Source organism: Harmonia axyridis, chromosome 1 (genome assembly GCF_914767665.1).
Source record: "Harmonia axyridis chromosome 1, icHarAxyr1.1, whole genome shotgun sequence".
In the NCBI taxonomy this organism is placed as follows: domain Eukaryota; kingdom Metazoa; phylum Arthropoda; class Insecta; order Coleoptera; family Coccinellidae; genus Harmonia; species Harmonia axyridis.
This window is the reverse complement of record NC_059501.1, coordinates 50,386,591-50,438,488: the sequence shown is the minus strand read 5'-3', so window position 1 is coordinate 50,438,488 and position 51,898 is coordinate 50,386,591. Positions and strand designations below refer to the sequence as shown.

The window sequence follows — 51,898 nt, the reverse complement described above, 5'->3', positions numbered from 1 at the left end:
ATAATTAATAGAATGAATTTCAAACTTAATATTAAGAATTGTGATATTGTGAAGCAAAACATTCAAAATTATAACCTCGAAATCGAAATCATTCAAGTGTCATAATATGACGCTTAAGACTTGGTCACGTGGTAAAAGTAAACCAATCAAAAACGTCGTCGGACTTTTCGTAATGATAACGAACCCTAAAATGTTTCGTTATCGTCATGAGGTCGTTCTTTGCTTCGGCAAACACGACTATTGCCGAATCCCTTTACAGAATACCGAACCGAGCAAATCTGTCGTTTCGTCACGTTTTCGCTTCGCTTTGCCGTTACAGAATCCCACCACTGTTCTTTTCGAACGATTCAGTGCTTCTGCGCAATGATCAATTGAATCTTTAGCGCGTTCGGCAATTCCCGATTCAAGGGTAGGCAGCGCCCTCTTCAGCATGCTTTTTCAGCTAAAGGTAAGATATTGTAAACAAAAATATTTTGAGTGTTATTTGTGAAGAAAGAAATATGATGGACAAAGAAAATAGTGTATTCCTCAGTTTAACTGAATATTTCCGGTATTTGAAAGCAACTCCAAATAATAGGAATGTGATAGAAGGTGAATTCATTCTAATTTAAGAATAATCGTCCATTATCTAAAAAACAAACATTTTAGGAGAAGCGGTCTTGAATGCATGTAATTATGTGTGGGAATATAGGTAAAAGTATTAGTATTATGCTTAGAATTGTTCGGCTTATGCTTGCAGACTTCAGCCCTTTCAGCAGATCCTCATGAAATCAGAGGAAAAATAATAACAACTAAAGAAACTGCAACAATATCAGCTTTCAGCTGTTCTTGTAAGGCTGGATTAGGAGGCAGATGTAAACATATATCAGCTCTACTCTTACATTTTACCAGGTTGTATAATTTTTATTTATTTTATGTCTGAATCAGGACTTCCAATTGAACAATAATATAGACACAATATAATTGTTGGTTTTTTGCTTTTCCTTTGGTTTTTATCATTTCAGAACTGACCTCCTCAAATTGGAAAATATTTCAAGCACTGATATCAAATGCTGGTGGAAAAACGAAAAAAAAAGAGACTGGAAATAAATATAAAGCACTACCTCTTCTAAAAATACCCTGCCTTAAGGACAAAGTCCCAAAAAGACCCTTGATAACATCTCAAGATGAAGAAGAGAAGATATTAGAAATATTTTAATTGCCAGATTGCCTTCATCGAGCATTGCAATTCATAAGTAGGTAATAACTTTCATGTCGTATGTAATACTGTAATGAGTGATTTTCAGGACTAGGTTATGTAAGGTTCCGAATGTGGAAGGATCTTGCATGAAAATATATGGAACCATTATCAGAAATGCAGAAAATTCCATTTTCATGCAGAATTTTTACAATTTTGGGTCTGAAATTAATTTTAGATGCACTCAATGTATCAGAAAATACAATAAGTTAACTATGTTTGACAGTATTGATATATGTGTATCGACAATGCAAGATAGAGGTCAATGGGAAGAAGAAAGGAAGTATAGAGTTACTGGCTCACGATGCTACGACTTATATACTTTTTCGAAAAAAGATTGGGAAGAGAAATGTAGTAAATATTTTTTTCCCAAGCATTTTTCGAATATCTATACAAAACATAGCATTAAATGCGAGCCAATGGCCCGAAAAGGTTTCAGGGTTTTCTATAGAAAAAATAGGTCTTGTGATATGTAGAAGTGAACCATGGCTGGCATATTCTGCTGACGGAATTTTGTTAAAGAATGGCAAGCCCTATGGTCTTTTAGAAATAAAGTGTCCATTCAAAGGTAACAAATTCTTCATCAACATCTTGAAAATAATATTAAAAAAAAAATATCTTTATATTTCAGCAAAGCAAGCCTCTGACTTGGGGAATTGTAAATATATTATAAAAGAGAATAATAATTATGAACTGAAAAAAAAACATAAATACTTTGCACAGGTGCAGGTGGGAATTGCAATCCTAAATTTAGACATTTGCCACTTTATTATTTATTTTTCAAGCAATAATTCATTCATTGAAATTAAGGTGCCCTTTGATGAAGAATACACATATAATATGTTAACTTCTTTGAAAAAAAACTATATTGAGAAAATGTTACACCATATTTGTAATGAATAATTGAAAAATTAATATATTTTTTGAAATAAAATTCCAGTTATTCTATTTCCACTTATTAAATGAAACGGGTTCTCTGTTTGCTCTACTGTTGCATCCATAAACACAACAAAACACCTTTGATTTCGTTATTTTAGGGCAGTAATCACCATCCATAATGTTGAAATAAATATTAGATAAATGATGAAACTCTAGAACACAACTCTTATAACTCCTCGAACACTAAAATATAAAAATGCAGAAATGCACGCCGTCGAAGCTTTCACTCCTATCGTACCTTAAGCCGATATTACAGTTTCTTCCGATAGGTGGCTTGGAGATGAACTTGAATCGCTAATAGCATCCGAGAGCGGACGGATATTTTAGTCACGTGACCACAGATTTTACAAATAATCAAGATTTATCTGAAATAAACGAACAGTACAGAGCATCCTGAGCTTCAGCTGTTATGTCAGTTCTTTGATATATGCATTGGATGCCCTTCGTGGCTAAATGAAATGAAATCATTAGTAAAACATAATCAATATTCATAATATACTCTTTTACTGTCTTGCCTGCTGAAGAGGCGTTAGAAATGTATGCTTTTTTTAACTATACTAAGAAGTTTTGAGTTGATTTTGTTTTCAATATTGAATTCTGAAGGTATGGACTTTAACATTATTAATTATTTACTGCAAGAAATTCACAAATTCATTGTTATGTAGTTGGTTGCCACAATTCATATTACAATAAGAAAAAGTTTCTAACTTGAAATATTGTTCTTTCGGAAAAGTTCGCTTGAATTTTTTTCAAATCATTTGCAGATAACAATGGTTGATCTCCAGCCAGTAGTAAAAGGTTGTGGCTATAACGTCTGCAAAGAGGAACTTTTCACACGAATATTGAGTTTAACCAGATGATTTTAAATAAAGTTGTGGAGCGGCAATTCCTTATAGCTCATGGGCTGTTGTCGTGTCACGCTTTTTGCGAAAAATGCCTGTCAAGAGTATCTGCGGACTTTGAAATCTTTTTAGATGCCGTAAAGTGATTTTTATGCCAGAGCACAGAGCATCTTTTGACATAAGGTATTAAATTTTTTTTATTTTGCTTAATTTATTTGTTTGGGAAAAAGACTAATTTGCTCGTATAGAATGAATTGTTTTTGAGAATAACGTCATCAAACTCTACATGTTAGATATTTTTAAAAGTAAACGTGCTTAGAAATCACTATTTTTATAACGTTTCTTCAAAAATTCTTACCTATCCAGCACCCCTGTTCACTCCCTATTCCGTACAACAAATCAGCTAAAATACTTGTTTGCTATCATTGATATTGTATTGGTGCTGGACGGTGAACTGATGTTGTGGGCTTCTTTTATTTTGTTGCTGACTTAAGGTTTAGGAATTATTTTTTGATGGTAATTAATGATTGCGAACTAGTTTTTATGCTGAGTTACATTCACTTTAGATATATTTTTTTAAATTTTTGAATTATTTCGTTTCTGAGAACAACGTCATCAAACTGCTGAATTACAGGTGTGTAGTTATATAAGGTTAGTGCTGAAGATGTTCTCAAATGTTAGATATAGTTTATCACATAGAGTAATCTTTGGAACAAAATCTAATCAACTGTCAAATTAATAAATATAATAAGAATCTTTTCTGTCAGAACCAAGATACTTTTAATTGAATAAATCCTACAGAATTACATAGTTTCAATAGGTTATAGGTACCAGGACGCTTCTGGAGTGTTTTCTGTAGATGGTGAGTGAATTAAAAGTGTAAGAAATGGATCTTATTCGCCACATCAAACATTTGAATGGGGAAACTGATTGGCCTATATGGAAACATAAAATAAAGAGACTTACTGGACTATCATGAAGGAGCTCTAGAAGTTATAGATGGAAAATTAGTAAAACCAGTTCATCCAGGATTTGATGCTAAATCGAAACAACTGAAGATATACAAAGAAAAGGCAGATTTGTATAGAAAAGCAAACAGTTATGCAAAATCGATGATAACAAGTGCTGTGAGTGATGTGGTATATCAGAAAATTATGGACAAAGAGAGTGCTCGTGAAGCATGGGTGTCCCTGAATCAGCAATTTGAGGCAACGTCTCAAGATCAACTATTTCATTTATGTACGGAATTCTTTTCATTCAAGTGGACCAATAGTGAAGATGTTTCCACACATATTGCCAAGTTGAAACGCATATTCAATGACCTTAATAATGGTTTGAGAACCAAAGGAAAAAATGTTCTTCCTGACCTTATGATTATCTGTAAAATTCTTTATATTCTTCCGAGTTCATATGAAACTTTTCGTTCAAGCTGGATGCTTTTAACAAAAGACCAAGACAAAACGATAGATGAATTGTCTGTTCAGCTATGTATGTATGTATGAACGTAATTTCACAAAATCTGAAAATCAGGAAACAAAAGAAAATTCACAAGAAGCTCTAGTTTTCAACGCAAACAAGAAAAGTCAAGAGAAACAAACTGCAGGAAAGAATTCATGAAGAATAGTTTCTGCAACTATTGTAAGAAGAAAGGCCACTGGGTTAAAGTATGCAGAAAATGGATTGCCGATGGTAAACCACCGAAAAATAAGCATTCCAACACTACCTCCACAGAAGATCGCACTTCAGTAAATGTAAGTATGTTCACATTTGATCAGGCATATATTGCTGAAGAAGACGGTAATACTTAGTGGATAGACAATGGCGCCACTAGACATGTAGCTAATTCACTGGAATATTTCATGGAGTACGAAGAATTTGAATCTGTTCAACAAATAAGAGCAGCTGCTAAAGAAGTTCTCAAAGCTTTAGGAAAAGGCAGTATAAAAGCTAACTCAAATGTTGGTTCGACGAAAGCAATTACTTTACGTGACGTATGGTATGTGCCAAATATTTCCAGAAATTTATTTTCAGTTCTTGCAGCGCAAGATAAGAACTTAAATAGTATTTTTGAATCAACTGCTACACACTGTTCACTGAAAATAAATGATGAAATAATGGTTACTGGAGAACGATCCATAGGAGGTGGCTTATTCAAAAGCTCAATTAACCCTGTAAAGAAAATGCCTGATAGTGAAAATAATGTTAATTTAGCAATTTCTGATAATTCTACTCTACAGTTATATCACGAACGATGAGGACATCAGGATATTCGCCATGTACAAGCAAAACTCAAGAAAGAATTGAATATAAATGTTAAAAATGAAAAAGTCACTTGTGAACCTTGCATATTTGGAAAAGCTCATCGTTTGCCTTTTGGTACAAGAATGACAAAGTGAATGAACCAGGTGAACTTATTGTAGCAGACATTTGTGGACCGTTCGACAAATATTTTCAGAAGAAAAGGTACCTGCTTGTCATCAAGGATGTTTATACACAATATCGGTATGGATATTTCCTGAAAGAATAATCTGAGGCAAAACTGCCTTAACAGAGATGTTATCACATTGCAGGAGCTTGAATCACACAATTAAAGAAATGTTGAGTGACAATGGAGGAAAATTTGATAACCAAGAAGTGAGAGTCATTTTGAAACAGAGAGGAATTGTTCAAAGAGTCACTGCACCATACTCTCCTCAGCAGAATGGAAGCGCAGAGAGGGAAAATCGGACAATAATAGAGATGGCCAGGACTCGAATCCTGAAGCTGATTTTCATCCTAGTCTCTGGGCTGAATTTGTTAACACTTCAATTTATATTCTCAATAGAACTGGAAAGTCATCAGTAGATGGTGTAAGTCCATATGAATTGTGGCATGGTAAAAAACCCAGAATAAAACATTTGAGAATAATAGGTTCGACCTGTTATGCTCTTGTTCCTGCACAGAAGAGGCGTAAAATGGATAACAAGGCAGTAAAAGGAAATTTAGTGGGTTATGGTGGAGACGAACGATACAGAATTTGGTTGAAGAAAGAGCGGAAGGTAATTCTTTCGTGAGATGTTACTTTTGATAAAGAATTGAGTATATATAACCAAGTTAAGAGTCCTCCTGAAGAAATAATTCAAGAAAATAACGCAGAAAAAAGTAATTGTGCTTCAGAATATATACGAAAAAGCAGCCTGAATAATTCAGAAGAAACCATAGAAGATCGAGACCGAGATTTACAAGCTGATCTTGAAGAAGATATCAACGAAAGAAATGAAGAGAGTGAAGATGAAGAAAGAAGATATAATCTCAGGAGCAGAAGTTCTATTCAAACTCCGTCATATTTAGGAGATTACGTCTTATATGCTGAAGAAATATTTCAAGCAGTTGGTACCCCCGAAACATATCAAGCAGCATTAGCGAGTGATGATCATGAAAAATGGATAGAAGCAATGAGTAGTGAGTTAAATTCATTGAAGGATAATAATACTTGGGAATTAGTTGAATTGCCCAAAGGTAGAAAGGCACTACCTTGTAGATGGATATATAGGATCAAGATGAATCCGGATGGAAGTGTAGAACGATTCAAAGCCAGATTGGTAATTAAAGGGTATAATCAGCGGCAAGGCATAGACTACAATCAGACCTTCAGCCCAGTAACAAGACTAACTACTGTGAGATCGATTCTCAGTATTGCAGCAAGTGAGAAAATGCACTTGAGACAATTCGATGTTTCAACTGCCTTCTTATACGGAGAATTAGAAGAAAATATATACATGAAACAACCTGAGGGCTTCAATGATAGATCTGATAGGGTATGTAAATTAAAACGTAGTCTTTATGGCCTGAAGCAAGCACCTCGCTGTTGGTATAACCGATTGAATCTATATTTGAAACGTTTGGGTTTCAAAAATAATGACGCAGATTCTTGCTTATATATTCGTGCAGTAGACAATCGAAAAATACTACTAGCTTTATATGTCGACGATGGACTCGTTGCTGCATCATCAAAAAAGGATTTGGACCAATTTATGGATGAATTGAAGCAGGAATTCAAAATAACCTACAAGCCAGCCAACTTTTTCTTGGGACTAGAAATTACAACTGATCCAGAGGGAGTCATAAAAATAAGTCAGCAAGCATATGCAAAGAAAATTTTGGAGAGGTTTAATTTCTCTAATTGTAGACCTGTTTCGACTCCAATAGAAACAGATTCGGAGATCCTCAAATCAGGGAAAGTTACTGAAGGTACAAACTTTTCCTACAGACAAGTAGTAGGTGCATTGATGTACCTCATGGTTGGTACTAGACCAGATTTGGCATATGCAATTGGTTTTCTGTCGAGAAGTCTGGAAAACCCAACTAATGATCATGTAGTGAAACTGAAAAGAGTTTTCAGATATACATATTTCTGCAACAATTAATTTTGGAATTGCATATAAACCAGGTCTAGCTAAAGAATTGGAATGCTATAGTGATGCTGATTTTGGTGGATGCACAAAAACTGGCAGATCCACTTCAGGAGTTGTTATTAATTTTGCTGGTGGAATAATATCTTGGTCTAGTCAAAGACAGAGTATTGTTGCTACTTCAACAACTGAAGCGGAACTTGTTGCTGCGAATGAAGCCACAAAAGAAGTGATATGGTTGAATAGACTATTCTCAGCTATTATCAAACTAGATCACATTCCAATACTGCAAATAGATAACTCTGCAGCGGTAAGATTAGCGCAGAATCCAGAGTTTCATCACAAAACAAAGCATATTGACATAAAACATTTTTTCATAAGAGAAAAAGTTTTGGAAGAAAAGTTAGCTGTTCAGCAGATAAGTTCTCAAGAACAAGTTGCTGATGTTCTTACTAAACCTTTGCCCCGAACAAGATTGTTAATAATGTGTTCAAGGATGGGACTTTCTCAATTTTTGTTTTGTCAGTTATATAAACTATTCTAACAAGGGAAAGTGTTGAAGATGTTCTCAAATGTTAGATATAGTTTATCACATAGAGTAATCTTTGGAACAAAATCTAATCAACTGTCAAATTAATTAATGTAATAAGAATCTTTTCTGTCAGAACCAAGATACTTTTAATTGAATAAATCCTACAGAATTACATAGTTTCAATAGTTAGGTTATGGTTATGTTAGGTTACGTTTAAATATTTTTGAATAAAAATTGTAGAATTTTTTTTTGAATTGTTTTTGAGAATGACGTCATCAATTTGCAGAATCACAGGTGTGCAGTTATATAAGGTTTGGTTATGGTTATGTTAGGTTATGGTTATGTTAGGTTATGTTTATGTTAGATTACGTTTAAATATTTTTGAATAAAATTTGTAGAATTTTTTGAATTGTTTTTGAGAATGACGTAATCAAAATTTACATGTTAGATATTTTTAAGAGTAAACGTGCATAGAAATCACCATTTTCATAACGTTTCTTCAAAAATTCTTACCCACCCAGCACCCCTGTTCACTCCCTATCCCGTTCAACAAATCAGCAAAAATACTTGTTTGCCATCATCGAAAACCATCAAGAATCATTGTAAAATGCACATTTTCAATGAAAAATAACAAGAAAGTGAAAAATACGAGGGGGCGTTAAAGTAAAGAATTAAAGAATTTTGTGCTAAATTTGATGGTGAAAATATGAACATAGATATTCATAGAAAATATGAATTAGAAATTTTTCCATATTAAAAAATGTCAAAGAGAGCAGTTGTCTAGATTAAAGAAAACAGAGCTATATTTTCTCTTCATATTGTTCTTTTGTTATTTCCTTATACACTTTCACTTCAGGATCACCATCAACTTATCACTTTGTTCCAGGTTTCGAACTGCCAAAGAATAAAAGATTCTAAATCCATCCTTCAATTTCTTGGATTTGTCTATGGTTGTGACTCTTTTCCATGCATTTCTCTATGGTTTGAAGTTTGAAGTGTTTGCACTGTTTGCAGTTTGCAGAGACGAGTGTTCTACCACAGACTAACTGTGGTTCTACTCTGTTATCTGTGGACGAGTGTTTGAATATAATTTAGGATTTATGTGTGAAATGTGAATCGAACTTCAAAATTTAATTTATTTTCTTTTCATCTCTGAATCCTGAATGGGATTTATTGAATTGATTCGTATATTCAAATATACTTCATTTCCATTATATAGCATTTCAAAGCATAATGTCGAATTTCAGAGCCAATCCCCATGAAGCTTATAAGGAATTTAAAACACTGACTGCCAAATTAGCGTCTTGTTTGAGGTGAGATGTCAACGTCCTTCGTAGGTTGGTTTTCCTTTAACCTATTACTTTCAATATTTCATCAAGAAAATGTAGTACATCTCTAGTGTAATATTTGAATTACAATATTTATTGAAAAGGTCTAGAGGTTAGGTCTTGACTAGTGTCAATATGTTTTTATGATTTCATATTGCACCAGTCCCGGCCTGATTTCTCTGCCAGTTTTTAAATTTAGTTTTTCTATTCATAACAATGGAAATATTAGATTTAAGGTGATTTATAATTATTCTATTTTATTCCAGTGTAGAAGATGTGCAAAAGACATCTACCATTCTTAAAGTCAAAACAGAGTTGGTTAATATCAATAGCAGGATATTAACTGAGGCTACGATATCTGTAGTAGATCAAATATGTAAAAGTATCGATCTTGATATGAAACTCAAACAATTACATGAAATGGAAGAAGAGAGTGTTGAACAGGCATGGTAAGTTGTGATAAAAAATGGATATATAAATAAATTGTAAGGCTTTGTTGAAGATGGTTATTTCCCTTTTGACAAACTTTGAGCTTTTGGGATATCTCAAAGAGGCTTAAGAGAGTTGGGATGTTAAAACTACACAAGCACTTCAGCAGTAAAATACAAGAAAGGAGCCGAGGCAAAGTATTATCTTTTTTCCCCAATTCTTCCATATGTTCTCCCAAATCAGAGCTTGGTAATAGGCTAGTTTCGACAAGTGATTTCTGGGTTTAGGTATTGCCAACTATGTACCGGGTTTTTCACCATAATTTGACCCCCCCTTTAACTTTGTTACTAGGAGAGGTACAAAAAAATGTTTTCTACAAAAGTTTCACGAAATCAACTAGTGTTTTTTAAAATGATTTCACAAAACGAAATATATACAGAGTGGGCAACATATTGATAGCAACTTCATTTTTTCCAATGGAACACCCTGTATATTTTTCTATATTCGACTAGCTCTTTTTCCCCTGATTTCGAATATATAACATATGTTTGGCCTATCTCTCTTATTCTGAGTACCACAGAGTTTCAAATTTTAAGAACCACCTGGTAAGCTAAGTAATCTCAATTGGAAGGCTGCGATATTCAGAATGCCCTTTTATAAGTTATCTCGTTGGCAATGATATATACAACACGTTTGTTATTGAATAAAACTATTCACCGAATATGCACTACACAGAAGCGGAAAAATTTGAAATATTTTCGTTTTATGTGGAGACCAATAAAAATAATAAAGCTACAAGGAGATGATATATGGAGTTGCATCCAAATGATCCAATTCCAATTTATAGTGAAAAACGTATGTCATATCGTTGCCAACGAGATAACTCAAAAAAGGGCATTTTGAGTTATCGCAGCCATCCACATTGATTACTTTTGCCAGGTGGTTCTTAAAATTTGAAACTCTGTGGTACTCAGAATGAGAGAGATAGGCCAAACATATGTTATATATTCGAAATCAGGGAGAAAAGAGCTAGTCAAATATAGAAAAATATACAGGGTGTTCCATTTGAAAAAATGAAGTTGCTATCAATATGTTGCCCACTCTGTATATATTTCGTTTTGTGAAATCATTTTAAAAAACACTAGTTGATTTTGTGAAACTTTTGTAAAAAACATTTTTTTGTAACTCTTTTAGTAACAAACTTAAAAGGGGGGTCAAATTATGGTGAAAAACCCGGTACATGCATGCACACTACCATTAACAGGGTTTTTATTGTCGTCCTCAATTCCTTGAATTAATTGGAATATTTATGTTTTCAAATATATGGTTTCAACTTATTCTCCTTTTTCTGCCTTCTCGTAAAACTAATAAACAAGGCTATTCAAAGGGAAATTTTAAGTTATCTCCCTTTTCTGAACTATATTATATCCAAACATAGTGAGATATAAGTATGGATTATGGAACACCTCAATTATCCTGAAGAAGGATTGCACGATTTTTATAATTTTTGTATTGCAAGGCTCATATGATATGTTTAATATAATGGTGTTTTTTTAGATGGATCCCTCTGTATATTACTTTTTGTCTTAGGAAATACTGAATATTTTTCTTGTTTTGTTCCCTATCAGATTAATAGGGGCGAAAGATCATCTGATGTTGCATGCACCTCGACCTAAAAAATCTAGTGTGAATCAATGTTCCCCATTCATAAATAACATAATTTCGGAGTTATAGCTAGAATACCCTGTATATTATTACTTTTTTCAATTTGCTGTATTATCTTGATTATTAATGTATTAACTTTCTTCTCCCTATATCTAGTGGTTTTCGAGTAGCAAAACATAACTTCAATTAAACATTCATCAGTTTGTTACTTGCAATCCTAAAAAGCTGAAATTTCGGGTATGGATTACCAATATCCAGTGTATCATTTATGTGTAATAAAATACATTGCTCATCATACAGGGCTGCTCAAAATAACAGGATTCAATGGGACATACTTGTTCAGATTCCAAGTACCTAAATATGTATATTTTGTACTTTATTCATTTTTTATTTCAATTTCCCTTGCGATTTATTTCAGTTAATTTTAGTTTTGTGGAATGAGAATGTTTTTTGGACAAATTCAAGTTTATTTCAATGCTCGCGCGCATATGTGTTGGTCAAATTTCATATCATACCTGCAGCGAACACATGTGGAAGAAGAAATGGAGAATTTCCTGTTTTGGTTTTCGGTGTGCTGTAAAAAAAATTATAAAAATATAAAAAGTTTGTTTTTTCAAATGAAAAGACATGAATATCATAAGATATATTGAAGGAAAATGAAATTATTTTTCAGATGATATAACATCTTCTTATACCTGAATTGTAAGGTTTCCTAATTAAAAGTAAGTTTTCCTAATAAAAAGCAGGTTTTCATCCCAATTCCAATATTAAGATATGTTATTTTCTTTTAGATATCCATGGAATATCATAGTGCAGTATTGTTGAATTGATTAAGGAATGTTTGATTTATAGATCATTCTAATAAAAAGTAATAATTACACAAATGAAGTTTTGATAAAATTGTGCATTCTTCACTGCCAATGTCTATACATTTTTCGTTGATTATTGGTTCTAAGTCAGGAAACACATATCATTAAACATTCTGCATGTTCTTACTAAAATTTAATCGTATTGGCCATGGAGAATAAGAAATTTCATCAAAACTTTTGTATATCATTTATTGCCTTCTACTTGAAAGGTTTTTCCATGAAATATTTGTAATAGATTTCAAATATGTTCTACAAGCGATGCCAATATTTTGTTAAATTATCATATTTCACAAGATTTATATTTTATGGATATCTGATACAAAAGTATCTTAATATATATATTGGGATGAAAACATGCTGTTAATTTGGAAACCTTACAATTTAGTTGTAGTTATATTGCCTGAAAGGGAAGTACATTTCCTTTTAATAGATCTTATGATATTCGGGTCATTCCGTTTCAAAAATGCACTTTTTATCATTTTAGTATGTCTCTCTAGTACCCTCTATGATTAGGGACGTATTTTTTTACATGTGAATGATACACGAGATATTGGCAATCAATACCCGAAACTTCAGCTATCTAGATTCCAAGTACCCAAGTGATTAGTGTTTAATTGGAGCTATGTTTTGCACAAAAAAGAATTAAATCAATCAATTGTTCGAAAAGCGCTAGAGATAGGGACAAGAAAGTTAATACATAAATAATCAAGAGGATACAGTAAACTGAAAAAAGTAATGTTATACAGAGTGTTCTATTTAAATTATCGAAGTTGCTATAAGCGGCAACAACGTAGCGCTGAATATATTTCAAATCGACAGAGCAGTGCTTCCTATTCAAGAAACAAAATTTCCAATAAAATCGTGTTTTCCGTTCTCTGTTAATGTTCAGGGCACCATTGACCATGGTCCATCCTGTAAAGTTCGTTCTGGAATTATTGACATCAAAGTACACCTTGAATGCCCAGTCGCGGCTTCATTTCTGGTTACACAATTGCTGTGGTTTCATTATATAAATAGCCAGTATATATTACAATTTTTACATCATTTTTGTATCCTAGCGTCCCTTATGACATACAGTAATGATTTCATATGTGGGTGTTCGTTCGATTATAACTAAATGACCTGATACCATGACCATATATAGGCAACACATCAATCAATGTCGGCTTCGTAAAATTCACAAGTCATACACATGTTATTCATTCATTCGTTCGTCTCGCTAAAATGACAATTAGTATATTTACATTTTCTCTTATGCTTATCATCGTCAAATAATTGAGATTTTTTATATTCATCTAAGAAAATATTCTTGCATTTTCATCTAAAACTATTGTGTTTTATATCATCATTAAATAGACCAAGTATAAAGACATGGGTGAATTCTTGTTCGGAACATTCCATCATCTTCTGAATTGGATCGGAAGTAATACTCTTATCCTTTCTACCTTCATTCCTTATAGGTATTACTTCTGAAATATCATCTTCAACATCGAAGAGCACAACCGGAAACGTTAAGGTAGCAACTCTCAAACAATTGTTTCTTGGTCTATTTGATTCTTATTGTAAATCATCGTTTTCATTTCGAGAAAACGATTTGAGTGCCGAAACCCGGGAATCTTTAGATTCTAAATTATCATCTTATCGAATTTATATTCATTAATTATTAATTTGATTTAATCCCCTGAAATATAACCTGAATTATTTATTATCGGTTTGTTCTCTATTAACTTCATTCAAAATAAATCGAAGTAGAATAATTCGAGCTGATATCGGATACATCATCACCATACGAGGTACGTTCATAAATATTTCTGCGGGTAATATAAATTTTTGATTTTGAAAATTTTATTTACAAATCTCCAAATATGACACCTTTTGATAAAATAAGATGTTATTCAAATGACACGATTGTTAAAAGAGAAAGTTTTTTGCCTTTTCAACAACTATTCAATCAACTTCATCAGGTGAAAAAACTCTCGAATGATGAATTTTACGCGGCCAATTCCCAGCAAGCTGTGACTGTTTTTTCATTTTGCTCTTCTTCGTCTACTGATTTACCCCTTAGGATTGCTCTTCCATCTTTCGATGGACATATCGAACTATGACCCCAATTCATCTCCTTATTCGACGCACTTGTAGATAAAAATAGTTCGCTTCAGGATATTTAGAAATTTCATTTTCTCAGGTCATTAGTCACTGGTGAAGCTGCTGCTGTTATTGCTGGTCTGGAGCTAACTGCCCCTAATTACCGTCATTCCTACCAAGCCCTGCAAGATCGGTATCAGAATCATCGACGTTTAGCTCATATGTATCTTAAGCCATCAAGTTCGGCTCGACGTTCTACACCACCTCAGGCATCATCTCCCCACCAACCCGCCTTTGCTGCGACTCCAGGTATCTGTATGTTCTGCCAGGTTGAGCATTCCATTCGACAATGTCGAAAGTTTAAGGCCTTATCTACTGCTCAACGTCGATCACATGTTGTTGACCAAAACTTGTGTCGAAATTGCTTGTCGGCGTATCATTCCACTGCTAAGTGTGGATCTTCTCAGTCTTGCCACACTTGAGGTATGCGTCAACATACAATATTGCACCTTCATCGGCCACGTGTCAAGCGGAACCTTTCGTTACAACCTTCAACATCCTCATCACCTTCAGTTTCTTCTGCAGTTCGTGTTGAATCACTGCACGTGCACACTCCTCCGCATCTTCTTCTTCGTAATCGTCACGAGTTACAGTTTTGCATCAATCACCAAAACGCCGTTCTCACCGATCATCCAGGTCCTTTGAAGAACAGTCCGTATGACTTTTGCGGAAACCATCATCTCGCCATCTGATCTCTTCTTCTAGCCTCCTTTACTTTACACCATCTCCACGATCTATTTCAACTCGGAATGGCGAAACCGGTTATCTAATGCCTACTGCTTGGATGGCCGGAATTGACGAGCTACCACTTGGCGGATTACATGTTTAATCGTCCTCGTGATATTAAACTGTTGCTTGGTTCAAACATGCTTCTCACGTTGATACCACCAGAAGTCCAACATCTGAGCTTCCTGATATATTAGGTTGGGTCCTTTTTGGACCATTCGCTCGTCATTGTCGAACCTCCAAACACGTTTCCTTCTCGCCTGATACTGTCGATACCTGTACTCGTCGCCCTTAACGTAGCTCCTTGATCGCCAAATCCAGTATCCGTAAAAGTTATTCGTCTCCAACTTCATCTGCCTCTATCTCGCCGCCGCCATATGATCGTTCCTTGTCCAACATCTGAGTTCCCTGGAGCTATACCCACCGCATTAGATTGGGTCCTATTTGGACCATTCGCCCGTCATTGTCGAACCTCCAAACACGTCTCCTTCTCGCTTGATACTGTCGATACCAGTACTCGTCGCCCTTAACGTAGCTCCTTGATCGCCAAATCCAGTATCCGTAGAAGTTATTCGTCTCCAACTTCATCTGCCTCTATCTCGCCGCCGCCATATGATCGTTCCTTGTCCAACATCTGAGCTCCCTAGAGCTATACCCACCGCATTAGGTTGGGTCCTATTTGGACCATTCGCTCGTCATTGTCGAACCTCCAAACACGTCTCCTTCTCGCTTGATACTGTCGATACCAGTACTCGTCGCCCTTAACGTAGCTCCTTGATCGCCAAATCCAGTATCCGTAGAAGTTATTCGTCTCCAACTTCATCTGCCTCTATCTCGCCGCCGCCATATGATCGTTCCTTGTCCAACATCTGAGCTCCCTAGAGCTATACCCACCGCATTAGGTTGGGTCCTATTTGGACCATTCGCCCGTCATTGTCGAACCTCCAAACACGTTTCCTTCTCGCCTGATACTGTCGATACCTGTACTCGTCGCCCTTAACGTAGCTCCTTGATCGCCAAATCCAGTATCCGTAGAAGTTATTCGTCTCCAACTTCATCTGCCTCTATCTCGCCGCCGCCATATGATCGTTCCTTGTCCAACATCTGAGCTCCCTGGAGCTATACCCACCGCATTAGGTTGGGTCCTATTTGGACCATTCGCTCGTCATTGTCGAACCTCCAAACACGTCTCCTTCTCGCTTGATACTGTCGATACCAGTACTCGTCGCCCTTAACGTAGCTCCTTGATCGCCAAATCCAGTATCCGTAGAAGTTATTCGTCTCCAACTTAATCTGCCTCTATCTCGCCGCCGCCATATGATCGTTCCTTGTCCAACATCTGAGCTCCCTAGAGCTATACCCACCGCATTAGGTTGGGTCCTATTTGGACCATTCGCCCGTCATTGTCGAACCTCCAAACACGTCTCCTTCTCGCCTGATACTGTCGATACCTGTACTCGTCGCCCTTAACGTAGCTCCTTGATCGCCAAATCCAGTATCCGTAAAAGTTATTCGTCTCCAACTTCATCTGCCTCTATCTCGCCGCCGCCATATGATCGTTCCTTGTCCAACATCTGAGCTCCCTAGAGCTATACCCACCGCATTAGGTTGGGTCCTATTTGGACCATTCGCCCGTCATTGTCGAACCTCCAAACACGTCTCCTTCTCGCTTGATACTGTCGATACCAGTACTCGTCGCCCTTAACGTAGCTCCTTGATCGCCAAATCCAGTATCCGTAGAAGTTATTCGTCTCCAACTTCATCTGCCTCTATCTCGCCGCCGCCATATGATCGTTCCTTGTCCAACATCTGAGCTCCCTAGAGCTATACCCACCGCATTAGGTTGGGTCCTATTTGGACCATTCGCCCGTCATTGTCGAACCTCCAAACACGTCTCCTTCTCGCTTGATACTGTCGATACCAGTACTCGTCGCCCTTAACGTAGCTCCTTGATCGCCAAATCCAGTATCCGTAGAAGTTATTCGTCTCCAACTCCATCTGCCTCTATCTCGCCGCCGCCATATGATCGTTCCTTGTCCAACATCTGAGCTCCCTGGAGCTATACCCACCGCATTAGGTTGGGTCCTATTTGGACCATTCGCCCGTCATTGTCGAACCTCCAAACACGTCTCCTTCTCGCTTGATACTGTCGATACCAGTACTCGTCGCCCTTAACGTAGCTCCTTGATCGCCAAATCCAGTATCCGTAGAAGTTATTCGTCTCCAACTTCATCTGCCTCTATCTCGCCGCCGCCATATGATCGTTCCTTGTCCAACATCTGAGCTCCCTAGAGCTATACCCACCGCATTAGGTTGGGTCCTATTTGGACCATTCGCCCGTCATTGTCGAACCTCCAAACACGTCTCCTTCTCGCTTGATACTGTCGATACCAGTACTCGTCGCCCTTAACGTAGCTCCTTGATCGCCAAATCCAGTATCCGTAGAAGTTATTCGTCTCCAACTTCATCTGCCTCTATCTCGCCGCCGCCATATGATCGTTCCTTGTCCAACATCTGAGCTCCCTAGAGCTATACCCACCGCATTAGGTTGGGTCCTATTTGGACCATTCGCCCGTCATTGTCGAACCTCCAAACACGTCTCCTTCTCGCTTGATACTGTCGATACCAGTACTCGTCGCCCTTAACGTAGCTCCTTGATCGCCAAATCCAGTATCCGTAGAAGTTATTCGTCTCCAACTTCATCTGCCTCTATCTCGCCGCCGCCATATGATCGTTCCTTGTCCAACATCTGAGCTCCCTAGAGCTATACCCACCGCATCAGGTTGGGTCCTATTTGGACCATTCGCCCGTCATTGTCGAACCTCCAAACACGTCTCCTTCTCGCTTGATACTGTCGATACCTGTACTCGTCGCCCTTAACGTAGCTCCTTGATCGCCAAATCCAGTATCCGTAGAAGTTATTCGTCTCCAACTTCATCTGCCTCTATCTCGCCGCCGCCATATGATCGTTCCTTGTCCAACATCTGAGCTCCCTAGAGCTATACCCACCGCATTAGGTTGGGTCCTATTTGGACCATTCGCCCGTCATTGTCGAACCTCCAAACACGTCTCCTTCTCGCTTGATACTGTCGATACCAGTACTCGTCGCCCTTAACGTAGCTCCTTGATCGCCAAATCCAGTATCCGTAGAAGTTATTCGTCTCCAACTCCATCTGCCTCTATCTCGCCGCCGCCATATGATCGTTCCTTGTCCAACATCTGAGCTCCCTGGAGCTATACCCACCGCATTAGGTTGGGTCCTATTTGGACCATTCGCCCGTCATTGTCGAACCTCCAAACACGTCTCCTTCTCGCCTGATACTGTCGATACCTGTACTCGTCGCCCTTAACGTAGCTCCTTGATCGCCAAATCCAGTATCCGTAAAAGTTATTCGTCTCCAACTTCATCTGCCTCTATCTCGCCGCCGCCATATGATCGTTCCTTGTCCAACATCTGAGCTCCCTAGAGCTATACCCACCGCATTAGGTTGGGTCCTATTTGGACCATTCGCCCGTCATTGTCGAACCTCCAAACACGTCTCCTTCTCGCTTGATACTGTCGATACCAGTACTCGTCGCCCTTAACGTAGCTCCTTGATCGCCAAATCCAGTATCCGTAGAAGTTATTCGTCTCCAACTTCATCTGCCTCTATCTCGCCGCCGCCATATGATCGTTCCTTGTCCAACATCTGAGCTCCCTAGAGCTATACCCACCGCATTAGTTTGGGTCCTATTTGGACCATTCGCCCGTCATTGTCGAACCTCCAAACACGTTTCCTTCTCGCCTGATACTGTCGATACCTGTACTCGTCGCCCTTAACGTAGCTCCTTGATCGCCAAATCCAGTATCCGTAGAAGTTATTCGTCTCCAACTTCATCTGCCTCTATCTCGCCGCCGCCATCTGATCGTTCCTTGTCCAAAATCTGAGCTCCCTGGAGCTATATCCACAGGTTGGTTCCTATTTGGACCATTCACTCGTCATTGTCGAACCTCCAAACACGTCTCCTTCTCGCTTGATACTGTCGATACCAGTACTCTAACTAAGCAGTGCAAAATGTAGTTCGTGACCAGTACTCGTCGCCCTTAACGTAGCTCCTTGATCGCCAAATCTATTATCCGCAGAAGTCCTTTGTCTCCAACTCCATCTGCCTCTATCTCGCCGCAGCCATCTGATCGTTCCTTGTCCAAAATCTGAGCTCCCTGGAGCTATATCCACCGCATTAGGTTGGGTCCTATTTGGACCATTCGCCCGTCATTGTCGAACCTCCAAACACGTCTCCTTCTCGCTTGATACTGTCGATACCAGTACTCTAACTCAGCAGTGCAAAATTTAGTGCGATACTAGTACTTGTCGCCTTTAACGTAGGTCCTTGATCGCCAAATCCAATATCCGCAGAAGTCCTTCGTCTCCAACTTCATCTGCCTCTATCTCGCCGCCGCCATCTGATCGTTCCTTGTCCAATGACTTATGTCAGATGTCATCTGAACCATAGTATGCATCCAACCATCACCTTCATTGTTACTTTTCATATTCTCGAGAGCAATCATGAAATATCGCTCCTGATCGACCTACTTTTGACGTCCGAAAATCTTGGAGTATTGTTTGATATGGCATCTCGTCAGTTCATTCGTCTCGAGCATTGTCTTCAACTTCGACAATATTTATGTGATGCTTATCATGCCTTCATGCGAGATTACCTTGAAAATGGCCATATGGAGCTCGTCGATGGATTGTCTGACAGTTGTCACTATGAACCATACTTCATTCCTCATCATCCTGTTCATCGTCCCGATGATCTCCCTTCGAAAATAAGGGTAGTTTCAAACGCATCTTGTGCATCATCTAATGACAGATCACTTAGCTACCATCTTTCGACAGGCTCATAGTTATAAAGTGGTATTTCGACGCTACTCTTACGCTTCATCTGTATCGTTTCGTCTTCACTGCCGATATTAGACAAATGTATCGCCAAATTCTAGTACGTCATGAAGAACGAGACTTTCAATGGATAGTTTGTCGCTTTTCTGGGCAAGATCCTCTTCAATACTATCTTCGTAACAGTGTCACCTATGGAGTATCATCAGCTCCCTACTTAGCCTTTCGTACCCTACAATTAGCTCTTGACGTGGGTACAAATTATCCATTTGCTAAAAATGTCTTATTGGAGGAAGTTTATGTTGATGATATTCTAACCGGTAGTTCTTCTGAAACAGACGCAGTTAATTTGCGACAGCAAATGGCTGGCGGTTTTGAGTTACGCAAATGGGCTACTAATTATCCACCTCTGTTGGTAGGAATTCCTCCCGACCATGTCGTGAACTCTTTTCTATTGATCCCCTTTAGTTGGATAGGGATCCTGGTTTGAAAATCTGCTTCATGCCGGCTCTCTAGCGACTCATTCCTATCCGTCGTCAATATTGGAACTGAACGGACGCGTAGTGCCTAATCGTCTGCGTAAATGCAATAAATGATTTTCCTTCAAGCCTCGACCTATAATTCAACCAATGGGTAACATTCCACCTGAGCGCTTGTCCTCATCTGCTGCCTTCATGACCACTGGGGTTGATTACACAGGTCCGTTTCACTTTACTAGCGCTCGGTTATGGGACGCTGTAAGCAAAACCTACTAAGTGGTGTTCATTTGTTTCAGCACCAACGCTGCGCACTTGGCATCTGAACTCTCTACCCCCGCATTTGTTGCTGAGTATCGTCGTTTCGTAGCACGCCGAGTTCATCCATCTGTAATTTTCTCAGATAACGGCAGTAATTTCATCGGAGCTAACAATTATCTTCGGGATTTAGGACGTTTATTGTCGGTTCCTCAACATCAACAGTCCCTGTCTGATGTTGCTTCTGCTTCCGGGATTGATTGGCGTTTCATCCCGCCTTCTAGTCCGCTGTTCGGTGACCTCTGGGAAGTAACTGTAAAAGCTACGAAACATCATCTGCTTCGGGAAATCGGTGAGCAACAACTTACTTACTTATGAGGAGTTGCTCACTGTCTCTACCCAGGTATAAGCTATCCTCAATTCTCGTCCTTTGTATTTTTCATCTTCTGAACCATCTGATCTGGAGGCTATTACTCCCGGCCACTTCTTAATATTTCGCCCTCTTACTTCTCCTGATGTCGGTGTCACGTTGGCAACTCGTTCAGCGAATCCAACAAGACTTCTGGAAGCGTTAGCGTCAGGAATAATTACGCACCTTACAACAGCGACACAACTGGCTACTACCCTCTACTCCTATTAACATAGGTACAGTTCTAACAACCAGGGAACGCGATGCAGGGTATTGATGTGAGTGGATGAACTCACATCAATACCCTGCATCGCGTTCCCTGGTTGTTAGGCGAGGAGTATCCAGATTGTTTCTCCAGCCATTTTTAATAGCTTAAGACTGAAGAGTCGATGTGTGTTCAAAATTGATATAATTATGTATTTTGATATAATAATTTATTTTCGCGATTGCTTGGATCAAAACAAGAAACACAAATAGAACTAAATTCGAAATATGAATATTCTGTCAATGACATTTCCAATACCAAATCTGCAAATCAAAATATTACTGAAGGAGCCATTACCAAACTTAATTTCGATTTTCCGCTACAGCGCGGGATGTCAATAATTCCTGAATGAACTATCGATTAGCTTCGCCAAAGTTGAAATAAACGGGCATTATTTTGAACATCTGCTGGAATCGTCTGTAGTGTATGTTATTTAAAATTTCTAATTTTTCTACTACTCAAATGTGGACATATCTCTAACAGTGGCCTATTAGACGTTTATTGAGATCTAATCATAATTTTGAGCTGAAAATTTACACATTGGGGTTTGAGACAATGATCTTTCTGTCTGAAATATTACAGATTACTACTTGCTTATTTCGAATGGCACACCCAGTATATTATTGCATCATTAGATAGCATTTTTGATGACAATTTCAGCAATATGCCATACCTTGGGTAAAAACTCAACAGTTCATGAGTTAATCGGATCCTTATGAAAAAAATGAGGGCGATGAGGACTCATATTTTTATGAATTTTTCAGTAGAAAAAGCTTTTTTCGAAAAATTTTTTTTTATGTTCTGCAAATACCTAATATTATAAGACTGCTTGTGGTTTGGACCAAAAATGTACGGGTTGTTTATCAGAAGATCATGAACTTGTACAACTCAAATTCATCTAAACTCAAGATTTTCAAATTAGAACCTATATTTTTCATTATTTCAGTCGATTCTACGTACAAAAATAGTGAGAGTTATTTGAACTTTTATTCACTTTTTTTCATGAAAAGAGTTCTATTCTATTATTAAATTTTGAACCAACCTGTATTTTCATACTCGCGGGGGAGAAATATTTTACTGTTACCACTTCAGGACCGCGATAATCGTCTGTCGTTTCGTCTGAATAGCTATAAGAGTGTATTTTGACATATCCAAAAGGCACCTTTCCTAAAATACTTTGTGGGTAAATTGATTCGAGAATTTACCCGCTTGAAGATCAGCATTATTTTTCATATACTCAATCAAATAGTTTCTTTGACCATCAGTCATTTGATTTCATATTCAAATTTGCTGGGACATGTTTGAATATATTTGTGAAGATTTTTCTTCCACCACCAGACATACACAACATCTATGACCTAACAAGGATTTGAACTCGGTACCTTCGGCACCACAGTCGACTGTTAATCCACTGCGCTACCGTGGTAGTCGCACAATTTTATCATACATTGGATTAACTTATTGCTGTTGTTGTTGACTTTTTCATTCAGTAGCCCTATTGTGCTTGCAGAATGATCTTGTTGTCCTTGATGCAATGCACACTGAACGGACGAGGACGTGGCAACTTCTACTAATATTTTAATGATCCAATGCACACAGAGGCGGCGTGGCACTGTTTTCCAACATCCCGCTCTTGCTTCCAGTCGCTCGTGGTGTAAAGGAAGATATACGTCCGTTGTACGAGACTTATTGCGTAGTCAATTCAACATTCAATTTTGTGAGGAAAGAATTGAAGAAGAATTCTTATACAATTATACTAGTTCAGATTACTGTAATAACAGTGCCTAGAATTAAGCCTTTCAGAAAATCGCTTGAAAATGTGATGTTAAAGGTAAGTTGTTTTTTTTTACTTACCATTTATACATAATGCTTATCCTGATATGGAATCGGGGCACATTCTAATATATACGTAGTTAGGTACTCCCTGATAGTCTTTGCATTTGAGTTGATCATTGGTGGTTATCACGAAGAATTCCATTTGGGCTTTGTGAATGTACCATTACATTATTATTAGGCAGTATGCAAAACAAACATTCCTTGAGAAAGTATATGAACTTTGTCGATTGGGTATGTGTTTAGAATTGCAAATTTTGTAGCCATCATACAAAAATGATTATTGGATAGATTTTTTCCCTTCGGCAATCTGATATTAAAAATTCTTCTCTTAGTATTAAATTCTCTACGAAAAAAAGGTTTCATTATGTTTTCTTCAAGGCAAACGCTTCATTAGCTGTGAAATAAAACTGAATCGGCCTGGTATCTCCTGGTATGGGAGTAGGTTGAGGTAATCAAGTTTTCCGGACTACAAAGCTTTACCAAAATTACTATTCGTTAATAATTGGCCATTACTATTCCGCCCGTACTCGTCCACTTCAACTACCACAATCATAAGTAAAACAATAAAAAAGCTTTTATAATCAAAGTGGCAGAACCTGATCGTGGTGAAGCTTTACCTTCTATATTGCCGATGCAATTATGTATATTATTCCACAATGAATGAAAATAATCTGCAATTTGCATCCATTTCTCTGTTGTCACTATCAGCATATACTAAGGTTGCCATAGGTTCTCCTATATCACCTTTGCAGTATGATGTACTTCAATTATGACTGTAGAATGCCCTTTTTAGAATTAGTACGAACGCGCTTCGAATAAATATCCAATTGCAAAGTATCTGAAATAAAAAGTTAAGATAATGAACTGTGTTCACATTTGTTGTTTGTCATTGAATCAAAATTATTTATATGTCATGGCTTCATGTCCATTAATTTATTTTTCTTGTTTCAGCGACAGAGTGCGGTGGACAAATGTGAGAGGAAGTTATACGAAGTACCAAACTAATTAAAAATGCCCTCTGGATTGGAGCAAAAAAGGATAAACTATATTACTCAACAAGTGACCTTCAGTTTTTTACTGAAATAACGACAAAGTAAAGGCAACGTTGTTGCTGAAGGAAAGCCAACACAGGAGGAAGCAAGACAGAGTGAGGACGAAAGTCAAGATGGGAATATGAATGAGAAGTTTGATGAAACTGAATCTTCCAAGCAAGATACCAACAATCCTTTTCCTGATGACATAGCAACTACACCAACTAGACCAATGTCTCCTTCATCACCGAAACGAAACAAAGATACTAGTTTCAGATAAAATAATCGTCAAATGCAACATAAGCTGTTGTAAACGGTTCCGTCTGTAAGTACTTTGAGATGGAATTTTGATTGATGGATTGCTAGACCGAAGACAAACGCTATTAGTCGGCTCGATTTCAATATGGCATTTGCAGAGTGTTTTGCCGAATATGAAGGCAATGGATGATAGGAAGAAGATGCGCTTTAAAATAGGAATATTTGAGTTAGCAGATGAAATAATGTATCACCCTCTTTTTGTTCGCAAAGCATCAGGTTCCTCAATAACTTCTCAATCAATGGCTTTTCCATGAATACTTTATCAAATGATTCCCCTATGGCTTCTTCGACACGAGATTCTTCCACGAAGGGTACCAACGCCGCTGGCAGGATCATTACTTCAGCGTGCAGAAACAAATAAAACAAATTTCAATATTTGAAGTAGCCTGACGCTTCTTCTACAATCGGGATCACTTCATTATAATTGAAGTCGAAATATTTCTTGGATACGTTTACTGTCTTTTGAAGTTTTGAATAAATTTATTACAGAATAATTAGTTCAGTTATTCACCCCTTAAAGTTATCATTAGCCTCTTTTCAGAACATATTGGTTTCCTTCAATTCGTTGATCTCTTCTCAAGGCCGTCTTTTACAAAAGCCTATACATTATACAATTACGAGACATCGTGCTGAAAACAGTTCTGGATATCTGTTTCTCCAGTTATATTGAAAATCCGTTCCTTCTTTATACCTTGTAAAATGAAATCGCGCGAGATATATCTCAGATTCGCACAGATTTCATGGTTCATATCTTGGTACACGGAGCTCTCCTGTAACTTATTTATCTATTATCTGTCAGATTTGTGATATAGAAAACTGTTTCGGCACCCAACATTTTTCAATGCAATTATCACTAAACGATATTTATGGAAATATTCCATTAATTTCAATAACATTTCAGTGAATTAGAAAAAAATGTATAATACTGAACAATATCAATGCATAATACATAACGTCGAATGTTTCACATTTCCTATGTTTTACATTTCCTAAAACCAACATCGTCTATTTTTTGCATATTAGCCAAGTAGACCAAATCCAACATAACTTCATCAGAGTTTGAAAAATCTCCTAGTTTTACCTTGCCGTTTTTGCTAGGTACTGACTGACCGAAATTTCTCGTCACTACTCCTCCCTCTTCTATGTGGAATAGCCCACATCACGTCCGTGTCCCGTCCTTGGCACGTTCTCGGTTACATCCGTTCAGTGTGCATTTCGTCTAAGAATGGCATGAATTTTTCTATGAAAGAGAAATCGACCATAACTGGCCTATAATTTTATATATTTCCTATATATTTTTTCGTTATAAATAGGGACAACCTTTCCTACCTTCAGAGCCTTTTTTTAATGGAAGGAAATCCACCTTATGGACACCCAACAAATCTCGACAAATGTAAAACACCTGTTGCTACCTGCTGGGTAGTTTGAGGTTCTCCTGAAGAGTCGTTCGGAAGCCTCCTCCCTTCGAACTCAATCTTCCACGAGGAGACGCCTCTTGACCCTGTTCTTGCTACCTTTGCGAATATACACCACAAACGCAAACCCTAAGTCCTCACAGTATAGGATCAGCCTCAGTTTGTCCAGGGAAGTTATAAGGTTTTTTAGAGGGAGTTTTTCGTTATCCTTGTATCCTAAGATTCGAGGTCATTAAAGTCATAGTAACTCCTCGAATAGTGCACTGAGAATTACACTTAAGGTCCTGAACTGGCGCCCGCGGAAACATAAGTAGCCCCTTGTGATGTATACGAACGATATACATTAATAGAATGTGACTTTTATTTGTTTAGAATGTGAAATACACTTTCTGTTCTTATCATGAATATGGTATAATATATGCTTTTTTTGATGTTCATTTGATTCAGTATGTATCTGGTCGTTAAGAAATAAAGATATATAAAATAGTGTGTTGGTTTAATATATCGAGAACATTACAGTGGCGACGAGGATAACGTCATCGATAGTTTACAAGTTACTGAAATTTTCTTTACGGTAGTAGTTGAAATGGCAGCCATAGGTCATTTACGGGAGTTCAATGTTAGTGTTTCTGACTGGACAATCTACAAAGTGCAGTTAACGAACTACTTCGCAGCAAACAACATAACCGATCCCGCAATAAAAAGGGCAATATTTCTAAACTGTTGCAGCGAAAGCAGTTTTCAGCTTTTGAACAGTTTGTGTATCCCGGATACTCCACAAGATAAAGACTTCAATAATTTACTGAAGTACTTCGATACATACTTCGCTCCGGCGAAATTAGTTTTTCCAGAAAGACAGAAATTCTATAATTGTTCTAAAGCCAAAGAAGAATCTGTTCAAGAATGGGCTGCTCGTGTTAGACAACTGGCTTCCAGATGCAATTTCAAAACGGCCGAATTATCCACCATTTTGAGAGATAAATTCATAATGGGGTTTGAAAAGGGGCCTATAATGGACAGGCTATTCGAAGAAGACGAAACAAAACTCACTTTTGAAATGGCAATTGAAGTAGCATGCAGAAAAGAGGCTACATGCAAGACTGAAGTGGCTTTTGGAAATGTGAAGAAAGAGGAGATGGAGATGTACTATTCGAAGACGAAACTTGGACCTGAATTTCCTGAGAAGAAATCGAAGCATGGTTATGAAAGAAAACTTTTCGAGAAGAAACGGACAACGGAATGTGATGTGTGCGGTAAAGTTCACTATGGTTTGTGCAGGTATCGAAATTTTATTTGCAATCTATGTGGAAATAAAGGTCATTTGGCGAAAAAGTGTTCAAAAGTAAATTCAGCTAAAAATCATTTTTTGAATTTGGAGGATAATACAACGGAATCACATGATCAGTCAATGAATTTTGACATTGATAACGACCTAGAAAATCAACTTTTTCATTTGAATACCTCAAATGTAGACCCCATTTTTGTTGATGTATTTGTTAATAATGTTCCTGTGAAATTTGAGTTAGATACCGGTGCCGGTGCGTCTGTAATTTCTGAGAGGTTCAAAGCGGATTTTTTTTCAAGCTTACCATTGCTTTCATGTACAGAAATATTTCAAACTTATGATGGCAAGAAAATTCATCCCTTGGGAAAAATCGATGTTTGTATTGGATACAGAGGTGGGTTGGAAAATTTGTTTTTGTATGTCGTAGAAAATGGGGGACCACCCCTATTAGGTCGAGATTTTCTCAACAAATTTTCTTTAGGCATAAATAAGATGGAAGTTTCAGATAACCGGATGTATATCGAAAATTTTCATAGGGAATTTCCAAATGTTTTCACGAATAAATTGGGATTATTTAATAAAGGAAAAATTCATTTGAAACTTAAAGAGGGTTCTATACCGAAATTTTTTAAGCCTAGACCAATAGCTTTTGCTCTGAAAGAAAAAGTGGAAAAGGAGATAGATAGATTGGTTGAAGAAAATATACTAACACCTGTTGATTATAGCGATTATGCTACTCCCATTGTGCCTGTGTTGAAAAGTAATGGGTCAGTTAGAATATGTGGAGACTATAGTGTAACTTTAAATCCAAATTTGGAAATTGATAAATTTCCTTTGCCCAGAATAGAAGAACTGTTCACTAAATTGCAGGGTGGTACTATTTTTACCAAAATAGATTTGTCTAGTGCATTTCAGCAGGTCGAATTAGATGATGAAAGTAAAAAACTCACCACCATCAGTACTCATAGGGGTTTGTTTTTTTATAATAGGTTACCGTTTGGCATTCATTCTGGTCCTTCGAAATTTCAAAAAATTATGGAAAAAGTGCTGGTGGGTTTTGAAGATGTGACATGTTTTCAAGACGATATATTAATTTCGAGTAAAGATATTAAAGAACACATCGATAAAGTTCGAAGTGTTCTCCATAAGATGTCCGAATGTGGTTTAACAGTTGAGAAAAGTAAGTGTGATTTTTTTAAACCTAGTGTCGCCTATGTTGGATATATTATAGATAAAAACGGTTTGCATAAGAGTAAAGAGAAAATTGATGCCATTCTGAAGGTGCCATATCCTCAAAATGTGACGCAATTGAAGTCCTTTTTAGGAATGGTCAATTATTATAACCGTTTTATACCAAATGCTTCATCATTACTCAAACCACTTTATAAATTGTTACAGAAAAATAGTTCATGGAAGTTTGATACTGCTTGTGTACATAGTTTTGAGACTGTCAAAAGAGTTCTTGGTTCAGAAACCATTTTAGTTCATTTTAATAGTCAACAAACTGTTCATTTATTTGTTGACGCTTCTCAATATGGTTTAGGTGCAGTCATAATGCATATTATTGAAGGTAGTTTTAGACCGATAGCATACGCTTCTAGGACTCTATCACAAAGTGAGTTGAAATATTCACAGATTGAAAAGGAAGCTGCTGCAATAATTTTTGGTGTAAAAAAATTTATTCAGTACCTTTATTGTAAAAAATTCATATTACATACTGACCACAAACCTTTGGTAACAATTTTTGGCCCCAAAAAAGGAATACCAGTTTATGCAGCAAATCGACTTCAGCGCTGGGCTCTTATATTATCAAATTTTCAATATGAAATTGAATTCACGAAGTCCAAAGAAAATTTAGCTGATTGCTTCTCTCGATTGCCAATTAAAGATGATGAAAATGGTGATAAAAGTAACACATTATTAATAAGTTTCATCCAAAACAATGGGGAAATACCCATCGACTTCAATTTAATATCGAAGCACACATTAGATGATGCGCTTTTACGTAAAGTAATTTTTTTTACAAAGAACGGTTGGCCGAATAAAATAACATCGGATTTAAAAAAATTTTATGTCAATAGAAACTATTTGAACATTGTAAACGATTGTTTAATGCACGGTAATAGAGTGGTAGTCCCAGAAAAATTACAAGGAATGGTATTAAAAGTCTTGCATAAGTCCCATATGGGGATGGTAAAAACAAAAGGTATTGCACGTTCGTATGTTTGGTGGCCGGAATTGAATAATGATATACAAGTTTCGGTAAAGTCGTGTGAGGCATGTTTAAAATATAGAAATGCCCCACCAAAGGCATCCCTTGAGGTATGGAAATGTCCAAACGGCCCATGGGAACGTGTCCATGTCGATTATTTGGGTCCATTTCAGGGTAAAAACATATTTGTTCTTGTGGATTCATATTCAAAATGGGTCGAGTCATTTATAGTAGGACATCCAAGCAGTCTCATCACAATTAAACTTCTTAGAAGCATATTTGCGAGATTTGGTTTTCCTTTAACATTAGTATCAGATAATGCAACCTATTTTTCTTCACGGGAGTTTACAGAATACTTAAATCGAAATGGAGTTAAATTGAAACAAGGACCTCCGTATCATCCTGCTACTAATGGACAGGCTGAAAACTCAGTTAAAAATATTAAGTTGTCACTATTAAAAGCTCTAGAAGGTAAAATGGGAGACAGCAATTTAAGTTCATTTTTAGAAAATTTTCTGTTCGATTATAGATGTTTTCCGCATTGTACCACTGGTAAATCCCCTGCTGAACTTTTGTTCGGAAGAAAATTGCGGCATTCACTTGATTTACTGTTACCTCCCACTAATGTAAATAAGAAGGTGGATGCCGAAATTTGCAAAAATATTGAACAAAAGCAAAGTTTACAAAAAAAATATTATAAGGGCACTAGAATTAGGAAATACGGTATAAATGAAATAGTTCTCGCAAGAGATTTTCGTGGTCTTAAATCAAAATGGATCAAGGGAATAATTAAGGAGAAGATTGGACCGCGAACTTATTTAATTTACATACCAGAACTGAACAAATATTGGCACCGGCATCTGAATCAAATATTAGATTTTAGCAATATCTCTATGGGAGATATCTCAGAAAATATAAAAGTAAATGTTTCAGAGAAAGATAGTATATCTAGTATAGAGGATTTAAGATTGGATGAGTTTTTTAAATCTCCTGATTTAAAAGAAAGGGAAGAGGTTAATGATGTTAAATCTAAGAGAATTAGGAGAAAACCAGATAGATTTTGCTTTTGAGCTTAAATTTTGATTATAATATATAACTTTTTGGGTTTTCTAGGATTTCGCTGTGTCGAAAATTTTAAGGGGAAGATATGTGATGTATACGAACGATATACATTAATAGAATGTGACTTTTATTTGTTTAGAATGTGAAATACACTTTCTGTTCTTATCATGAATATGGTATAATATATGCTTTTTTTGATGTTCATTTGATTCAGTATGTATCTGGTCGTTAAGAAATAAAGATATATAAAATAGTGTGTTGGTTTAATATATCGAGAACATTACACCCCTATTCTACCACGTACTCACAGCCAAATGTTGGCATCTTCTTGCTTCCTTCTCGGCCTCTTGTGTCTCTTTCTAGATCTGTCAATAATTTCCACCCACCTTTATGTCTTCTGTCTGGCCGGTTCTGCGCCCCTATCTCACCTTTTGTCGACCCAGCCGGCCGGCTAGCTGCTCTGTTTCTCTTCTCGTGTTGTTCGTTCTGCTTGAGCCTGTCGCTTGAAAGGGCCAAGATTAGAGGATGTTCTTAGGAGTGGACGAGGTATAAGCAGGAATGTTTTGTTTTGGGGGAACATTGAATTATTTAGGTATGGGGAATGTTGCAGGCTAGAATTAGCCACGCCACACGTTTTGGTCAGTCTTAGTTTCAATGTCTACTTTACAGCAGGCAGTTACTACAAGCCCTCCCACCACGAGAAGGTGCTGACCTCGGAAGAGTACCTTTTTCACCACCAGTTAACGTCTCGGTCCCGGATAGCCTATTGATAACTTATGCAAACGGATCCCATTTTGTGGCCTCCTAGGTCAACAGATTTGAATTCATTAAATTTTTTCTTCTGGGGTTGCATAAAGGAGAATGTGTATTTCAAAACCGAATAAAACTGAAATTAAACTCAAGAATTAATGCTCTAGTTGAAAAACTAAATGCCACCGGATGCGCAAGACTAATGATCTAAACTTTTTGAAAATATGACATGCTTGAATTGAAGCTAGTGGCAAGCAATTCCAACATTTTATTTGACAATAATGACACATTGATAATATTCTCCGAATAAAAGTCTAGAGATGAAAATCCCAGAATGAGCTCCCTCTTCTTTAAAATGTCAATATCTTTTTTCCTCATCGTTTCAAGCAGAAAATGAAAAAGAAGATAAGCATAACATGCCGAGTTAGTCTGATGAAATTCTTTTATAGCAGAAACGATCAGAGTTCGATGGCGAAATTTGAAAAAATTAAAATGTTGGAACCATTCATTTTTTCTGATCATGAGCTGAAACAGACATGGCGCCACGCAATATAACGACTGTGGAAACAGTTTGCAAAAAGTGTTTGAAGGAAGTAAAAAATAGTGTTACATGCTGCATTTGTCTGAATACGTATCATTCGAGCTGTATATTAAAAATTGACGGCATTTATGTGGAAAAAGGAAAAGTGTTTTGCTGTAATGACATAACCTCAAAAAAATGTGACTGTGCTAAGAAGGATAAAGAAATTCAAGAACTGAAGACACGCTTGTTGAAATTAAACGAAATTTCTTTTGAAAATTCTATCAGCCAACAAAGTATTATAGATGAAGATAGAGAGACATTATGCGAGTATAAAGGTGACGAAAATTCTGGGGAGGAACCAGCAGTTCCATCACATAATACAGAGGTGGAAAACCTTGAAATAGAATACCTAAATAGACTTCTGCTGGAAAAATCTAATATGATTGACGAATTACGCGACAAAATAGATTTCCTAAAAAAATATATTTCACTTCAAGAAAAGATTGAAGGGAAACAATCTACAATGTTGACATCTGTTGGTGAAATTCCGAAGTTTCGACATAACTTCACATTACCGACTTGCGATCGTGGAAGCGTTCAGAAGATTCCAGATGATAAGATAAATGAAAAAGAAACAGCTGACCGCTCGAGTGAACGACCTGTCGTAAACAAAACAAAAGAGGTAAACAAACATGACTTACATAAACCAAACCAAATGAAAAACCGGAATAATTCTGCATCTCCTAAAATAAAAGAAGTACGAGGTACAAGACCAAAAACAAACATCGAAAAAGGGGTTTTCTCGGGTGTTCAACAAAAAGTTTGGTTACACGTAGGAAAAGTCGAGCTTAGTACTACCGCTGAGATGATCAGGGATCATTTGGGTCAACTATTCTCGGGACGATCCTTCATTATTGAAGAACAAAAATTGAGAGAAGGAGCATCTAGCAAATCTTTCAAGATAGGTGGTGATTTGGATTTGAAAGACGCGTTGTATGACGGAAACAACTGGCCAATAGGGGTTACCATTCGAAGATTCACTTTTTTTCGACGAATCGAAGCTGGCACCAAAGAAAGTAAGTGATGTAGAATTCAATAATATTGCTAACATTAACGTCCAATCTCTAGCTAACAAAATTGATGAATACTTTATGAGAGATCAAAAAATTAATATCGCATTTATTACGGAACATTGGCTTTCACAAGAAATAATATCAAAAATAAAAATAGGAAACTACAACGTTGTTAGCGCCTTTTGTCGAGCATCATCTCGACATGGTGGGACGGCAATAATTGCGAAAGATGATATAACATGTAAAGAAGTAAAATATGTTAAAGAACTGTCAATTGAACGTGAAATTGAAATGACTGCAGTAAGATTCACAAAATTAAAAATGGTAACAATTTGTGTATATAGGCCTCCCAATGGGAATTTCCGAACGTTTTTTTCCAGACTGACTGAGGCATTGGGGAATTGTTTGGATATGTATGACAACGACGGGATAATCGTTGCGGGTGATTTTAACATTGACCTCAGTAAATCGAGTAACGAGAAAACCGAGTTGATTGAGATGTTCCAGATGTTTAACTTGAAATATGTTTTCAAAGATCCTTCCCGAATAAGTAAATCATCCAGTTCATGTATAGATAACATGTTCATAAACATGTCTAACAGTGGAATTGAGGCCACCACCTACGAACCGTATTTGTCGGACCATAGGGCCCAGATTTTGTCACTTCCCACTAATAAAATAAATTGTGAATCCCAAGAACGTCCTAAATTCATCAAACAAATTGATAAGAAAAATACTGAGAAATTTTTGGAACACCTTAAAACAAAAAACTGGAAAATTATATACAAAAACAATGCAGAAGCACAATTCACAAGTTTTCATGAGGGACTTCTTTCGATTTTTGACTCATCATTTCCTGACAAAAAAGTAAAGTTTAAAAATAAAAAAGCATATAAATGCACAAAAAAATTGAGGGACTTACAAAATAAAGTCGATGCAGCAAGAGCAATCGCTTACGTATCCAAAGATGAATGTAGTGCAAAACTGTATGAGACAATGAAATATATATTCAAGAAAGAAATAAAAGAATCAGTCAAAACAAAAAATACAAGAAAGATCGCTCATGCTGTTGACAAGCGCCGGGCAATGTGGGACTTAATTAGGGAGGAGACTGGCAGTAAGAAGAAATTTGAATTGACTAACGGTGTGGATAGTGATGCTCTGAACCACTATTTCTCCACAATTGGACAGAGAATCCAGGACGCCATAAAATCATCACTGGGGGCACCGGCTAAGCTGTTAGGTAAATTACAGATCAACTCCAAATCATCAATGTACATCTATCCCGTTACCGAAGAAGAAATTATGAACGTAACAAATTCTCTAAAGAATAAAAAGAGCAAGGATGTTTATGGTATGTCCGTATCATTGTTGAAAATGATGGTTCCTCACATAAAAGAGACGTTATGCAAGATCTTCAACGACTGCATTGAGCAGGGAGTTTTTCCATATGAACTTAAGCTTGCCATCATAACACCTATATTGAAGAAAGGAGATCCACAGTGTTTTGAGAACTACAGACCTATATCAATCTTACCGGTCATATCTAAATTATTTGAATCAATCTTGAAGAATCGATTGATGGATTTTTTCAAAAAAAAAAATAATTTTCTTCATCAATGCCAACATGGATTTAGAAAACAAAGGTCAACAATAACGGCGATGATTGACGTTCTGGAAACTATTCTTGATGCATACAACAACGAAGAGGAAGTAGAATTATCCTGTATATACTTGAGTAAGGCCTTCGATAGTGTTCCGCACGAAATGCTTTTACAGAAGCTCCAATTCTATGGTGTGAGAGGAAAAGCAAATGAAATATTTGCATCATATCTAGCAAGCAGAAATCAGAAGGTCAGATGGCACAGTGTTTCTTCCGATATCAGAGAGAACAGAACAGGGGTTCCTCATGGTTCAATATTGGGGCCTATTCTGTTCATAATATATACAAACGACCTACACGTGAACGTGGAGTGCGACAGAATTTGCAGTTATGCTGATGACACGGCAGTCCTCAATAAATCGAAGGATTCCTTACATTCAAAAAAGGAAAATGCCTTAAATGACGCTCACCTATGGTTCTCTGCAAATGGTCCCAAAGTGAACATTGAGAAGACCCAAAATTTGTTTTTTACTACCAAGAAGCAAACTGACGAATCCCTGTCATATCTGGGAGTCACCATCCACTCCTCACTTGGCTGGAGAAAACACATAGAAGAATTGTGTGGTAGGCTGTCAACAGCGATATTCTTGATAAAAAGAATAAAACAGATCTCTAATATAGAAACAGCCAAGCAAGCATATTATTCAGCTTTTCACTGCCAGATGTTGTACGGGATCATAATATGGGGACAGAGTGGCTTTATAGAAAAAGTAAGAGAGCTATTCGAATCCTTTACGGAATGAAACTCACTGATAGCTGTCGGGATATTTTCAAACAAGAAAAAATACTAACCGTGGTATCATCATTCATTCTGGCCTGTGTGAAATATATTCATCGAAATCCAAATAAATTTACATCGAATTCAGAGAATCACAGTTACAACACCCGTCAAAAACATAAGCTTACTCTGCCATATAATAGAATGAAGAAGACACAGCAAGGTCCAAACTATATATGTATAAAATTATACAATAAACTACCCGATAATCTCAAACAGCTGAACGAGAGAAATTTCCACAAACATGTCAAGGAACTACTCCTAGAGAGGACAATATAGAGCCTCAATGAATTTTTAAATTGTCGTTGATTCGTGGTGTTCTAATTTATTAAATTGTGAATGTACATATATTAGCATTTAAGAAAATTTGTTTTTTTGACGAACCGTGTAAATTTATTGACGGTGAACATTTATTATGTACACACTGGATTATGTATCATTTTTATGTACATGTATAAATAAATTATTATTAAAAAAAAATTATTGTTTGTAATTTTCGATCGAAAGAAAAATAACAATACACCAACATTTGTAGCTGAGGCACTCAGAACAATGACTAACTGCAGTTGTATCCAAAATTAATCCGATAATTTCATTTGTCCACCCCCAGAAACAAAAAATCGGCCATTCGAAATTACGCGAAGTGTGAAGCTGCCATGCCTAAATGCGAATTTTGGGCTCAACATTTCAGGATCTTTTGTCCATCGTAGGTCCACGTTTATCCACCCAATAATTTCATGTGTCCACACCCAGAATTAAAAACAATCGACCATTCGAAATTACACGAAGTGTGAAGTTGGCACCCCCAAATGCGAATTTTGAGGTCAAAATTTCAGGATCCTTTGTCAATCGTAGGTCCACGTTTGTGGACTCTCGAATGGTGCCTAGACAAATGAAAAATAGTGTGCACAAACGTGGACCTACGATGGACAAACCATCCTGAAATTTTGATCCCAAAATTCGCATTTGGGGGTACCAGCTTCTCACAGCTATGTTATTCTTTCCATTTTTGTCACTTCAAAGTATATACTTTGAAGTGACAATGTGAAGTGACAATGCGCATATGCGCATGATCATTTATAGTATTTCAATTTCATGCGTCTTTTAGGAAGAACCGCATGGGTGAGTGCAGGTTGAGGATCCTGCGCAGCACCTTCAGCGGTTGGAGAAACTCGTGTTTTCCTTCTCCTAGAATGTTGATATTGTGAAAGCGTAGCATTTTGTTCGACATACGCCCGTCTCTTTAGCACTGTCATCGATATCCCGCTTGCTGCCATGTCCAGCGCCGGATCCAGACACCACCTGACGAGCCTCAGGCAGCGGCTCTACATTTCTACTTCTCAAATTCACCATCATTCATTTGTTCCCCCTTATTTTGGAGGAGGCGGCCTTTGATCGCTTTTTACGATCCGCAGAGCTACGGTGGAAGAATTCTTGAGCTGCTTTGCACACGGCTTCGTCCGTTATCCTGTGCAGTGACCTTTTGACAGATTTCAGCTTCCCGGGTCCGGGTCCTGAAATCCGCGGTGGGAAGGAGTCGATGATAGGTGAATCCCTGAGGATTTCCTACCCACTATCCTATTATTACCTGGTAATTATTCATCGAGTAATAATGCCAACCTATTTGTTTTATTCGGCATAGACTGAACATTTATTTGTAAAATTTTCAACCCATTATTTATTTTCTCCGTTGATTGATGTATCAGTTCCTTTGCTTTGTCTTCTGGTGCTGGTAAAAATTATGAACACTGCATCCTCTCGGCCAATTCGACTCTTGTTTAATTTTATCGAACTGATCATATGAAATGAGTACGTATAAATTTCAGGATAGCGAGATTTAAGAGTCTCACATTTCACATTAGTGAAATTCTAAAAAGTCCTTGAGGTCAGCTAGAGTAGTAGTGGGCTTTAGATTTGTAACATGTAGAGCCTTGGATTTAACGATTCCCTCAGCAGTAGTTAATCCAGCGAAATTCCCTACAATAAGGGGGTTTCGTGCACTTCTTTGACGATATTTGCATGATAACTGCGAGCTCGTCTGTTTATTCAGTATCAGAAACAATAATAATGGGAGCATCATTTACAGCAAGCGGTGTCAACTTCTTCGGAAGCGAAATACTTCCACTAGATTGTACTGCATTTAGTTTTTAGTCCGGTTTGTTTATTTTTTTATTGGAATTGTTCATAATTTCATATTTTTCAATAATATTCTTCTTTAGTATTGAAATCTTTTATTTCCGCAATGATGAATTTTCAATTGATATCATATTTTCGATTTCGAGTTCAGAAATAATCCTTAGTAGCATATTTTGTTGTGAAAATTCCGAATTATGAATTTGACCATGACACAGGAACAATGTCGTCGCAGACGTTATCTATTACCACTGAAGAAATTTCGAATTCCCGATCATAACACTTTGCAACTTTGTTACCACAATATTTATGGTAGACCTTAGGGACCAAATTACATTTTAACGGAATTTTGGCCATTGTTCGATAACAAAAAGCACACTTGAATGAATAAATCCCCAGAGCATCACTCTCACCTTCCTTACTTGTTGCAGCCATATTGCTAGACCTCGGTAGTTGAAGCCGTATCTCTCGATAAAAAGCCAATTATTTTAATCTGAGTTTATTTTAACATTTTTAATAATTATGAAGTAATTGTTGTACTATTTTCAGGAGACCAGAAACCAATAAATGTGATATATTGTCTATAGAAGGACATCATTTAAGGAAACAAGTTAAAATGTTGAAGAAGAATCTAGAACAAGTATCATTAGAGTCAGCTGGATTGCAGGCTGCTATAACAGATTGGAGAAGTCAAATTGAAGAACAACAAGAAGAATTGAAGAAAACTGTTAGCTCTTGGCAGAATAAGGATAAAAAGAATAATATTGTAACAAATTAATGTATTATATTGAGAGCTAGGTTTTATTTTAATCTTGGTTTTATGAAGGCCTTTATGTACTCGACACAAATCCATTATACACTAATTAAAAAATACAAATATATATTTACTTTCAGTTACGAATTGTAACATAACTCGCAATACGTTCATTAATGAGTGGTAGGATTTCAATTACATCACCGCATGTCGTTATGGCTCATAGTTTCTGGACTACAGGACGATTTTGAAAATTGATATTTTTCTGTTGAACTCTTATAACTCTGTAACTTGCACATCATGTTCTCCCTCGATCTTTAGGACACTTTTTTTACTATTTCATATTTGAATGAGGGTTTTTTTAGGTAGCGGTTTCAGTGTCGGACACATAAAAAAAATCAATTGGAACTAATGAATGATGCTATTTTAGAAGTTGTCGTTTCTGATGTTTCAATTGTTTATCATATAGTCCGGGAGCCAGTAACAGATATACATGACCAATTTCCTCTCAAACGGTTATTAGTAGAAATACATCAGATAATAGTAATTGAAAAGCTTCGTGAACGTCAGCTACGACTCGGCTGGGCGGGGAGAGCGGTAGCAGCCTCCCACGCATGAAGAAAAAGAAAACATTCAGTCAGCTGGCTGTATCTTGGTTGAAAAACCGTCAGCTGATGCGCTTAAATGGGCAATAGATGCATTCGCTTAACTTAATAACTATCAAATTATCAGCTGACGGGTTTTCCATCAAGATACAGCCGGCTGACATATATTATTATCCATAGTTGCATATAAGCTATCATCTTTTTGTTTGAGAGTAAATAATTGAAAATATAATTTTTCTTCATGTTCGAGGCACCAGCTGATGTATTATAAACTATGCTATAGCCAGCTGATTGTTTTTTTTGTCGAGATATTGGATTAGCTGCAATTTGAAAATTTTTCAGTTGGGAGGAAATGACTGAATGTTTTTTTCTTTGTGCGTGGGAGGCTGCCATCGCTTTCCCCCCCAGCCGAGTTGCAGCTGACGTTCACGAGACTTAATAATACTATTCTCTGATGCATCCCACCAATCTCTCGGGAAGAGATAATTAACCAAATTTGCACTTGGATCCCAGACTAACATACTCCCAAGTTATTAAACGAATATGAGCAACCTATGATTTATTTCCTTCAACGCTGAGGCGGTCATAGAGATTTACATCCAAAAATTATCACTTAATCAATTCAATTCAGAATCATCATTGTTAGTCATTGTCTTGTGCTCTTGAGATTTATGTTTATACAGGGTGAGTCTAGTGAGGAGCAATTCGAGCTGTTCATCTCGAGTTTCTCGATTTACTTTTGAGTTTATTCGAGTAAACTCGGAAGAAACCATACTATTCGCGAAATTGTCAATCCCCTTTCGTTGTCGTTGCTGCCCGAGCTGTGGCTGTCTCGAGTCGTGCCCGATCCCTCGACTTAAATCGAATCAAGCCATCGTATCGTATGGTGTTGTTATTTTCCTTTACATACCTACATCAAACACTTATAAATATATAAAGAAGCCACAGTCATTATCTGCCTATCAGCAAAAACTCTTTTACATGGGGTACGATAGCTCAAACCAAAAATTAAACGTAAAATTATTTTCTGAGATATTAAAATTCTTTCCACATTCACCGAATTACCCCATAATAAAATATTATAATTCAAATGAGAGTGAAAAAGGCCGTAATATATATCTATTAAAGATTTCATAGGTGGAGAACCTTTCAGTCTACTAATAGTATTCCTTATATAACTTTGTGCTCAAAAAATGGATGTGATCGCACCACCTCAATTGATCGTCTACGACTAAACCGAGGAACTTGATCGAAGATTTTGATGAGATAGTGGCGCCACCATGGTCTAAAGTGAAAACTTCATCTCTAGATCTGAGACCGAAAATAACCCACTCGGTTTTATCAATAAGCGCGTTCGGTTATAACCTCGGACCGCTCGGACTTGTCTGAACCGTTCGTTTATTACATCCAGATTGAGGGGAATACCACAGATTACAGATTATCCGTAATCTGTGGGGAATACACATCTGGAGCGTTCGGCAAAAATATCTGATCAATCAGATGTCGATCTTTTTCGTTGGACGTTTTCGACCTAGCAAAACCATTTTATCCACAGAGTTTACCTTTGTCTATGAATTATTGGATTTTATCTGTCTATAATGCTTGTTTGTTTATAAAAGTTAACATTTCGTCGTAGTTTGTATTGAAAAATTTCAATACCTAACTTGTTATACTTCTATAATTGGATTTTAAATAAAATTATGGGTATGGAATGCAGATAACAAATGAATAGGCAATGTGTATATTTTTGGAATGAGATATCTGGTGGTGACTTTGGACAATATCATTAGTAAGACTTTGGGGACAGATACTTTTTTCGTGTGATTATATAAAGCGTCGTGCATGTTCAGTTTATTCAGAAGAGCGATGGACATTCACAGTGCCGTATCTAGGGCGTGGCAAAGGTGGCACTTGCCACGGGCGCAAGGTCTGTAGGGGCGCCCAAAAATAATAAAAAAAAAATATTGGAGCACCAGACGAAATAATTCGAAAGATAACAACTAGGTTTTCATGCCTCGCTATGACCGATGCCGAGGAATCTGAAAATATTTAAAATATTGCTAGCCTTCCCTAGAATTTGCGTACTAGGCCTAAAATAATTACAAGATCAACAAATGAGAAGTAAGAAATCATATAAAATGTTTAAGCGTGTCGTAATCTAGTCATAAATTTAGAATATAGATATTAATATTCAAAGGTGCCACATTCAGATCATTGATATTACGGTCGCCCATCGGCATGTGTGCTTACCCCTATTTTCGCGAGTTTTTTTGCGCTTCAAAATGGTTGTCCGTATTTTTTTTATACTTAATATAAAGGTACTTTATTTCTCCATAACGTTCAAGCTGTGTTCCCCCCGCGAGCTCAAGAAAGCTCAATTAAGAGCTCGTGTGTTTGAGCCCGCTCGAGGAATCAACAGAACAAAACAAAATGTATTCTTCTCTTCTAGAAACAACATACAGGTAAGTCCTACACTAAATTACAAATTAATACTGATCTGGCTTACTGATTATTATGAACATCTGAAAATCTCAAAACAATTCATGAGCTGCCTGTCTTCCAAAACTGTCGAGTAACCAGGATTTTGTGTTTTTTAAGGGAATGAAAGCTCTGCGGCATATTAAGAAATTATGGTATTATATTATAAATTTCGGGTAACCTGTAGGGAAGCGAAGATCTTGATTTTTCTCTGGTCACTCTTGGACCTCTCACTATCCTATTTTCAGCTTGACGCGTTCTATGGGTTGAATCCATAAAGTCAAGCCTGTTTCGAAATAGAGGTTATCAAAGTCTCCAAATAAAGTTGTCTGGGATCAAGAATCCTCAGCTCCCGGAACAACATCTCCGTTGAAAATAGGATAGGCTTTTCAAAGAGAACCTTTAATAACCGTTTCTGCGCTCTCTCAATAATGAGGTAATATCTTCCCACAAGATCACCCCAGGCACTAATACCATACTGGTGGACCGACTGTAAAAGGGCGTAGTACACGGTATAACGCATATCCCATGGCAAGATTTCCCTCGCTATGCGGATCTTATATAAAATTTTCCTCAATCTTTTGTGCAACTCTACACTGTGAATATCCCACCTGGGGTGACAGTCAACATAGACTCCAAGATACCTAGTAAACTCTACGCGATTGATCCTGTCACCATCGAAACAAAGATAGTCATAATCAGGCAATGAGTTAATAGTCAAAGAAATGGGCAGAAAGTGTGTCTTCTTCATATTCACCGAGAGCATGTTCCAATCAAACCACCTTTTCACAGTGTTCAAATCAGTTATGGTCTTATTTTTAACCTCCTCCCATGAACTCTGTTCAAATACAAGACATGTGTCATCAGCAAATGAGATTATTTTAGCTTTAATATTAAGATTGAGGAGGTCGTTTATATATATGAGGAAATTATTGGATCGAGGACTGTACCCTGTGGTACACCCCACTTATTCACTGCCTCATTACTCAATGCATTATTGATCTTTGTCTGCTGTATCCTTCCTGACAAATAACACTCAAACAACTTAAGTGCTACGCCTCTTATACCTATGTTCTGAAGCTTTTTCAATAGTTTCCTGTGGCAAACGGTGTCAAATGCCTTCTTCAGGTCAACGAACACAGAGTATCTTCTTACCGTTGTCAACAGCACCATATAGACTCTCCATGAGGACATTCAGTGCATCCGCAGTTGACCTTCCCTGCCTAAAATCAAACTGCAACTCAGAGAGAATCCTGTACTTATCCAGGTACTTTACTAACCTCGAGCAAAGTACTTTTTCGAACAACTTCGCGAGCACAGATATGGTAGAAATCGGTCTATAGTTACCTGGGTCGCTTTTATGACCTCCTTTGTGGATTGGAGTTATCAATGAGATCTTGAAATGGTGGGGGACAAAACCCTGCGATAAACAGGAATTGACCAAGTCAACAAAGGGCTCTATCAAATACGGTGCAATTATTTTCATCAGAGTGTTACTGATAACATCGTGACCAGGTGCCTTGTGGTCGCCCAAGGAACCTACGAGCCCCATTATCTCAGCTGAATCTGACGGTTCCAGATAAAACGAACCTCCGGTCTGTCCAAGCCTGAAGTCGAATTCAGAATCATCTGGGACCTCCGGACATCAGCAGCCAACGATTCACCAACACTCGCAAAGTATTGGTTCATCGCATCCGCTATCCCGCACTCATCAACAATTTCATCATCGTCAATCACGACCCTATCGGGCACTGATCTAGATGAGCCCAAACCATCAAACACTCCATTGAGCACTTCCCATGTTCTTCCACAGTCGCCCTTCGCGTCTCTTATCTGCTGCCTATAATAAGAAAATTTTGCCTTCCTCAAAAGTGAATTCAGTTTATTCCTATATGCTCTATAACTATCCCTGGCCTCATTGGACTCTGTTTTAATAAACCTCTGGAACAATCTGTCTCGAGTACGTATAGACTTGATCAAACCAATTGTTATCCAGGGTTGCTTTCTTTTTTGTATTTTAGTGGCGTTCAATGTGGTTGCTGCACTCACACAACTGGTAACAGTTCCAATAAATATATCGGCCTTCCGTGCAACATCCGCGGTGTCATAAAACTCATCCCATGATACGTGCATGCGATCATTTTTTAATTTCTCGTAGTTAATGCACCTCCTGAATTTCTCTTGTGAATTACAGTACTTCGGATTGGACAATGTCTGAATGGCAAGTGTCGTATAGTGATCAGTAATGTTGGTTTTCAGTGATGATATTTGTTGTGAAATATAGCGGAGTGCAGTGGTTGGTTAATTCTTGAATTATATTAGGATAAACAATCAAGATGATTTTGTTTTAATATGATTTTATTTAGAACATCTACAACTTGCCAATTTTTGTACAGAACTTCTTGACTCGACTCTTTGACATTTTTTATCTATCATAGAATATATATTTCTGACACTTGAGAACATAGAACCAAAACAACAGTATAATAAATGTTCACGGTACAAAATTGTTTTATTTTCCAACACCTCCCCTCAATTTTGCTACCATGCATAAACTATCATAACATTTATTTATTTAATGAGAAACTAATACAACTTAAACAATATATTTTTCATATCCTAAAGATAAGAACAGAAGCTAATATGCAGGGCTGAAAAACATTGTACAACTTAACTAGGTACCTGGAGCTATGCCTAGTCCAAAACCTAATTTATTAAATTGTGCTGGTTTAAGTCCTTTAGTGAGAATATCAGCCTTTTGATCATTAGTGTTAATATGCTGAAATATTTACCCAGTACATAAGTAATATAAGTTGTCTTGTAGTATTTCTATGCGCGGCATGCGCAGTTGTATATTTAATTCTGTGTAAATTGTTAGATAGTCTATGTGCAAGCTATGCTCGCCCCTTTTCTCTCGTTGGCCGTTGTTGAAGAATATTATTGTATATTTGTCAGTGTGTTTACTACACAGTTATTTCCTATATTTTATTAAAGACTTTTAATTATTAAACAGTGCGTTTAATTTATAACAGGTTATGTGCCCACGTGCGTTCTCATCGCGTGCAATCTAGACTTTTTATAATAGTTTATCGGTCGGGAACGTTCCACTACGTAAGTACATTTATATATATATTGTGAAATAGTGTTGTGAAACAGACGAACAATAATTCAAGATGGCAACAGTTAATTATTTCGCCAGTGTGCCAAAGCTAAACGGACGCGAAAATTACCAGGAATGGGTATTCGCCATTGAAAACGTGCTAGTACTCGAAGGGCTGGATAAGTGCGTTGATGGCAGTGAATTGGACTCCGTTCTATTAGCCAAAGCAAAGGCAAAATTAATATTGACAATGGAACCATCGCTTTACACCCACGTGAGAGATGCAAAAACTCCTAAAGAAGTATGGACGAAACTTAAAAATCTGTACGACGATAGCGGTTTTACCAGAAAGATCGGGCTTTTAAGGACTTTAATATCAGCCAGATTGGAGAACCATGATTCTATGGAGAGTTACATAACTCAAGTCGTCGAAACATCGCAAAAGTTGAAAAGAACGGGCTTCAACATTGATGATGAATGGGTCGGATCATTACTCTTGGCAGGCTTACCCCCGAAATATTCACCGATGATTATGGCTGTTGAACACTCTGGTATTAAAATAACAACAGATGCCATTAAATCGAAATTGCTCGATATGCACGCAGATGGCGGTAGCCAGGGCCATGGAGAAGCGTTTTCTGCTAGAAGTAACGCACGAAAAGGGAAACAGTTCCAGAGATGGTCCAGAGATGGCGGAAGAAGCAGCGATTCGAACAGTAGGTCGTACGTCAATGAGAATAACCAAAGATTTGAGAATAACGTAAACAAAAAGGATCGTAGTAATATCACATGCTTCAAATGTAAGGAAAAAGGACATTATGTGTCGCAGTGTCTAAACAAAAAGGTAACTTACGCTTTGAGTGCCGTGCTTGCTAATGGTTCTTTTAGCAACACTGACTGGTATATTGATAGCGGTGCCAGTTTTCACCTTACAGCAAGTGATAACGATCTCATTGACAAACGGAAGCCAGAATTAAGAGAAATATTATGTGCGAATGAGGCCAAACTTGCAGTCAAAAGTGCAGGTGATGTCAGAATGGAAACTATGGTGAGAGGAAAAAGTGTAAATGTACTTTTACAAAACGTACACTTCATTCCAGGACTAACCACGAATCTGGTCTCTGTTAGCCAATTAATTAGAAACGGAGCCAGAGTAAATTTCCATGACACAGGATGTGAAATTTTTAATAAAAATAACGTTCTTGTTGGAGTAGCTGATTTGAAGAACAATCTATACAAGCTGAGATTGAATAACAAGAATTCAACAGCATTGTTGGCCGCTCCAATGGTTACACCAGATCTATGGCACAGGAGACTAGGGCACATCAACTCGGATTTCTTAATAAAAATGCCAGAAGTAGTTGAAGGTATGCCACCGTTCAAACTTGGAGAAAAAATACAGAAATCTAATTGTGAGGTATGTTGCGAGGCCAAACAAAATAGATTACCGTTCCCAGCAAAAGGAAGTAGAGCCAGTGACGTATTGGAGATTATTCATAGTGATGTCTGTGGACCTCATGAAAAATTATCTATAGGAGGCTCAAGGTATTTTCTCACATTCATAGATGATTACTCAAGAATGTGTTTCATCTATTTTTTAAAATCGAAGGATGAAGTTTCAGAGAAGTTTCACCAGTTCAGATGCCTAGTAGCAAAACAGAGGAATAAACGAATAAAAATTCTGAGAACAGACAATGGAGGGGAGTACATTGGTAGAGATTTCCAAAATTATCTCTAAAACAATGGTATTGTTCATCAAAGGACAAAAAGTTATACTCCAGAGCAGAATGGTATGGCAGAGAGGTTCAATAGGACGATTGTAGAAAGAGCAAGATGTTTACTCTTCGACCAAAACCTAGGTAAGCAATTTTGGGCTGAAGCGAGTAAAACTGCTTGCCACCTAATCAATCGTTCAGTTACCTCGAGTATTTCAAAAACTCCATATGAAATGTGGCACAACAAAAAGCCAGACATTAGTAGCATACGAGTATTTGGAAGTACCGCAATGTCTCATGTTCCAAAAGAGAATAGGCAGAAATGGGATAAAAAGGCCGTCAAATGCATCCTTGTAGGATTTGATGATCACACCAAAGGATACCGACTTTATAACCCAAACAGCCGAAAAGTTTTCATCAGTCGAGATGTCACAATAATGGAGAACATAAAGAAGAGTGTTGCTCTAAACATCGAAGAACCAGTTCAAGAGGTGACAGATTCAGTGGGGGTCTCCGCATCAAAAATGGAAGATTTCAAAGAAAATGGTCAACCAACAGAAGAACTGGACGACAGTGAACCTGAAACTACTTCAGGTATATCAAACGATCAACCTAGAAGATCTCAAAGACAGAGAAAAAAGAAGGTGGATCCAGACTTCGTAACATATGCATGTGGTGGACAAGTTATTGCAGAAAAGCAAATTGTATTGAAACATTTACCGACACATGAAATGCCAGCTGATATTTTAACAATACAATACAATAACAATAATTTATTGATCCCTTATGACATAATTTACAAAATGTATGGGACAGGTCCAAAAGAAAAAACTAAAAGTAACAATTTCAATTATAAACAAACTTATCATCGAAGTATTCTTTCACACTATAATATCCTGCCCGCAACAAATTTTGTTTCACAACAATTTTGAATCGATTCCTGTTCAATAATTTCAATCCAGCTGGTAGGTGATTAAATAACAATATGGCTTGATACATAGGGCTCGACTCAAACTTGGTTGTTGAGTGATATGGTATACACAAAGTACTAGTATTCCGAGTGGAATAATGATGAAAACTAGATATACTATCAACTAACTGCTCATTTTCTTTAATATAAACTAAGCACCTCAAAATGTACAAACAGGGAAGTGTTAATATTTTTTGCATTCTGAATACAGGTCTACATGAATCAAGAGGTTTTAAATTAAATATCATTCTTATGATTCTCTTTTGCATTATGAAAACCCTCTGAGCAGAACTGGAATTTCCCCACAATAAAACATTCCCAGCAAACACAAATACGTATCATAGACATAACATATATATTACAACGATCTATGTTACATAACAATGTAGCATACACGCGCCTTTCTAGTACCGCTCAACGACCGCTCTATGTCCGCCTTCCGTTACATAACATGTAACAAAATTGCCATGTATCATGTACAGATCATGTAACATACATGATACATCGCTGGTATATTACATCTGTAATATTTATGGTACATCCTTTATGTATCATATACGTAGCTGTTACATTTCATGTAACATACATGATACATCGCTGGTATATTACATCTGTAATATTTATGGTACATCCTTTTTATGTAATATACATATATACAGGCTGGCTCAGTTTTTTGTAGAATAACAGTTGTGAGAGTTTTCAGTTTTTAAGATGAAAACATAATATGAATATTGGTCGTAATTTCATAATAAGGAAGTTATATCGAGGTTGTTCAAGTTACCGGATTTATCAATAAAATCTTTAATTTTGAACAACCTGATGTCAATAACCTCTTTATGTTTTTGTGAATTTATTGACCTATAAAGTGACTATGACGCTTTCATCCTAAAAGTGAATACACCAAGTTACTCTACAAGAACTGGGCCAACCTATATATGGTTATATTACATAATATATACTCAGTAAAAAGTTCACCATGCAATATAAAAAAATTTATCCGTTCTATGTGATATAACCAAAAGAAATATATCTGCTACAAACAAGAGACATAAGAAAAATGTAATAGTTATCTGAATGTTTATATTACATATAGGTACTCAGAAGTAAATTCTCTATGTAATTCAAAAACAATACATACCTGTACAATTCTTTCTGGAGGAAAAACTAATCAAACTACATATAAAAAATCTAAATATGCCGACACCACACAAATTATGTTTTAGTGAATTTGTTGGAATTTTTTTCAATACCTTCCAAACAAAAATATAACAAATGATACACAATACCAATTGAAACTAAAACTGCTGGTATCTAGCCAACATCAATTAATAAGAGATATATCACTTATAAATTACATGAAAAGAGATACTTATGAATAAAGGTGCATTCCAAAAATATATATTTAAACTCCATCTTTCATTTTTTGCTAGAAAGATATTTTTTAGTCAACAATATTATTATTTTGAACCTAGAAAATTCAACAAAAACCAGATTCCTACGTTTGGTATGCACCACATTTGAAATATTACAAATAATTTATGAATAGTAAAACAGGATTTAATAATTTAACAATTGGGTGTTTGTTAAATGAAAGATCATAGAATTATTGAAAATTTTTAATGTAATCAAAGTTCCTACATCAACCAAAACTTATTTTTGTCTCTTGATCCTCAATCCTCAATGTGGCCAGCCTTATCCACTCGGCTGATATCTATGTATCTTCTCAAAGTCTGCACATTGGATAAAAGATTGAGATGCAAAACCTAAACATATTGGAATGTTATTAAAAAATGGTATTTACAATTAAAATTCTCAGTAACGAGGTTTCCTGATTGGATAAATAACAAATTTCTTACATAATATAAAGTTATGAAAGTTTTGAATACATGAGTAAACTTCAGGGGTGATTCCTCACTCTGAAACAGCAAAATTATTTATATCATACTAAAACATTTGATTAAACTTATCAGAATCTATTTCTCAAAAAGCATCCTTATGTGATCTGACATTGGTCATTAATAATGATGGAAGAAAAGTGTATTGTGCATATATGAAATCTAGATGTTTTAATTTCACGAATAGCAGAGAATAACATAGGTATATACATCACAAACATAAATAAAGTATAGCAGAAAAATAGTCTAAGTAGTAAAAACTAGCGCACTATTCAGATACTTCTTATTTAGACGATAAAACAATTGTGGTATTACTTCAGAACTATATACACCCAAATGCAAATTACCATAAGAAGGAAAAATATCAAAATGCATATAATTTGAATGAAGAAGACAGAAACCATGCACACATTCCATTAACGATCCACAAAAACATGCAGCAAATATACCTATGCTATTAACAGGCATGCAAGTACAAAAGCAAAATGAAAGGCACATACAACAGCATTTATATATCTAAATGTAGTTACGTTGTCGAAGTATACTTATATTCACTTACCTCACATATTTTCACTATGAAACTAATCTGGAATTGGTGAAAAATCATCGAATGTTGAATATTATTATTACAGTTTTTCACTTCTTATCTCACATATTTCCACGATGAAAGTAATCCGGAATTGATGAAAAATCAAAGAATATTGAATATTATTATTATTATAGTTCATCACTTCTAACTAACAATCAAAAGTTAGAAAATGCATATCACTTTTCACTGCACTAGTCCTGGCAAAAATCTCTAAACAGTTCAACTTTAATAAAGGTTATGTATTATAAGAGTACTTGTATAGATCTGAGTAATATATCATGAATATGCTATATTTACATAGCTTTTACATAATATTAGCAATGTAAAATATATATTGCGAATGTTACATATATGATATGTAACTATATTACACACTAGTAGATATCAGAGTAATATTGTTTTTAGGGATGCTGGAAGATGTATCATATACGTAACTTCAGTAATATAACAATGTTACATATATGATATATGAATAAGTCAAATAATTTCATGGATATATGAAATGTTATGTATCAGATACATTAGTTTTGAGATGTATCAGGTATATACCTCATTTCTTAGGGATGTTATGTAACGGGAAGGCGCATATAACAACATGGTTTGCTGGGTTATAATTTAGAAAACTGTAAACTAGACTATAATTAACATTCATAACAGATTCAATTGGTAGTAATGCCTTAATTCTATTGATCGCATAAAAGGACCTACTCAACCTCATACTGACTGACTCAGCATGATAACCCCATTTCAGTAAATGATCCAAATGAACACCCAGAAATTTTATGGAGTCCTTTGAAGTAATTTGTTCACCTGTACAACTGATATTAAGCCTTTTTCCATATACATTCCTATTTGAGAAATATATACATTCAGTTTTCTCAACATTTAACAGTAGCGCATTTGATTTGCACCAATGTGATAAACCGAAGACCAAAGACTCGCATATTGCAGTGAGTTCCAGAAAGCTCCCCGCTGAGACCGCCATTGACGTATCATCAGCGAACATAATTAGAAGTTCAGGATTAATATACTCTGGCAAATCATTTATAAAGAGGAGGAACAGAAGCGGTCCCAGCACGGAGCCCTGTGGAACCCCATAGTGCATCCTACATTTTCTAGACCAACAGTTTTCAACCTTAACAGAAATATCACGATCAGTCAGGAAAGACATAATCCACTCTAGAAAAATACCGCGAAAACCAATAATGTACAACTTATCCATAATAAATTTATGGGAAAGTACGTCGAAAGCACGGGTTAAATCAAAATATAGACCAGCAACAAAAAGTCCTTTATCTAACTTTTCGTAGACGAAATTCATGAACGACACTGCCGCTGTTTCAGTGGACCTTCCCTCTCTAAAACCATGCTGACAGTCCGTTAAAACTTTAAATTTTGTCAGAAAAGAAATCATCCGATTCAGTACAATTTTCTCGAAAACTTTAGAAAATATACTCAAAATTGAAATTGGCCTATAGTTTATTATATTGAGAGGGTCCTCCTTTTTATACACTGGTATAACCGAAGCCATTTTCAGTAGGCTAGGAAATTTTCCAGAGCTGACTGATAGATTTACAATATGAGCTAGATGGTCAGCTACAATGTTAACAGTTGATTTTAAAATATTAACAGAAACCTGATCAATACCAGTACTCTTTTTGTTTTTAAAAGCTTTTACAATATTAATGACTTCTTCTCCCAGGAATGGCCGAAAAAAGAATGTAGTGACAGATAAATGAGATGTTGTGCATATCTGTGACAGTGAATTGCCGAAATAATTTCGAATATTAATTTCAGCAACAGAAGCGAAATGATCAACAAACAAATTCGCAACATCTGTAGGTTTATTATATATGGTACCTTCGTATTTCAGGCCTATACTCATATTATTTCTTTTTTTTCTACCAGTTTCCTCATTAACAATATTCCAGACTGTTTTATTTTTATTGATAGATGAATTCAGGACACTTTGATAGAAATAAGATTTTGTTTGTTTGAGTAGACATCTAAAGTCTCTCTTAGCATTATTATAAATTTTATATGATTCATATGTTCCCAAATTTTTATTGAGCCAATTCAATTTTTTCAAATCACTACTAGATTTTTTTATTTCATCATTAACCCAACTTTTGCAAAAATTGTGTGAACGCTTCACACGTCGCATTGGGCAAGATCTTTCCAAACAATATTCGAACAAATTCATAAAAGATAAGAAACAATCATCAACATCTGTATGCATATACAAAGTATCAAAGTTAACAGTAGTTATAAAATCAGATAAATTATTTAAAGCCCTAAGTGATACTTTTCTAGAATCTATCCAGT

At 36.5% G+C, this 51,898-nt stretch overlaps 2 protein-coding genes and 2 long non-coding RNA genes across 8 annotated transcripts; 2 read left to right on the top strand and 2 right to left on the bottom strand.

Moving 5' to 3' along the window:
• Window positions 1-394: 394 nt before the first annotated feature.
• LOC123689045 lies at window positions 395-2,171 on the top strand. The gene is made up of 4 exons (XR_006750150.1): window positions 395-591; window positions 649-1,235; window positions 1,287-1,805; window positions 1,869-2,171. It is a non-coding gene; the product is annotated as an uncharacterized LOC123689045 (long non-coding RNA).
• On the bottom strand, window positions 2,076-2,486 carry LOC123689046. Its single transcript, XR_006750151.1, has 2 exons — window positions 2,415-2,486; window positions 2,076-2,359 (listed from the first exon to the last, which is right to left on the bottom strand). It is a non-coding gene; the product is annotated as an uncharacterized LOC123689046 (long non-coding RNA).
• Window positions 2,487-9,013: 6,527 nt separating this feature from the next.
• LOC123676217 lies at window positions 9,014-38,348 on the top strand. 5 transcript variants are annotated; one of them, XR_006746880.1, is made up of 6 exons: window positions 9,014-9,254; window positions 9,536-9,718; window positions 20,756-21,066; window positions 22,899-23,219; window positions 24,176-24,580; window positions 38,017-38,348. XR_006746880.1 is itself a non-coding variant. In XM_045612000.1 (4 exons), exons 1-4 carry the CDS (start codon window positions 9,175-9,177, stop codon window positions 38,052-38,054), a joined length of 612 nt encoding a protein of 203 aa, XP_045467956.1. In that variant the 5' UTR covers window positions 9,014-9,174; the 3' UTR covers window positions 38,055-38,348. The 5 variants fall into 5 exon arrangements, 3 of the variants coding, with proteins under 3 accessions (XP_045467956.1, XP_045467967.1, XP_045467947.1); XR_006746881.1 differs by lacking the exon at window positions 20,756-21,066; XM_045612000.1 differs by lacking the exons at window positions 22,899-23,219; window positions 24,176-24,580.
• Window positions 38,349-41,584: 3,236 nt separating this feature from the next.
• On the bottom strand, window positions 41,585-42,856 carry LOC123671552. The gene is made up of 2 exons (XM_045605464.1): window positions 42,460-42,856; window positions 41,585-42,189 (listed from the first exon to the last, which is right to left on the bottom strand). Exons 1-2 carry the CDS (start codon window positions 42,854-42,856, stop codon window positions 41,585-41,587), a joined length of 1,002 nt encoding a protein of 333 aa, XP_045461420.1.
• Between the last annotated feature and the right edge of the window lie 9,042 nt (window positions 42,857-51,898).

Excerpts from the sequence above, each read along its gene's own strand:
- LOC123676217 (XM_045611991.1), top strand. The coding sequence starts at position 31,834 with ATGGCGCCACGCAATATAACGACTGTGGAAACAGTTTGCAAAAAGTGT. Across the intron at positions 32,897-38,016 it reads CGAAGCTGGCACCAAAGAAA|GAGACCAGAAACCAATAAAT; the intron begins GTAAGTGATGTA and ends TACTATTTTCAG.
- LOC123671552 (XM_045605464.1), bottom strand. The coding sequence starts at position 42,856 with ATGGGGCTCGTAGGTTCCTTGGGCGACCACAAGGCACCTGGTCACGAT. Across the intron at positions 42,190-42,459 it reads ATATGGTGCTGTTGACAACG|CTAAAATAATCTCATTTGCT; the intron begins GTAAGAAGATAC and ends TTAATATTAAAG.